This window comes from Musa acuminata, chromosome BXJ2-11 (genome assembly GCF_036884655.1).
Source record: "Musa acuminata AAA Group cultivar baxijiao chromosome BXJ2-11, Cavendish_Baxijiao_AAA, whole genome shotgun sequence".
Taxonomy (NCBI): domain Eukaryota; kingdom Viridiplantae; phylum Streptophyta; class Magnoliopsida; order Zingiberales; family Musaceae; genus Musa; species Musa acuminata.
In genome coordinates this window covers 30,897,952-30,955,000 of record NC_088348.1, presented here as the reverse complement: position 1 = coordinate 30,955,000, position 57,049 = coordinate 30,897,952, and the positions used below count along the sequence as shown (strand labels likewise).

Below are 57,049 nucleotides of genomic sequence, written 5' to 3'. Positions count from 1 at the left end.
AGGACAAAGGTTATAGAACTTTATACTATTGGTGTTGATGGGCTTCTCATCAAGATAGCTAAAAGTAGGGGACTTCGGGTCAATGAAAGAGTACTCAACTAAAGAACGAAGTGGGCAATACATGATGTTGTATCTTTTCTACTTGGAGGAGTAGATAATAAAAATGATAAAAAAGATAGTATAATCTTAGAGGTGACCAAAACTATCAAAGACTTACTCCGAATCGAGGTAAACTTTTACTTTTTTAAGATAAAACTTCTTGTATTTTAGAAATTCGATTGTAATGTGGAGGCAAATTGTAATAACTAACTCAATGCAATGAGTGCATATATTTTAAGTGCTTTAGAAGTATGAGGAAAGATTAAGTGAAGGCTATTAACTAGCTTAATGCATAAAATATAACTCAGTTCTCTTATTTATCTGATAGAAAAATTTTACATATATAAAATCAACTAAACCTATGACATTATAATGAATTTAATGAGATAAATGATAAAGGTGGACCAAAGGATCCATGACAGCCCTCGCATCTCATCCTTCCTCGTGCACAGGCTACAAATGATGGCTTTAGTGGAACAAAGGGTGACAATGAAGCAAAGGGCCACTAGCGACCCTCATGCCCTTTGTTTTCTCACACGAGTGCTTTGGGCTGGCTAGAGGGGAGCAAGGGCAATGTAGGACGTAGGGGCAATGATGAAAGTGACATAGAATGATTACGCAGAAAGGAAGAGGCGACGATGAGTTCCGGTGACGATAGCAAGGAGGAAGCTAATGGAAGAGGAGTGGAGGAGGGGTAATTTGGATATTTTTGAATTAAAGTATGATTTAAAATATTTGTTATATATATATATATATATATATATATATATATATATATATATATATATATATATATATATATATTCTGACCGGTAGATTTTTGGAGAGGATTCGTTGACGGAGCATTCTCTTGTGCATACAGATGGAGGAGTTCAATCTGTCCCGAAAGCGCGGGCGCGTGGTGGTCGTGGCGGTAGGCGGCAGACAGATGCCGCTCTATGGCGGGGGCTCGAGCCTGGAAAGCCAGGCCGAGGAAGGCGGCGCCCCCACGGTGGTGCCGCTGGAGCTATCCTTCACGGTCCGGTCACGGGCGCACCTCCTCGGTCACCTGATCACGTTCGAGTTCTACCGCCATGTTCGGTGCTCCCTCGCCCTCCGCGAGGAACGCCTCGGCGAGCCCCTCGACCTCGCCGACGACTGTCAGTACGGTGACGGGTGAGGGCGGCAAGGATGGGGTGATTCGAATTGAACTGGTGGTGGCTAGTGATAAGCTTCCTCGATCAAAGGTTACTATTGCGGTGAAATTTCTTTTAGAGGACAGATGAAATACTTATATTTTATCATCTTTTGGCATCAGTCTAATAGATTCAAAGCTTATTTGGTTTCACTGCTTGGTAGAACAGAGAACATTCTAAAGCTTGCAAACATACCACTTCGACATGCTTCGAACATGGTAGAACGGAGAACATGTACAGAATCCCTAACCCGATCACAGTAACTGACGCTATATGGATACTTGTAGATCTGACCGTAGATATGGTGGGGATCTAAGAGCGGGGAAGGCCCAGATCGAGCAGTAGTAACTGAGATTTATCTACAGCCGCTGTTGCTGCTTGGCCGGTGAGAGGACGACGGCTTCGACAACGAATGCCGACAGCAACCCAGCCTTAATTCTGAACACGCATAACCATTGACTACTTGCTTCATGAGAGAAGCCGATGCAACTACAGCCGCTGTTGCTGCTTGGCCGGTGAGAGGACGACGGCTTCGACAACGAATGCCGACAGCAACCCAGCCTTGACGCTGAACACGCATAACCATTGACTACTTGCTTCATGCGAGAAGCTGATGCAATAAGTGTGGATGTTATGGAGAATTAATAGCGATGACAGTAGAAGTTGTGCTTCAAACAGGACACCGGTGACCCACTCAGTAATGGCCGCTGTGTAGGTCTTGCAGAAGTTAATGTCGGCCGACGAAGCCAGAAGAGATGCTAACCATAGACATAGCGTTCTATTTATAAGACTCTGCAACCCGACCTCTCAAAGGTCAGAGTCAATTCCCAGCACCGGTCCTCTCCACAGAAAAGGCCTTTGCACAGTATTCATGCCCCACTCCGCACGCAACAGCACCGGCTTCTACGCAAACCATTGTTGATGATGCATCAAAAGCCATGCTTCGAAGAAAAATATGGAGCAAGCATTAAAATCATGCACCGTCTTTGTTCTTACCACTTTACTCGGCCGAATTCATTAGGCCGGCTGTCCTTTGGCCCTGTCTCGATCCTCTGCTATTACTCTGAACCCAAGCTCAGTGTATTTCTTCTACCAGCCCTGTTGCTTTCCCTATTCTTCCCAACCCCAAACTACCCACATCCCCATTAAATTCCATGGTGAACTATTTTGACATTGTGTCTATGAATGTAGTAGCAGATGGGTTTGTGCAGGAGGCTGGTGGTGTTGTTGCCATTGATCTTTGTAGGCCACAGGGTTGGCCTTTGTGGTCTCCTTCTCTATTATTCGTTTGTGCTGTTTAGACTTTAGAGGACGCTTGTCCTGTGTTTGTTTCCCTACTGCCCAATATATCAGTTGAAGGAGGCTGTTTCCTTTCCCTTCCTTGCTGCTCCATCTTGCTCCACACATGGGTGGTGACACTGTCTTCACGTTTTTTCTCCTCTTCCTGTTTCTCTCTTATGCTACTGCTCGTGATAGGTGTGTGCATCAGTCCATGGCGGCCTACTCCTCCTCTTCCGGCCTCTCTGGTATGTTCTGTCATTAACAGAGTCTCTGCTTCCATAAACTGAAGAATGGTTTCAATTTGATTGAATTCTTCTGTGATCCCATATATGTAGTTGGAGCTTGTGGGTATGGCTCCATGGCTTTGGGCTTCAATGGAGGTTATACTGCAGCTGGGAGCTCTACGCTTTACAGAGGGGGCGTTGGTTGTGGAGCATGCTTCCAGGTTAGAGACGAAGATCTGGATCAATACCACTCACTGGTGTGGATTTAATGATCTTCTAATAGTTACATATGATCGAACATTTCTATCACCATTCAGATAAGATGCAAGAACACAAGTGTTTGCAGCACAGAAGGGGTAAGCGTGATCCTGACGGACCTTAACAAGAGCAACCACACTGATTTCGTGCTCGGTGACCCTGCTTTCACGGCCATGGCACGAAATGGCAAGGAGCAAGAGCTCAAGAAACTTGCCATTCTGGATGTGGAATACAAGAGGTCCAACAAAACAATCTGGACCTACCTTTCTTCCCTCTTGTTGCCCAATGACACCTTTCTAAACAGATCATTCCCCGCGCTGCCATAAATTCTAGCAACTGCACACAGAGTCATGGGCAAGTTGTCATCTTCACATCTCACCATGTAGTAACCCACTGCATCACTTTTCATGATTGAGCAGGATCGCTTGCGAATATAAGAACCGGAACCTATCTGTCAGAGTGGAAGAGAGTAGCAGAAGCCCCAGTCACCTGGCCATCAAGTTCCTGTACCAGGGAGGTCAGACTGACATGGTAGCAGTTGATGTAGCTCAGGTACTGAACCACAACAGATTCGGCTTCTCTTCGTTGCAATTCATGATTGTTCACGTACAATCATATTGACACAAGTCTCGTATTTACTATTGCGATGCATTGTTCTAAACCGGCAGGTCGGGTCACCGAATTGGCGGTTCATGCGCCGGGATTATGGTCCAGTCTGGAGCATCAGCCGGGCGCCGGTTGGGCCACTGCAGTTGCGGATGGTGGTGACCGGCGGCTACGGCGGCAGGTGGGTGTGGGCTCAGAAGGCGGTCCTGCCGGTGGAGTGGACAACCGGTTCAGTCTACGACTTGGGTGTTCAGATCACTGACATTGCCCGGGAGGGCTGTCGCATCGAAGAATAGAAGTGACACAGGAATTCTTCATCCTGTACTTGTTGTCTCTGAAGCAGAAATGAGGGGACTGGAATCCTTGTTCATATACTCGTCTCTGAATAGAAGTCACACAAGAATTCTTCATCCTATACTTGTCAACCTACTTGGTAATTGGAATCCTTGTTCCTTTGTACAGGTTCATGTGCTTGATGTCAAGATACAAACAAAGTGCCAAGATTCCTCATAAGAAAACCTGGTTGGAAAATGACTTCCCACCTGCTGGTCTCTCTTGGATTATACTTTGTAGTCAACATGTTCCAACTTTGTTCCTGAGTTGTGTTCTTACTTCATCAAATTTGGTCACCATTAGACATGTGAAGACCTGGTTGTGGGTTAGCTAGATAGGCTTAGGACATGATTTTTGGACACATTAACTTGTCATGTCTCTCTCTGTATGATAAAAATTACTAGTAGGTGTTATTGTTGGTCCTTGATGTGATTAATAGCATGGATTACAAAAGGCATATTTGCTTAGGGTCATTCACCAACCTTTTGCCAGTTTAGCAGCTTCCAAATGATGGAGTCTTTTGGATTGATTCAACCAAATCAGATGTAATCTATCTTAGATAGATTTTAGAATTCGTCTCGACATCAACGTGGCATACATTGACTCTCTTCAGATCCCGTATTAATAAGAGTTTACGGAGAAATGAGTTTATAGTATTCCAAATGGTTCTAAATGAATGGCTCAAGTATGCCTTCTCCAATTTAATGTGATCAGATCATATGGATCAATCACTAAGGCTCAAGTATGCCTTTCTTTGAAAGAGATCTGTGAGCTAATAAGAGGATCACTTGTGAAATTTTATGGCCACATTAAACTCAACCATGAATCGAGTTGAATCATCCTGAGGTTCTTTTGGAGTCCCCTGTATCTGAAATAATCCATGCTTCAATCAAAACAAAACAAAGAAGAAAGATGCATCTGCCTCTTGTTTCAGATGGTGCAGGATGATCTCTTTCTTCTCCTAGACTACAGTCATTTGGTTTTATCTGGCAGAAGAAATTGGCAGGACTGATGATGGATCAAAATATTCAGCTAAAAACAACCAGCAAAATCTCTCAGATCATATTCTGAATGAAAGAAGATCAAACAATTATTATACTTATTTCTGAAGAATGAATCAAATGAGACCATCAATTCCAAGTTCACTGACTCCACTGCATGGTGCAGTTGAAGAATGCTAGTGGAAACAAGTCTCTTTCAGATGGTGCCATATGGTCCTCTTCTCACTTCACATGCTGTTACCACCATTCCTGCACTGTCTGCAGAACTCATAATGGCACATGATAACTTGGTGACCCAAAAACAATAATTTGGCATAATTAGAAACTCAGAAACAATGATTTGTGAATGCTTATGCTTCTTCTTCCAAGGGTTATCAGAAATGTCACTCCAGTTGTCTGTATGCAGCTTATAGAATAGAAACTTCAGCTAATAAACATACAGCCAAGAAAATTTGTTGTCAAAAAATGTGTGGCACACACAAATTACATGATCAAATGACCAGAATTTCCAGTTCCAGTTCCATATATAATGTCTTTTGTGGACAACATAATAATCAACTTGCTGTGGTGCTTTAAATGAAATGAGACTTCTTCTTCATCTCTCTCTCTCTCTCTCTCACACACACACACACACATACAGAAAGAATATCATCTTATATGTTGTATATGATGGAGTTCTTTTCATCTCCCTAAAGAAGTGAGAAGAGACAAGAGCATTGCTCCACCTCACAGAAGACAAAGGTGGCACATGGCAGTGACCATTTCACCAAAGCAGGTGGGATACTCCTAGCTACTATGTCGCTGGCCTTGCTACAAAAAGACACTGCACTCATACTCCATTCACTGGCCTCTCAAAGTCTCCACAGCAGCTTTAAACAGGAAGAAATCCATGACCTAAATATACTGCAAAATTCTCCAAATCATCCTCATTGGCCACCCGGGTTTTGAACTTTGTTTCATCAGTTTATTGACCTCTATACTTTAGATAGTCACTGAAAGAGATAAGCTCCACTGACACCTGCTCCATGAAACAGGAACATTTCTTGAGATATCAGTCCCATCTTTCATAAAAGAAAATCTTATCACATTTTTCTTTCTATCATCCTGACACCATCTTAGTTTTATTTAGTTCTGCTGTGTTGGTGGGAACCTTCCAAGAGGCAGTCAACAGAGGGCACAACCTGATTCTCTATGTTCATGCACACATTTGAAATAATATACACATGCATAAACAACAAATATATTAGCTGTCCCCAAGGCCAAATCTACCACTATATTGATCTATCTATTTGTATTCAATGACTTCTATTTCATGGGATGAAGTTAAATTGCAGGGATTGAGAAGCAACTTGACTGGTTTCTCTTGAAGTGCATGAGAAATATCTAAATAGCAGCTACTTCAGCACTACTGACTTCTTTATACAATTGTAAAGCTACTTGACTACTTTCTTGAACATAATCTTTATCCAGGATCAACTCGACTAGATTCTGCATTTGTACGATTTGATCCCATTCTGTTCATGATCACATCAAATATAAGTGGATACAAATATGAGGGCTTCTCCGGTATCCAATCCCTAATTCGTCAACACCCATGATTAGTCCCACATCGAAGGTGGACAAGATTAAGATTGACTTATAAGGGTATGATGAGTGTACTACTATCAATTTCAGCTTAAACATTTTGGTCAATGGTTTAGATCAAAAGAAGTTGATAGGCCAGTTAACCTATCAGGCCCTGGTCATAATATTTGGTATCAGAGCCAACCTAGTATTTGGGTATGGTGAGGGGGCTCGAGTAGGAAATGGCTACCCGTAGACGGAGTCAAAGGACTCGTCACAGCGTGGAGCCACCACTGGGCTACGTCTATGCTAGGGTCTGACCCTTGATTAGTCCCACATCGAAAGTGGACAAGATTAAGATTGCTTAAGCATTTTGGTCAATGGTTTAGATCAAACGAAGTTGATAGGCTAATTAGCCTATCTGGCCCGGGTCATAATATATATAACCAACCATATTTATGGCATTGGTTCATCATGGTCTTCCTCGATTGCTGTTTCTTTTGCTTTGTGTGATGAGTTGTGTCTCCTTTTACATCTCTCTAAAGAAGTGAAAGAGAAAAGTGCATCCTTACCGGCACTTGATCACAAGCAAACAAACAAACAAAAGAGCAGCTGATGGTTGCCATTGGTTGTGGTAGATTCCTTCTGAGCCTGGCTAATGTGGCGCTGGCCATGTTCTCAAGCTATCGATCCACAGCGAATTTATTAGAATATCCTGAAGACCTGTGCCTAAGAAGATGAAGAATCTAATGTGAACTGTACTGTCATCTTGTAGAGTGAAGCAGCATGAGAGCACCTCTCTTTTATCAGCTACAGTCCTTCAAACACTTCAGTGAGAGATTACACATGACCGAAACAAGATGAATGCCCAACAATGGAAGGAAATAGAGCCTATGATCGTTGATGACATAGCTGTTAGTTCAACTCAGGTGTCAGGCTCAGAAAGTTCAGAAAAGCTGAGCAGATTTGATGACTGTTTGTGAAAGACATCCTTTTGACATGTCATTTGATGCCCTTTTTTTTCTTGCTGTTCTTTGATTGATTTGGAGGGAAAAATAAAGCAACACTTGTGTTCGTGTGCGCAAGTGGAACACTGTACAAAATAATAAAGAAGAAAGATTAAGCTGACATGCAAACATAAACAAGAAAAGTTTACATGCTTTGCTTTTCCTTCAGCTTTTTACTGACCTCATGAATCCAGATCAACCCAAATGGTATCCATCTGTAGCTGTCTCCAAGGCCACAAGCCACCCATGAAGGTGGAAAATATACATAGTAAAGATTTGAGTGCTTGGAGAAGAAAGTGATGATGTATACATACTGATGCATGCATGGTATTGTAACAAGGCTTGTTGTATTTTGGCAACATGAGTTCTGTTGGCTGCCCGGTAGTCTTTTCTCACACAGTGAAAACCAAGATCAGCATACTACAGGAAGAGAAACTTCAGTGGCAGAGGTAAATGATTGAAGAACAGAGGAACAGGTTGTAAGTGCTCAATTGTTCTTGTCAGTATTCTCAATGAGAGGCAAAGGGTTTGTGAGCCTTCCCAGGACTCTGCAACTCTGATCTACTTTGTCCTCCTTTCTTTCCCTCACTCCAAGGCACTGGCTGTGGTCCATGGTGGTGCATGATAAAGTTGCATCCCTACCCCAATGTCCATTAATCATAAGAAGAAGTTCTAATATTATTGGTTACATGCAGCATGGGATGGCCCTACATTTGTTGGGTTCTTAGGGGATTCTGATACTTGATAATGGTGTGAAAGTTAAACTGGCAGTACTCTAAAATATGTGACTCTGACTGACTTCTCAAGAAATCAACAAAAGGTGTGGCTTATATCCATTTGCTTCTCTCTCTCTCTCTCTCTCTCTCTCTCTCTCTCTCATCAAAGTAATTAAAGATCTTCTTCTTAAAGAGAGAGTAATTCTACATGGAAGGTTTTCTGTTCAAGGAAAAAGATCATTACTCTACCTCACAAGATCATTTAGTGGTTGTCATTTCAGACACTGACTTATTTAATGCTATGTTACCACTTCTGTAGCAGCTGAAGAAAAGAGAGAGAAAAGCAAAAGCCCAGAAAGAGAAAAAAAAGAAAAGAACTACAGCTTTACAAGTCAGATTACTGCACGTCGCTGCCTTTAGGATACTGTCAAGGCTTAAAATAGAAGAAGCGAAGAGAAGTTGACCAACCTCACATCTTTGTGGTAGCACACGATTAGTGTGATCCATTTCTTGAATCAAAAGTCAACACCCCGAGCAAATCGTTTCTTCTCTTGTGCATATCCCTCTGCGCATAATCTGCTCGAGGTTTGAGGAAGACGTAAATTGAAATCTCTTGCTGCAGTGTGCAGGTGCTTTGAGACATGCAACAATGCTGTTTCCAGCGTCTCTGATGTCCCACGACCCATTGCTTTCTGTTCATCATCTTGTAGATGAACAGTGCTATGGCCCATCTGAATGACCCGAACGCCACCACCACCATTACAGGAACAACAAAAGAAATCTACTGTTCTTGACATCATTTTCCTCGGGGCTTGAAAGCTTATGATGTCGAAGTTTCCCTGCAGCCATTCCTTTCATCAGGAGTTAATAGCAAGTGATGAAGACCCTTCCGGAGGACTCCGACAGGTGTTTGTGAATTAGGAATCGCCTTCACTTCGTGCATTTACTCGCATCCTCTGTTCACTGTAAGCATTTACTCGATTCCCCTACCCTCCTCTTTACTCGTTTCTTTTCCCTTCTCTGGTTTCCTGCTCCCCTCTTCTTCAAAGCAGCCCGTCCACACTCTCTCCACTCTCTTATCTTTAGTCCAAAAAGCTAATCTTATTCAAAGATTCTGTCAATCTCTCTTTGTTTCTTTGTCCTTTTCGAATTATATATTGCGAATTGGTTGTAAATGCCATGACAGTGGTACCAGTGGCGGACGAAGGAGAAGAATAAGTAGTGGTAGTGATAGAAGAAGAAGCGGTAGCTATATGGGTTGCTCGTCGTCGAAAGTGGAGCAGCAGAAGGCCGTGGCCGTCTGCCGCGGCCGGGTCGACCTCCTCGCCGCCGCCATCCGCCACCGGTACGCCCTCGCTGCAGCCCACGCCGCCTACTCCGACTCCCTCCTCTCCGTCTCCGTCGCCCTCCATCGTGTCCTCCACGTGCAACCGTCCACCTCCTCCTCCCCTGTCCTTCCCCTCCCTACCCACCGCAAGTCCGAGCCTTCCCCTCCTCCTCAGCTCGTTTCCTCCGCTCGGCACTCCAGTGCCGGCTCCCACATCCATTTCCTTCCTTCAGACTCCGACGACGATGACGACGATTCCCCGTTCCACAGCGGCGACTCTTCCCCTATCCACCACCTCGACCACTATGGAACAGTTCCCCGCGGCCCCGGTTTTGGCAACATCTACTACGCCCGCAGCCAGCCGCCGCCGCCTTCCGTCGCCCTCGGGCAGCCGCCACAGAGCTACGAGACCGTCCAAGTTGGCTACTTTGAGCCTTACGCCGCTTCAACTTCTCACGGCTATCCTTACTCCTATTTCCCTGGCAATTATGGTTCAATGGGTGGATTCTTTGGTCCGTCTTCGCCTCCGCAGGCAATGCAGCCGCCTACATGGACAACGGCATCGGCATTGAGAGGATCTTCCTCCTCGAGGCCGCCACCTCCTCCTCCCCCGCCCCCGAGTACGTCCACTTGGGACTTCTTGAACCCTTTCGAGACTTATGAGAACTATCACCATCGCTACACTCCTAGCTGGAGCTCAAGAGAAGTGAGGGAGGAGGAAGGGATCCCGGACCTCGAAGAGGAGGATCACGACATAGCGAAGGTGAGTTATGGTCACCAAAAGTTTGCGTCTTTCTCCTCTGCAGCCACCGGAGAGCACTCCTCCTCTATGGGTGCGTCAACTAGAAGAACGGATGGAACTAGCAGCGTTCGAGGTTCATATTTCTACCGATCCCGGTCGTCGGCAGCCGGTAGGAATTCGAGTTATGAACCGGAGGTGGTCGATAAGAATGCGGTGACGCATGGGGTTCAAAGATCACAGGTTCAACCGCAGAATGTGGCAGATCCGAAGAAGATTTTGGATGCTTCTGATTTCGCTGATGAAATTAAGACCCAGTTCGAAAGGGCATCTCAGTGCACCAGAGAGCTCTCAGAATTGCTAGAGGTGGGGAAGCGCCACCATCAACCGAAACAGTCCCTGTTTGAAGGTAAAAATTTTCTCTGCCTTTTCCTTACTCTTTTGTCTTTAATATTACAGAAAATTCAGCCAAAAGAAATTGCATAACCTTCCAATGACTTGTTCCAAATATCAGTTTCGGCAAGGATGATCACCGTGATGACTCCTCCTTCAAGTTCTGTTTCTTTGGGTTTTGAAGGTGATAAGGAAATGAGTTCCAAGAGTCTTGCTTCGACACTACAGAAGATGTATGCTTGGGAGAGGAAGCTTTACCATGAAGTGAGGGTATGCTCCTGTAGTATTTTCGTTATTGTGTTTCTTGGTGTTGATACTTTGTTGTTAGTCAATTTGAAAATGGTGGTGATTTGAAATGCTTCTATATGTTGAGGTAAAGATGATCTCATGAAGCCAAAGTTATTGCCTTTGACTTGTTCAATTATATGTTAGTCTTATCTAATGCTGCTTGAAAGTAAATTAGACATGTTACAGTCATTCAATCGTTTGATTTTTCCTATTTTAGGCATTGATTGATGGCATCCAACACTTTGGATCTCACAGTATACCATTTTCTTTAAACTTCTCTTGCCATTTTCTTTATTTTCATCAGTCATGTTATCTTGGTCATCTCATCTCTGTTCGGCAAATCTTACTGTTTCTGGCCTTTCGACTGACAGAATCGTGATTTAGAATTGCTACTCTATCGTCGACTAATGATTATATGATGTTTCAGGCTGAGGAGAAAATGAGATTACTTCTTAGAAGGAGCCATAAGGAGCTGAGACGCATGATTGAAAGGGGTGCTGAGGCTCACAAGATCAATTCCACTAGAAGTTTGATTGATAAGTTATCTACAAAAATAAGAATTGCGATTCAGGTTGTTGACTCGATTTCAAAAAAGATAAATAGACTGAGAGATGAAGAACTGTGGCCGCGGATGACTGAACTTGTTCTAGGGTATGGTTTGTGTTACTCTCTTTGTGCATGCTCGTCAGCAGATTTGTCTTGTTGACCATAGCTATTCAAATTCATGTGTTTATATATTTTCCCATAAGCATCTTGATCGGTCAAGTCTATTTATATTTATCATCTAATTCATCAATGTCAACAGTCCTCGCAGTTTGCTTGTAGCAGAATGTATTATCAAGGAGGTTTTGGTTATTTTACCACTCCGTAGGCATTTTGATTGTTATCTTTCCCTCCGATGCATGTTTCTGAATAATTGCCTTAATTTCCAATAGTGTGATTTTTTTTTTCTTTTGAGAGATGAGTATAACTACGAGTGACATGATGAGTCCTGTTTCCTTATTCAATAAAATATTCCATAGTCTATTCATGTTGTTTTCTCTACATGAACTTTTAACATTATGGAGTTCTATTTATATTTCGTTTTTCTAAAATTACTTATTTGATCTTTCCAAATGCCAAATCTTCAATCTGTTTCATTTCTTGAGAATGAATTCCCCTATGTGAACTTCTGCAGGAAGTTGTGTAATTTATGTAATTTTAGATTGCAGTTAAGGAAAAAGAATCTGCAGAGCCCAAATCACAGTTTCTGTGCATAAATCATTATGCACTTCAATTTATTGTTGACCAATGATGCCAATCTTTCATATATGTTGAATATGACCAACATAGGAAGGACAACATCTTTTGCAGGTTGGTGAGGATGTGGAATACTATGCTCGAGTGCCATCAGATGCAGCATCGAGCACTATCGGAAGTTAAAAAACTCGATTCAGTCATCTCTGTTGGAAAAATTAGTAGTAGTCATGCTGATGAAATAATGCAGTTGGAATTGGAGATTCTCAAGTGGACTAGCAATTTTGCTGCTTGGATTAATGCTCAGAGAAACTATGTCAAAGCTTTGAATGGATGGCTTGTCCTTTGTCTTCGTTATGAACCTCAAGAAACAGCTGATGGGGTCCCGCCCTATTCTCCAAGGAGGATTGGTGCTCCGCCTGTTTTTATTATCTGCAATTGCTGGTCACAAGCCATGGACATGACTTCTGAGAGAAATGTGCTCGAGTCCATGCAGGCTTTTGCTACTGCTGTGCGCCGTCTGTGGGAGCAGCAGAACATCGATCATCACGAACGGATGATAGCAATTAGAGACATGGACAGATGGCTTAAAACCCTGGAGAAGAATATAAAAGATATTCACAAGGAAGTGGATTCTCTGAACAAGAAATTGGCTCTAGTACCTGGCCAGATTGGTGTCCGCATTTATCAACCAGTTTTTGAAGGCCATACTGCGGAAATAACCGGCACACAGTTAGGCTTGGAAAAGATCTTTGAGGCCATGCAAGACTTCACGGCTAGCTCGGTGAAAGCTTATGACAAATTACTTGAGCATTGCGAGGAACAGAGGATGTCTGGATAGAATGCAAAAAATTCTTTCATGCCAGTTCCAGCAACCTGGCACAGATGGCATAACGTCATGTTTCCGAGCTGCTCAGCGAAGTTGAGCTTGACAATATCTTCTTTGAAGTTGCATTCTTTCTTGATCATAACCGAGTATTTTGGTGATCGAGGATGCTTCTATGGTTGACTATTAGTTGAGCCAAGCTCCGACAAGACTAGAGACAATCTCTAGTTATGTATTGCCACTGCACAATGGAATAGCAGGGAAGCATGCAAGTTTCTCCCCATGAGGATCTGTAAGGATTTCAATATAGGTTTGTCAATACAAGCTCTTCTCGGTTTAGTCTAATATATATGTGCTTAAAATTACTATTAGTAATTGCTGCACTGCAGCCATTATCTTTGGATTACAGAAGCAGCAAGGAAAGTCATTTTTGAACAATGTATTTGGTTTCTATGTAGATAGGGTTTGCCTACTAGACAGTAGCCAAGCTTCCTGTAAATTGTCACTTTGAGTTTTGCAAAGATATAAATGTGGATTTTGCATCTTCTGAGCACATCCTTTTCTTGTTCTCCTATGAACAGCTAGTGAATCCTCTTGTATCTTCTTATGCTTGTGGGAAGGTTTTGCAGATTCATCACATTGTGAGGCTAAGATTCCTAATGACATTCCACAGCCTTATGAGATCAACACAATTAGAGGCTGGAAGTAATCAGCAATTTCATTCATAAAGGCTATGTCAGCGTAATAAATCACATGGCTGCCAAATCCAGTGGAAGATCTATGGAAAATTTCAAGGTTGATGTGGCAAGAGTTTTTAATATGACATCATCCATTGCCAGATCTCCTGATTGCAATCTCTCAAACCCTACAGAAATGAGCCATGTATCGATGTTACACAGTGATTCCTTTTAGATTGGCAGAAGCAAAACCTGTAAGTTCTCAGCTACATCATCTATCTTTCCTGATCAAAATTTGGCCGCAATTAATGGAAGTGAGAACTGCTCTTGAAGCAGCATTCCTTGAGACACTGAAACCTCCAATCAATCTGAACCTGAAAACTGCTCTTGCAGCAGCATTCCTTGAGACACTTACACCTCGAATCAATCTGAACCTGTGATCGAGCCAAATGCCAACCACTATTTCCGCCGGCATCGAAGGCATTCATCCTCTGTCCAAAGCAAACATGTGACATCAGCTTTCGTGTGCTCATATGGCGGATACCGAGAAGCCCGTAGCTTTGGAAGAGGCCACACACACGTGAATCCAATGCAGCCTTTTGTCATCACGACCTTTCCATTGATGAGTTCACTGCGCCGATTAAGATAACAAGTTCGCTTTTACTTCTTCTGTAAGGCCTTCGCTGCAGCTCTACAGTGACCATTGGATGGTCCAAAACTGCTGTTCCATTAGATTATTAATATGAGTTCCATGGGAAGTGTTGTGTTGTTTACTTATTCGACTTCAGACTTTTCTTATGAAACCAAAATTTTATATATATATATATATATATATATATATATATATATATATATATATATATATATTAGGATTTATTATAAAGACATAAATATTAAGGATACTTTAAATATTTTAAGTATTTTAGACGGATATTTTGGAGGATCTTAATATTTAGAATGATATATTGAAACTTTGTAAGGATATATATATATATATATATATATATATATATATATAACGTTATATTATATGTATTGCTCCAAAATTAATGTTTCTTTTTTTTTTTACCAAGATGTAAGGTAAACTGTTTGTCTTAAACTTATTATTTTATAATAAAATGTAATAATAATAACATATGTTGTAATTTTTGTTTTGTTTTTTTGCAAGTAAGCAAATTATTCTATGCATGTATAAATCATACTTAAGAATTCATTGGTCGACGAATTCAAAAAAAAAAATCTTTAAGTTTGATAATTTTCTTTAGAGTATTTTTTAAAAAATAATAATTTTATTGTTATCATCATGATCGTATTTATCAAACGATGTTGCTTGTCACCTTTGCCCGTAACCCTACACGTGATGGAGATGAGAAAGACGACGTTGAGGGCACACGAGTTATACCCCCCTCTTCTTCGTCATGTAGGCGATAATAAGAAAAGCTTAAAGGCAACAACAAGAGTGTACAGTCCCGCACCTCCTCAACGAGTGGGGTTACGAGTGATGAGGGTGATGGTATGAAGCAGAGGTGACAACTGATTAAATAGGAATAGAGATAAAATATTTTTTCATATAAGAATAAGTGTTTTATAAAAATGTTTGAGTATTTCTCAGAAATTATTATTATTTTCTTAAAAAGTGCCCTTTCTTGATGGCAAAAGTTGCATAAGAGTGGCAGTGTGGAGTGTTCATAGTGAATTGTTGGTAGCTGTAGACCTGCAGCTGATGGACTGCGCAGTACACTCTACCAGTAGAAAGCAGATTAAAAAACAGGCAAAGAGGCAAGACAAAGTGTAAGGTGGCCTTTTACTGCACCTGCTTTTCCTGTGGCCCTATCACAATCTTCCTCTCTCTCTCTCTCTCTCTCTCTCTCTCTGTGACAACATCACAATTACCATAGCATGGAGTGATGGAAGATCTCATGAGGTGGTGTCTGATTAAATGCATCTGAATGCTGCTGACACCCATTTGCCCCTCTCTCACTCAGCTCTTCATGTGGAGCCTTTAATTTGCAGTCACTACTGAGCTCAAAGTTTGGTTTGTGTGGACACTGACATGTGGTTGAGATCACAAGTCATATCAGTAAATGCCAATCCCAAAGCCTCACCTTGAGAAAAGAGCAACTCCAATATGATTTCATGCTGACACTGCACATGTGTAGGTTCATTCTTTTTCCATCATCTAAAACAAATACTGTACCATAAATGCTTCATGCAAGTAGAAAAAACAAAAAACTTTGGTTATACTGTCAAATCAAGATGAAGATGAAGTTGAAGATGCAGAGTTAGACAGACACAGAAGGTTATTTCAAGATCAGCTTACTTTATGATTGTTGTTGATCTAGAAAACATTGTTGCAAGATCTTAAGGTGAACAAGAATCTTAGGGTGAAAACAGTGAAGACAGCATCAGTATATATATGGATGTGCAGTAGAGAGACATCACCTCCTCATGTATCCACACAGTCTCTGCAGAAAAAGCTGCAGATTACCCCACCATCAAGTACTGCAAAATCTCATGCTGTGCATGGCCACACAGTGAAACCAATGATTGAACCCATCTATGGGCTATGCCAATCCTGTTAAATAAAGCATAAAGCTTCTCTTCCTTTGCCCAACTTCTGCTGCTCCTCTTCCCCCCCCCCCCCCCAATCTTTCTTCACTCACACCAGAAGACAACAGCATCATCATTCATCCTTTCCCTTGCTGAAATCTACCTTTCTGATGCCAATTGTCAGGTTCCACACTACTACTCATTAAAGGCTAATCTTCCAAAGGCAAAGATAGATGACTGCAGTCTATATTTATTGCAAAGCCAAAGTGTGTAGACTGAGGAAGACCTGGAAGCTGCTCCACATGAAGGAAGACACAGAATGAGGTCCTTCCAGGAGACTCAGAAGACATGCAATGCAACCTTTGCTCATCATCACTCGCCTTGCTTTTACTGTTCAGAGAATAAATAAATGATGAAATGCTCACATAGGAGAAGAGAGAAGGAACTGATGTTATTGATCAAATCACATCATCAATGGCTGTTATTAGGTTCTGTCTTTGATTTCTCTTCACCCCTGTGCACAGTTTGGCAAATAACTTGGGATTGATCACATGAATATTATGTTCTGGACAGAACAAAAAAATCATTACAATGAAAATAGTAAATTTATGGTCATGAAGCTGCAAAATGTTGGTGAAGTTTCCTTGCCAAAACCTAAAAAGTACAAAGCTGCTTCTTAGATTCTGGAAGACTTGGTGTCCTCTCTGTCTATTGTCTGAAAGATACAATGAATTGGCCTCACTGCTCATCTCTCTCTCTCTCTCTCTCTCTCTCTCTCATTAGTGCAGCAGTCCACATAGACATTTAAAATGATAATATTCTCCTCTTTTTATCTGTCAATAGCTCACTGCAGCCAATTGTGTACTGCCACTGTTTTCTTCATAATTAATCATCCTAAAAAGAAAAGGTGAGGAATAATAAAGACAATGGAGGACTGAGGAGGGTGCCGTGCTCATCTGTGCAAACTCCAAAGAAAGAAATTAAAATAATAGATAAGAGAGGCAAAGAGGAAGAGATGCAGAGAGAGAGAGAGAGAGAGAGAGAGAGAGATGCGAGGAGAAGGAACACAAAAGAAAGCAATCAATGGAGTTCTCTTACCTTTCCTGTCTACTTATTTCTTCCCCACAAGCACACGAGTGTCATCTCCATAACTCACTGACACCTTCAACTCCTCCAGCATATTTTTATTATCTTTGTTATTATATGTAGTATTTGATGTCTTATAAATAGAGAGAGAGAGAGAGGAGAGAGAGAGAGAGAGAGAGAAGCAGAGGGGAAAAAAAAGAGCCTTTTTTTTCTTTTCCCCTTGGACAAAGTGGGTGGGCGATGGGGTCTTGTTGCTCGTCCCTGCTGCCGGAGAAGCACCACCCCGGGGCAGGGCTGGCGGCGGCGGTGGAGCAGAACAATCACCTCCATTTGAACCACCACCAGCAGCAGCAACAGCGGCGGTCCTTCTCGGTTGGGATGGGGGAAAGCGGTGGCAGCGGGGGAGGTGGGGAGGTACCGGCCTTCGCCGAGTTCTCGCTGGCCGAGCTCAAGGCGGCGACGAACGGGTTCGACGCCGGGAATATCGTCTCCGAGAGCGGTGACAAGGCTCCCAACCTCGTCTACAAGGGCCGACTGAAGAACCGCCGGTGGATCGCCGTCAAGAAGTTCTCCCGGACGGCCTGGCCTGATCCCAAGCAGTTCGCTGTTCGATTCCTTCTCTTTGGCTTCTGCTTCGTTGGATTCATGTTGTTGATGCTGAAAAAAGAGGAACTTTTGATTGGGTTTTGCAGGAGGAGGCTTGGGGCGTCGGTAAATTGAGGCACCGGAGGCTGGCAAATTTGATTGGGTACTGCTGCGAAGGCGACGAGAGGCTTCTTGTTGCTGAGTATATGCCCAATGACACCCTTGCCAAACATCTTTTCCACTGTATGTTTGCTCGGGCCTTTCTTTTCCTTGTCGATCTCAAGCTCTGTTTCTTCTGTAACCTCTGTGTGGAATGGTTGTACATTGATTACCCAAGTAGACAGTAGACATATTTAGAAATGGAGATTTGCTTTATATCAAGAAAGCTGAAGGTTTCAGATTCCTGCCTTTATTATATCCAAAGTTGCCAAACCCTTGTTTGTCGGCTGATCTTAGATTGTCGGTTTATACCTAATTGTACATCGTAGATGTTACCAATCGAGTGTGGCCTTAGCTGGCAAGCAACCCTTGCTTCGGCTCATTGGAGTTTCATTCAAGATTCCTTCTTTCCCTGAATTAGTTCACACATAATTATTAACCAACCTCAAGTGTGAGCTTACTATAACAAGCTGTGATAAGCAGAAATAGCCATCAGCAGTGGTACATTGAAGTTGCTAGCAATGACCCTCTTTGAAATAGGAATCACCATCAAGGAAATGTTGTTTTTATGGTGGAGACATGTTTTTGTTTAATGAAAAATTTGATTTGCTTGTTATTATCCATTTTTCTTTGTTTTAGATATCGTGGGAAATATTTTTTATTTTGTCCTGACAGATACAACTGTGAAAGCTTTGGTAGAGATTACGATGAGTAATCTCCTGCCTCAACAGGACCATGTGAATTTTCCATGCCACGTGTTTGCCGTGGAAAGTTTTACATGTGATTATTTTTTGTGTTCCTTGTGCTGTACTTTTAAGGTGTGTTTTATGTTTGGAAGTTGATGTTTCTTTCAATCATTTTGCTTGAACAGGGGAAAATCAGACAATCGAATGGGCTATGCGTCTCAGGGTTGCATTCTATATCGCAGAAGCTTTGGAATATTGTAGTAACGAGGGACGCCCATTGTATCATGATCTCAACGCATATAGAGTCCTTTTTGATGAGGTGTTGTATCTGTTTTTCCCCATTTCATAATTAATTATTCCTAAGTGTCTTCAGATATTTCTCCACATCATGCTATCATAGTTCAATGATTATGTTTACATGTTTGTGTTATATGCAGTAATTACAAGAATATGTGTATAGTTTACTACTTACTGTCACATCTTGTGTATGCATTGTAATTAATGTTTGTGACAAAAATTGACTTGAAATATTTTATTGTATGGACTAGGTTCAGTTTTTGTAATCCTGCAATAACTTAGGTTTTGTATTTGCTCCGTTCTTTTTCTTCTGTTTTTTGGTTAGGGTCCTCTCTATTTGGTCCAAGGGTACTGGTGATTCTGGAGTTACAATTGTACTGAGCCTCTTGTCCTCTACATATGCTCAACATTGTGAATCATTTCCATCTTTGCTTGTGGATGTAGGTTTGTGAGCCTATCCACACAGATTTTATGTGCATTTCTTTCCTACTATTTCTGTCTTGTCTTTTCTTTACTTTTTTCATACTAGCTAATAGTATCTGTTGGTGCTTCGGTTGAAAATATTTGGGAACGGTGATATGCACTGTAATATGGGTGTCAGAAAGTGCATGCCTTAGAACAATTACCTTAATTTGAGTTATGGAAGTTCATTATTTTTCTAGAGCTTTAATAAGAAATGTTGATTTCCAGTATTTTTCTGGGAAACATGTCTATTTTGTCAACATAACTATGCAATGATGACTTTTCTTATATCAAAATGGTGCTCAAGTTTTTCTGTGTGTTTGCAGGATGGTGATCCACGTCTTTCTTGTTTTGGTCTAATGAAAAACAGTCGGGATGGAAAAAGTTATAGCACAAACCTAGCTTATACACCACCAGAGTATTTGAGAAATGGTATCTTCTTATGCTGCTAAAGAGAATTATTTGTTTCTTTTGAGTTTAGGGTATTTAGCATATCAGTTTAATTGAAGTGTATATATCTGTGCATGGTGAAAATTTTGCTGCAGTTATGCTTGCTGCTTCTCATGGCTTCTGCCCCATAAAGAATCATTAGTATGTAATTGCCTTCAGAAAGTTCATGCACTCAGAGAAATATTGTTACATATGTTGGAATTTACTAACTGCCAATCGATATGTTGGAAGGTGATGCAATTTAAAAGTCGAGAGGAAAAGGAAATTAGACTGCTGGTACTAATGGGTGTGGGAGAATAAGAGAGTTCTGTATCAATTAATAAGACTAGGAAAACATATTCATGAGTCCTAATGATCTTGAAGTAATCTCATGAGGGTCAAGATGCTAAGAAACTTTAAGACAAGACGACCATAGTTCTTCATTTGTGTGTTTCTTTGATCTTTTAGTAATAAGGTTAGAGATCCTAGTAAACTGGAGATGGATGAGACTGACCAAATCAAGTTTAAGATTATTTTATAGTTATAGGGTAAGTAAACTATGTTGCTGGGATTACTGAAAAGAGACCAGAACTCAAATCTTCACATACAGAAAAGCTCTATAATGCATGCAAAATTGTTAAAAAGTTGACTAGATTGCTAAGAATCATTAAGTATCAGAACCTTAATTTTGATCTTGTTCAAGAAGATCTAAAAATGCATGGCAAAACTTTGATTTTCTGTTAAAAGTACAACTAATTCAACATACATTGAGGCATTTTGGAATAAGATAAATTAAGCAGATATGAATATGGTTGTAGGTGTGTCTTAAAAGAAGTGTTAGTGTTCAAAAATATAAAGGTAAGAAGTGCCTCGGTAGAGTTTTCTTCTTCTCCTTTCTCCTCTCATTTTCTTCTATTTTTCCTCTTATCTTATCCTTTTTACTTCTAGTCTTCTTCTCTTAGTGGATGGATGTTATCATCAGTTAAAATATGGCTTAGATAGGATCCTTAACTGCAAGTTTCTGATTTCTGACCTTGTTAGATCTAGTGTCTGCCATACCGAATCGTACCGCCCAGTACCGGTCCGCACCGTAGCACACTGTAACAGTGCTACAGTGCTCGGTACACCGTACCGTACCGGTACCGAGCCCAGGTCGAAATACCGGTACGGTACGGTATTACGAACCTTGGTTAGATCCCTTAGCATCTCTCTCTCTCAACACACACACACACACACACACATATCTGTGTGTCTGTATCACTTATGGTGCAGTGGCAACAATGGTGGCATGCCACAGCAGCAGCAGGTGACTGGACTGACATGGACTGTGGCACATCAGAAGGCTAACGGTTTTCTGATAGCTTGTAGTCCTCACCTCAGTCTCCTTCTCTTGTTGTGCCTGTTACCACTGCTCTTCTTTTTCTCCCACCAAGTGCATTGTTGGAGATACCATGATTTGTGACTCAACATGGCAGGAATCACAACACCAACAGGTTTTTATTTCTGTATCATTCTTGGCCAAGAACATGCTTCCAGCTACTAAACTCAACCCCTTTAAGTAAATCCTGAAGAACCAGAATTTGTATGAATTAGCAGTTTAATATTTACATGCTCTTCGAACACAGTTAGTATTATAGTATTCAACAATATCAAATATGTTTTTACATCTGTTTAATCCAGCGAACCGGTTGTTTTATGGTATTGTTTGGAACTTACTGGTATTTAATACTGAAGTATTTTTTGTCAAATACTGAATTGAATATCGCAATGTCAATCCGTAAACAATCAATATTTTGGTTCTACAGGGAGGGTGACACCAGAAAGTGTGATATTTAGCTTTGGTACTGTCCTCTTGGATCTTCTCAGTGGAAAGCGCATTCCCCCAACTCATGTATGTATTCTGACTAAGGAAATTTATGAAGAAAAACCCCTTATTTTCAGAAATGAAAAACAGGCTTCCAGTTTTAAACGTTTGTTTTGTTCAATCTCATATTTACCCTTGCTCTTTTGAGTCATATCAAGGAAAGAGGAAAAGACTAAAGAGAATTGCAGGTAACCAATTAAGAAACACAAAAAAAGTAAAACAAGCGTAGCATCGGAAGATCACTCATAATGTGGCACTCTGTTATTTTCTGAGAATTTGGTTCCCTTTTTGGTCATTCTGAAAATAGGGCCTTTTGTCAGCAAAATATCCTTAGGCCTTCAGTTATTCTTGATTTGCATCGTGAATATAATAGTGGAGATATAATTAGAAATCCATGGATATTGCATTTTGTGAAATATTACAATAAACCTAAAAAAACTGGCCAGCTTTAGTTTCGTTGAGTTTATGGCTTGGTTGGCCACCAGAGTTAGAAATTAAAGATCCAAGGTTGACAAGGAGTCCACCGTATACAATGGGCTATAATAAGAAACTCATTTAACTAAACCAGAGAGAACTTGGTTGTTCCTGAACTTTGCATGTTATTTATGGCACCATGATAATTAAATTAATGTATGAAAGTTCCCTCAAGCTTTGAGAAACTATAAGGGAACATTTGGACAAATGGGAAAATCCTTGAGGCAGAGGTAGTACATTTAGCAACCATGCTGATCCTATGATACTTACATATAGGACATGCAACAATTCATGTGCGTGCCAACATAGCACTTGGATTGTATGGTTCTCTTGCCAATTGGCACACTGTACTGAGTTGTTATCTGTACAAGGTCATGCCACTAAGCTGAACTACCTTTGGCAATATGTTCTCATTTGCTTTTATCAACATTCATTTTATTTCACACAGCAGTCACTCCTAATCATTTACCAACATTCATTTCTTGCTTGCAGGCTCTTGACATGATAAGAGGGAAAAATAGTTTGGTATTGATGGATTCACACCTGGAGGGGAATTTCTCTACAGAAGAGGCAACTACACTAGTTGACCTTGCTTCTCAGTGCTTGCAATATGAACCTAGGGATCGGCCCAACACAAAGAAGCTGGTTGCTACTCTTGCATCATTGCAAATCAAATTAGAGGTAATCCATTGATTTGGCTATTTGTAGATTCCCTGTATATGACTTAGGAAACATAATTTGCTGCCTGGTAAGAGTGACTGAGATGCCACTGTTTATCTTTTGTCTAGTAATTGTAAACTAAAATTTTGATTAAGCATGGCGTGAGATTCCATTATTTAGTTTGCTGTCTAGTAATTGTTATTGGAAAATTACATTAACAAGGATGCAGATACCATCATGACAATTATTTTAATATTCAACTAAAGGGGGTAAGATATTGTGTTAAAAAGGCATTAAGTCAAATATGCCTTTGCGTGGTTACCAGATGGATCTCTGGATATTGACTTTCTTATGAGTCAAGTAATTTTATTGGGGTTGGCATTAGACGTGCATCATTTTACCCATCATATCAATACGTGGCTATAATGCTTGCATTTTGGTGAATCTATTCAAAGCTTTGTATGTTATTAATAACCCTTGTAGACAAGTTAGTACTAGTTTTACAAAGTTTGCAGATATCAGACAAGTAGTTCTCTCATCAAATTTGCAGAAATGAAACTACCTTAACATCTTTGACATTCTCTTGTAAGCACAAATCATTGAAGTTTGCAGTTACAGTAAGAATTGTAGGCATCACTGAATACTATATTCTCCCTTGAATTATGAAACTCGAGGAAAAGATGAGAAAATATTGAGTTGTATTCAGTGAGTGGGGCAAGTTCCCCTCTATACAATTAGAATAGGAAGCCCTAGTATCTGTGAATCCTATACATATATACATGTACACATTATACATATGTTTAGGCATAGTAACTCTTAACACCATATATGTCAGGGCGGTTCAATCCACGAGAGTTTGTGGTCCTTTTGTGCAATTTCAGGCCTTGAAAACAGTAACTTAACAAACTCATTCCATAGTGCAAACGTGAACCTCCTTGCTCTTGTTCACCAGTTGCAACAAGGGGGCAATTTCTAAGAGGAAAAACAGGTTTTGACATTTTATTGCTAATAATTATCACTTGATTCATAGGGCATTAAATCTCATTTCATGATCAACTGGCAATGTGTCTGTATTGGACATGTAAGCACCCTGTTCGAAGTCGTGTTGTCCTTTATCAGGTGAACATTTTGATATGATTGGCTTTCCATTGGGTTAATCTTGTTCAGGTTCTTTTTCTTTCTCCTTTCAATAGTAAATTGAAGAATGATAAGTGTATGGTGAATCTGTAATATAGATTTTCTCTCTATTTTTTTCTGAATATGTAGTCTAAGACGTGTTCAGCACTAACTTAATATACAGACAAGATTTCCACAGCCGGTGTTATAACTGTCACTGAAAATAAATTTCATTGGTCACAGGGTTAGAAGTGCTTTGTTCTTAGGTTCCTGTAAATGTTAACTAAGTGATCTTACTGGAAACATATGAAGTATACAAACTGGTGAAAATTGCGTGTTAATCTTCTTGTCCTAATTTTTCCTCTGGTGTTGTTTAAGTTGATAATTTAAATAGTTGTTCATGTTAAAATTTTAATTTCAAGTACAAACTTATAGTGTGATTATCCCCTAAAATTTGGTAAACAATTTTATGATCGGTGCAGTCATCAAGAAATAAAGTGAAACAATATCGAAGTTATGACACCAACTGTGATTGTCATTAAAGGAACTACTGTGCTTGATCTGACTACCAAATGTTTATACCTTATACTACCTAGAATTTTATGCTACCTATGGTAATACTTGATAGAATTGCTTGAATGATATTGCTTTTTAATTTTTTCAACATTGGTGGAACAGTGCCCTGTGTTCGATCTGTTACAAGGGTTTATTAGAAGTCATGAATGAAAGAGGCAAAGTATATTCCAGCTGATGGTCCTCTAGACATCTATCTGTAGCTAACAGATACAAAATATCAACTTCAGTGCCCCACATCTTGGATGGCAGTGAATCTTTCTCCCTCATGGGTGGGGGAGATCCCCATGTTGTATTGGTCCTGTGTCCTTTTGACAAAAACAAGAATTTATAGTACGTCATTACTAAAACGGTCTTCAGCTGCATCATTATTCACTATCTTGAATTATGGCATTATAGTTTTCAAATTTTAGAAAATATGCTTGAGATGCTCTATTATTTATCATTTTTCTTAATTAACAACTATTTCTTAGTGTATATGCATACATTTCTACTTTCGTCACCATGAAGTGCACATATTGTAGTCATGCTTTTCATGTGCATCTTTTGCATCCAGTGATATTGTCCAATTACAGGAGCCGTCTTATGTTATGCTGGGAATACAAAAGCCTGAGGAAGCACCTGCCACACCACCGCACCCACTTTCCCCTATGGGAGAAGCTTGCTCCAGAATGGACCTCACTGCCATCCATCAGATTTTAGTAATGACACACTACAGAGATGATGAAGGAACTAATGAGGTATATACGTGGCTCTTTTAATTAGCTGTGCTCTCTGGTTGAATTTTCCCACTGTTGACAGCGTAGTCTGCTTCAAATTCGGAAAATATATTTTCTATTTCTTTTGCATCAGTTATCATTCCAAGAGTGGACGCAACAGATGAGGGATATACTGGATGCCAGAAAGAGGGGGGACTTTGCCTTTCGTGATAAAGATTTTAAGACGGCTATTGAGTGTTACTCTCAGGTACTGTACGTGACTATAAAAAGATTGTTCAGCTGTGTCATATGTGGTTCATAAAAGTTTCGAATCTCATTCTTGGATCACTAATGCTTCAAGTCTTTACCCAACACCAAACATTTGACCTGCCGAAACTGTAATGTGCTATTGACATGGCATTTTGCATGTCATTGATGAGAGTCAGCAATCATTGTCGTACCTCCCTGTTTTGCTTGTGCAGTTCTTAGATGTTGGAACTATGGTCTCACCTACGATATATGCAAGACGAAGCCTGTGTCATCTCATGTGCGATCAACCTGATGCTGCACTGAGGGATGCAATGCAAGCACAATGTGTCTATCCAGATTGGCCGACAGCATTCTACATGCAAGCAGTTGCTCTGGCCAAGCTAGACATGCAGAGTGACGCCGCCGACATGCTGCATGAAGCCACGATGCTCGAAGAGAAGAGGCAAAAAGGTGGGAAAGGTCCCTAAGAACGACAGTTCCATCTCTTCCACTGACCTTTTTGTCGACGAGAGTTGTTGCGTCAATGTATTATCCCAAGTTTCGCTCTCTGATGACATCGATCCATTTGGTGTGCCATTTCTCTTGTATCTTTTGGCACAATGTACATGCGGATTCGGCTAAAGTAGACTGCAATGTTTGTTTTAGGCAGTTTCTGTTTGTTCTATCATGGGAATTACCTCAAAGATGTTTCATTGCAGCTTGTGAGCATATTTTCTCTAAGGCATGATCCTGAAATATCCTATCGCATCACATATGAAAGATCGACATGACTCGGTGTGGAACTCGGAAACCCATGAATCAAAGATTTATGCGGTATTAGGTTAAAAAATGACCTAAGTCAACCAAATTCAATAGGTTAAAAGATATTGGGTCAATAAACCAAATATAAAAATAAGCAAATATAGCAGGATTAACATTCAACCCTAAGTTTAATTACTTATTATAAATTCGAAAGTCAACAGAAAATTTTCGATATCATTAAACTATGAATCTCTTGCAGGATACCTTTTAAAAAAAATCATGAATACAAAAGTTTGGAATAATTCATATAATACAATATAAAAACTATTAAATACATAAAATATTGAGAAAAGCTACGTCTTAGCCTATTGGAGATATTATCTTTAAGGATAATTTTTAAAATTAAAATATTAACACTAAATCTATAAAACTCTTTAATGAAAATATTATCATGAAACTTAATTTTTGAAATAAAATATTACTATAAAAAATCGGGTGTTAAAAGTTTGGATGTCAAATATTCTTCCAAGAATTAAAGTGTTTACGTAAAAATTATCTTTTCTATTATATTATATGGGAAACAACGAATCATAAAATTAACAGAGATATATCATAGGCGATGCTTCGTCTTCCTCACCTTCTGTTTCATTCTTATTCGCCATGCTCAACTTGGGATTCTAAGGACAACAAAGAATGAGAAAAAAAAAAATCAACTAGTAAGATCAAAATCTAGTTTTTAAATGATATTATTGATCAATAGACTTTTATCTACAAATAAAATTTTAAGATTTTTAACCAAGATTGTAATATTCAAATCTTTTTAATAAAGATACTGTTTTTGAATACACCCCTCAAAATTGGACATTTATTATTAGAAAAACTTCTTTTTTCCTTTTGTGTCTTTGCTATGATGTTAAAATAAGTCTAAGAGGAAAAAACAAGAACATTAATTTCCTTTTCCTTTTTTAGGTAAACAATATCACTTAAAAATATTTTTTAGAAAAAAAAGTAAAGACTCAGATAAAACTAATAAAAATAAAAATTTATTTAATCATCCAATAAGTATTATTTTGTTGTGTTGTTAATTAACCTAACATATATCAAATAGGATTTCTTGATGTTTGAAGAGCCTCATCTTTGTTCTCTTATGGAATCTAAGTGGTTTAAGGATAAGTATGACATCCATCAAGAGGACCTTTAACTCTCCCTTATTCAATAAAACATGAGTAATTTGTTTAAAGAGTGAATAATAATAATTGTGTCACTACTAATTTGTTTAAAGAGAGAATAATAATAAAACATGAGTAATTTGAATGGATGAAATGTTGCACTACTAAATTCTGTCTTTCACCCCTACTTGGTAGGATTGGAAGAATTCATATGCCTAAGTGCTCCAGTGATGATCAGTGAGTTTGGGTCTCAACTCCAAATGGACAAACCTCTGTCAAGAGCATTCAGCTATCTTATTTTGCCACTCGGAAAATAGATTGAAGCAATTAATACAAAGTTGTCAGTTAAAAAAGAAGAAATTCATTGGATAAACCACACACCAAGAACAACACAATTATTATTGTTCCAATTTCTGCAACTTCTGTTGCACCCAATACTGGATGGATTCCTCATACACCCAATATAGAATCTGGCCATTTTGAAGTCAGGATTTGCTTCTAGATTCGGTCTCTGGAAATTGGCACTAGAGCCTAGCGTTCAACAAAAAGTGTGCTGGTTCTGCTTTTGCCGCGCAGCCATATTTGAAAGTGCTGTATTTTCTATGTACCCCTGTCAGCTTCCCAACTCCAGCCTTCTGGTGGAAATCCACCATCAACCTCGAGCACTCACTGGGACACAATCATCAACATATGCAATAAACATGTTAGTACTCGAATCATATCATTGTTTCTGAGAGATCAAGGAACAGATGGGGGGGACTCACAGGAGCTGGTCCTCTGAGTAGGTAGTGTGCAACTCGCAAGTTTTCGTCCAGTATCTGAACCCTCTGAGTGAACATTGGGCGGTATAGATCGCAGCAGCAGCCAGCAAAGAAGGGCGGAACTCCAGCATTTTGTACTCGACCAGACAAAGCTCAATGATGAAAAATGAAAGAAGTTCTAGCTGGTTTTGTACAGCAGGCAGTTTATATTCCCATCAGAACTATGTCATTCCTATGCTTCTATATTTCTTTAGTCCTAAAATAAAAGAGAGATTTCACCTTTTTATCAGAATCAGCTGCCTTGAGAAACCTTCTCATGAAAACATAAGGAGTTGCCACAGACATGTTAAATTGCAAAGTGTTGATGATTAGCCTTTCCTGCTTGCAAAGATTAAATTGCATTAAACATCATATATAAGAAACAAGATGAAGGAAGAACAGGAATTTCCATGAGAACAATAACAGTAATCGTGTGGTTAGTAATAACAGCTCACAAGTTTGGAATGTAACCGGACACTATGTTTTCAGATTGTGGAGTGAATCATCTAAAGGGCCTAACTTGCTAGGAAACCCCAAGCAGCTCATCTTTTCGTTGAGTTTTGTCTAGACAACCTTTTAATCGCAAATAAATCAAGAAATTTTCTTCAGCAATCAACCTCAGAAACACAAAGGGCTTACCATTTCAAGAAGATCTTCCTTGGTGTATGCTCGGTCACAAATGAGGATTAGATCCTCTACCACGGGAACAGATACTTCCTCGTACTTGCAAGCAAGAAACATGGCTGTAACTCCAACCAACTGAAGCTTCTTCCTCACCACCGTTTGGCTTGCCAAGAATCTATCTATGATGTTTGCAGTTAGAAAAAGAGTCTCATCCATCAACTCGAATTTGTAGTGCACCTGAAAGGGAAAGTTTCGAAAGTAATCATACACAATGCACGAAAAAAATGGAAGATGAATGATAATTATTCCTGAAGATTAACATATGGCTGGAAAGTCATGGCCACCTCTATAAGCCAGTCAATGAGAATAGCTCTCATTTTTTCGTTGATGTCAAATTGGTGGGGCATGTAATCAGGCCTTACGCAACTTGTAACCTGCACAATGATTCATCGGTTCATCCATTACATTTCAGGTGAAGGCAAAGAAGCTGATGAAGGAGCATTACATGTTTCTTCATTTTAAGCAATAACCTAGAATGGTGTTACAATCCTCCTGTAGCAAATACTCCTTCAATTAGTTTTTTTTTTTGTGTGAGAAAAGCTAGAATTTTCTGTCTTAATCCAGCTATAGAAGATGTATGATATATAGGACGGATGAACAATATCAAATAAGCAATGCAAGTAAATCTTTTATTATCGAATGGTAAATGCTCACCTCAGTTTTTCTATAGAATGTGTATATATCTTCTACATATTCCACGACTGCAAGTGGGTTATCCAAATCACAGCCATCAATATCCGGAATGGTCTCGATGACAAGATCCTCCATTTCAACTTCCCTGAGATTAGAGTTATCCTGCAACATTCATGACAATTAGAATGGCACATAAATGAAGGAAATCTACCAACTGCATTATAACTCGAACAGACCATTTCTTCCGTCTCTTCTACCATGGGCGACGCTATGTCATTACTCAAACTATAATCATCCACATCGACTGCAGTAGAACTATCCGGACAACTTGAAATCGACATCGATGGTGCCGGCGGCTTGCAATGGCTCTCATTCCCAAATCGATCATGCTGTGCGCTGGATCCCTAAACAAGACTAAGACCTCAGTAAAAGAACAATCATGGATTACTTGATGATGTAATTTCATGAATAATACCTGCTGATCGGGCTGTGATTTGCTGGCGACGGTAGCTGCAAAGTTTCTATAGAATCGACCGATCAACCAGTTAGACCTAGACAAGGAACCACAAGAGGATGGAAAAGGAAAATGAAGATTGGTTTCCGACCAACCTCGTCACCGGCAGTCGAGCTACGAACGTTGGATTCTTGTCATCTGAACTACCATTGCTGTTCAAGGAAAAGATCGTAGGAGAAATTAGGTCGGGAGGGGATAACAATCATCCAAAGAAAAGACCAATTTTTTATGCATTACTCTGTCAATCCCGTCTTTTTGACGGCGCAAGCATATGGCGGCGCTCCCACCAAATTCCTAATATCCCTCAATGCTCTTCGATCGCCCATATCTGCGACAACAGGGAAAAGGGAGAATTCAGTCTTCTTCGGCTAAAATTTCGAAACCCAGCATCAGAATATCGAGCTGATCGATCCAAAGAATCCAAGTTTATTTCTAGGATGAACCTCGGAAAGTCGCTGGTTTCATCGTGCCCCAGCTGTTCTCATCGACTCTTTCCATTGCCCCTCACCTAGAAATCAAAGTTAAAAATTGATCTTCCAAGAACCAGCAAAATCAACACCAATAAACGGATCGACACCTCCAAATTCCCCTCCTACCGCCGCTGGGTGGATTAGAATTCGACTTTTCCAAATGCCACCCTCAGCTCCCCGCGAGTTGCGATCGGGGGGCGTGGGCATGAATCAAGCTGCGTTCCCCCGTGAATCAAGCAGATCGATGCGGATTTAATGATTCTCTCTCTTCGGTGGGGTTTGGAAGGGATTAAAGAGAGGGGATGAGAAGAAAAAAGAGGAAGGAAAAGAAAAGTATTTTTCGCACGGTAAGAACGGGTCGGTGTCCGTAGACGCTTCACCCGTGACGTCCAAACCAACGGCTAGTGAATCATGACCGTCAGATCCTATCTGGACGACGAGGACCAACGAAGCCGAGCCCAACGGTCACCCTCGGTTTCGAATTCTCTCGGGTTCGTCCCACTCGGCGTTTCTTCAATGCGTTCCGACAGGGGAAATCGCGGGTCCATCCGACGGTCGTCCTTGGTGGTCCCGTCGGATAGCGATCTGATAGCCGTCGGATCCTCCGATCGGGTGACGAAGGATGCCACGTGATCGCTGGCGTGAGACAGTGAGAGGCTGTCACTCACTGGATTCTGTGAATTCTATATTAGCATGAAAGCCGAGGGATCAGCAGCAGGCGTTTGCAGCGGCATCTTTGCTTCAGAGCTTTGACTAATGGAACAAGATGGTGTGATTTGAACGTCTCGGTCCTTCGCGTACGTTGGAGAGCTAATAATAAATGAGAATTGACAGACTTGCTTTGCTTCTTCTCTTCGAAAATGCACTGAAGATGGAGGTACTTTCAAGAACAATAAATCTGGTTCTGGAGTGCATGGTAGGTGTTCGACGAGTGAACTCAGCTAGTAATCTACGGATGTGCACAGCTTCGTTAAATGTTCACATTAAAGTCTGTCGCTGGCCAAGTGTGAGAGAACGGAAAGACGCTTTCGAATGTTCAGAAAGTAGCAGCGTGAGGAGCCTATGTTCCCTGCACAGAGTACATAGCTTTTCTCTCTTGCAATGTTTATGATGACTCACTGTGCACAGACACATGCTGTTCTCTCTGTTCATCCACTTTACTTTGCATGATAACTTTTACAAGCACGAAGCATATGATTCTTCTGTTCATCCACTTTACTTTGTCTTCTTCCCCCGTCTTCTCACCCACCCAGCAGCATCTGCAAAACCAAGCAAGGAGTTGCTCACTTGATTCAGAGAAAGACAAGAATATATCTGATATCTTTTTTGCTGAACATGATCAGCTTAGATTGCCTTCAGATGGTAAGCTTCTTCAGACTACTACGTAAATGCCTCCCAAGTGTGCTCACCACAGCCACCTCCAAGCCTGTCAAAGATTTCCCTTACTGACTTGACTAGTGATCTTGTAATTTGACTGAGGACTTGCTACTTCTCTGCGCTTCTTTGTTTCCAATGCAGTTTGGACAAGACTGCAGTTAATTGTAGCATTTAAGACACATCTGACTACATTTATAGCAGTTCTGGTTTAATAATGTGATGACAACTTATTTCATGTGCTTTTAATATGATATACAACTCAATCAAAGCATATCTTATTGACTGCTAAAGACATTCTTTGGTATTTCTTATATTAATCCTATGTTATATCTTATATATATATTTTAAATATATGATTTGACTAATTGATCCATCACTTCAATTATTGATGGGCTTTATTTTCTTTTCTGTAAAGGATAAATAATGAATACCAGTTTTGATCTCAGAACATTCTGACCTTTATATTTTGATTTTGGTAATAAGTTAAGCCATTTATTAAACCAATGTTAAACTGGAATTGTGGGAAGGTGATAGGGGTATTTGGGTCATTTAATTACAAGGCTAATATATTTCTTTGAAACCGTCCATCCATTTCTTTTTAATCTCAACCGTCCGATTGATTGATAAAAGAGATGACATAAAACGATTCGATCAAATCCGGTGGACGGTCGAGATTAAATGAAAAACATGAGATGGACGGTCTACGTAGGGGTCGATATAAATTTCACACCCAATTCAGTCGTCTTCCTGTGTGTGACCTGTTCATCTTCTCGATTGCCATCTTCTCCGTATAAGGATCGAACAAGGAAGACGGTTGAAGCGTTGTGCGCGGTGCATGCTCTCCGTCGCGGTTCGCTGGCCGTGCCCATCGCGAAGCCCGCGCACTCAGGTTCCTCCCTCCATCTCCACCTCCACCACGCCCTCCCCTTCCGCCTCCCCCGCCCCTGTTTATACCCCCTTCTTCCCCCGCCACACCGCTCGCTTTCCCGGCCTCCTCTTGTGCAGCCCCCGCCGCCCCATCGGCCCCGCTTCTTCTCGCCCTCGAGGTAAAAGAAAGAACAAAGGCCCGTTGTTCTGTTTTCTCTTTAGTCATGATATGCCGCGAGGGCAAATTGGAGGCTTTGGTTAACATTCTTCTCATTGATATGTGTGAGCGCATTAAATGGTATTTACAGTTTGAGATAATTTTAGCATTTGGGTTGGAATTTTGTAGTTTGCTCTGATCAGGTCGTTGTGGTTGCAGTTAGATGTAGATTCTTATGCAGAATTGAGCTGCTATTCTAGGGCTACCTAATCCGTTATATTTGTTGGATTAAGTATGAGATGTTATTGTTTTGCCTTTTACTTTTTTTTCCAGCATTTCCAGATATGGATGATACAGATAAGAGGGATTCCGAGAAGAAGCTTCACACACGGTTGAGGTTATGGCAATTCCCAGACAAGTATATCCTTGAGCCCATTGATGGTTTTGCTGATTCATATTTATCAATCAGTCGTGCTGATGGATCAATAAACTTAATAGGTATGTTCCTTATTTCTTTGTTCTGCTTATTCTCTTATTTATATTCCGGAAGATTGCTGAAATATTGTAGACATAAACTAAGGGCTTTCGCTTGAATAAGTTGTGAACCAACAATGTGAAGCCGGAATCATCATGAGAAGCAATTATGGTTGATCCTTATATGATTTACATAACATTTCTCTTTACCATAATAGAAAATGAACGGTGGATAGCAGACAGATTAAAAACTGCTAAAGGATAAGAGATCGATCAGAAAGAGAGGATAATTGAAGTAAAATAGAAGAGAGGACTGGAAATTCACAGGCAGCCTTTTCAGATACAACCTAGAATCAGAACCCAAAGGCTGTCTGATTTTGCCCTTTGAGTAAACAATTGATTCAACACTTTGTTAGTTTAACTATTTAGGTGATGCCAATTATAGTTGCCATTCGAATAAAGGGCTAAACAGTTCCGTCCTGAATAGCACAGAATGGGATATTTCATAACAGGCTTGAATGTATTAATTTGCGATTGGTACTCTCTACTTCATAACAGGCTTGAAGTAAAATAGAAGAGAGGACTGGAAATTCACAGGCAGCCTTTTCAGATACAACCTAGAATCAGAACCCAAAAGCTGTCTGATTTTGCCCTTTGAGTAAACAATTGATTCAACACTTTGTTAGTTTAACTATTTAGGTGATGCCAATTATAGTTGCCATTCGAATAAAGGGCTAAACAGTTCCGTCCTGAATAGCACAGAATGGGATATTTCATAACAGGCTTGAATGTATTAATTTGCGGTTGGTACTCTCTACCAAGATTTGCCGTACCGGACTGTACCGCTCGGTACGGGCGGTACGTACCGGTCCGACAGGCTAGCGGTACGCGGACCGCCCTGTACCGGTCCGCCCGTACCGAGCACTGTAGCAGTGTAGCACTGCTACAGTACTCGGTACACCTGGGTGTACCGAGCGGTATACCGTACCGTACCGGTACCGAGCCCGGGTCGAAACACCGGTACGGTACGGTACGGCGAACCTTGCTCTCTACTTTCTAAGTAATTTAGTGTGTTATTGACTTCTTGTACCTGTTCCTTAGCTATTCAGGATGGAACACATAAAATGGCTTATGTAGGCATTTTGTTTACTAAATATTTATTTTTTGTGACAATATGTCAAGCTAGCTATTCCCATCTGAAGTGCAATTAGATCCCTTATTGTCTAAACTTATTGCAATTGAATCAATTGTTTAAGTCTTTTACCGTTTAGTCCTCTCTATTTGTATGGGTGTTGAATACTATCCTCTCTATTTGTCTGCTTATATAATTTCATTAGGACAAAATGATCATAAGAGGTAAGGTTTGCGATATCGCCTGGTATCATAAGGTACGAGCAGTATTTACTGGTCCCTCACTGGTATGCATACTAGGATGAATCAGACGGTATGTCTAGTACGGGGGCCATACTGTCTGGTACAGGGTGTATACTACCCAGTGTACTAACACTTTCTTTTTATTTTTATTTGTGTAATTTTCATTCTTTTTCTGAAACTTAGTCCGTACTGGTGTACCAATACTTGGTATGGTGGTACAGACTGGTACAGTACTGGTACATGGTAAGAAATATCTATTAAAGATTGTTTTTTATTGACTGTCTCCTATGAAGCTGTAACTTTCTACAAATCAGAATTGAAGTTGCTTTATTTTATTATATATCTTGAAGCAATTATCTTATTATTCTAGTTTACTTGTTCAATTGCTCTTGGGTATGAGTATTAAACGAGTTACTATGTTTAAGCTATTACACAAAAGGTTCATCTGGTTGTACTGTGAACAGGTGAGCTTCCGGAATGCAGTACTACACAATCTCCAAACATTCGTACCATTTTTGGTGTGATTGGAATTCTTAAGCTTTTATTAGGTATGTGCATTGCCATCACTGGCAGTGACTATTTTCAATATGTTTTGTGTTTTCTTACTGTTATAATATTCTCTTTAATGTAGGTAGCTTGTCTAACTATTTCAGAACAATTGTAAACTTCAAATTTTAATGTTAGCTTCAGGAAGCCGTGCAATTAGTGTTTTTAGTTTTTGCTGTTGCATGGTAATGAGCATTGTTTTAACTTGGAAGCAAGTCAAGTGCCACAACGGTTTAAAATGTGCCTATGATTCCCAGGCTTTCTGTGTAGCATGTTTCACTTGGCCTTTTATGTGGCTCCAAATCCCTGAGTTTTGAGTAAATAATTGTTCCAAATAATTTCCTGTGATTTGCAAGACTACTTTACTACATAAAGAATGTTTTACTCTCTATTCTGCAGTTGCATGGTAATGAGCATTGTTTTACTATCTATATAAAGCCGTGCAATTAGTGTTTTTAGTTTTTGCTGTTGTGTGGTAATGAGCATTGTTTTTAACGTGGAAGTAAGTCAAGTGCCGCAAAGGTCTAAAATGTGCCTATGATTGCAAGGCTTTTCTGTGTAGCATGTTTCACTTGGCCTTTATATGACTCCAAATACTTGAATTTTGAGTAAATAATTGTTCCAAGGACTGTTTCAGCATCAGGATCGACAATATGACTTGCATATAGCCTTGGTTCATGCTATCTGATAGATCATCCATATGACTTGCATCATCAACTCCTCTCTTTTTTGTGGCACTCACTATTTAACTTCAAATATGGATTATTTAGGCTTATGATTACCAAGTTTTATGCAAGGCTTGGTTTCGATAGTCATGCCAGCACTACCATATTCAGTAATTGTTAATGTCATCCAAAGGCAAATTAGGCTAGCAGAGTAGCTGTTGCCGAACACCAATAATTTTCCTGGTGGTTGCTTGACTGATTTGTGTCATGTCTTTTAGTTGGTGACTCATTGATAGGCATGTGGTTTGAAAAACCTGCCTCTATTCAGATTGTTTTTTGGACTTGCTACATTGACTTGCTAACTGATTATTGGCTATTGACGTGGAACACAGTTGTAACTAATCCAAATCATGCCCGTTACTTGAGCATCAGTTGCTCATTTTCATTTTTTTTAAATTTTGTTTTCAACACGAGCTGCTCATAAATCTTTGAAGGACATGATGACCATGTAACAAGAGGAGGTGATAAAATTCATGATTCTGCGGAGTGTGGAATTCCTCCTTTTTCATAGGAATTCTTTGGCTTGATCATGTCCTTGCTGATTATATTCTCTTCATTCTGTTAAGAGTCAGTTTAGTGTTGATCACATGCTGCTTGCATATCTTTTTTTCTGCCTCATTCTGGCAGTTGTAAGTTTGGTCATATTCTGCTTGAAGGATTAACATAAGTTAATTAGGATAACATTTTATTTTGGATTTATTTTGATAATTTCATCATCTCCTTTTGCAGTGTTAAGTGCAGAAGTCAATTTTAATATATTTCTAGCTGCTAACCTATTTACTTACAATTGCATGCTGCAGGAGCATATCTGTTGGTTATAACAGAGCGTGAATGTGTTGGATCTTACTTAGGGCATCCTATTTACAAGGTCTCAGGCATGCAAATTCTCCCATGCAATCATTCTCTCAAGAGTTCCTCAGCTGAGCAGGTTGGAAAGCATTATTAGTTTCTTTGATTTATTTAGACTATATATATTAACTTATGCAGTCAGAATATATGTTGACAGAAAAAGATGGAAGCTCAGTTCTCTGAACTTCTAAATGCTGCAGAAGGGACTTCTGGTCTGTACTTCTCCTATGATGTTAATTTAACACTCTGGTGAGTTATTTTAATCTTGTCCTTTTCAAATTGTTCTTCCATTTAGGCTGATAAAAAAGGTCCACCGGCCATGTGGTTGTCATGTTAATTTCTTCTATCTTGTTTATACTTAAGAGCTGGTGTTTAATGCACACTTATTAATCACTTGATAAATCAATCTCCTGATTAGATGTGTTTTATTATGGTATTTCTGGTGACATTGAAAATAGAATATGTAAAACTATCTCACTTTGTAATTGAGTATACATGAGTGACATCTCTTCTATATTGATTTGTGTTTAACCAGGTTCAGACTTCAGAGTTATCTTGATTTTTTAAATTTTAGTTCTCTTCTATTCGTTTTAGTTTTTCATGTACTTGAAGTGGGATTTTTTTGGAGTTGGAAGTAATAAGAAAATGGGAAGCTTATTGTATCTCTTCCTAGTTTCTTCTCGTTTTTTATGTAACAATGAGAAAGTGAAGAGGCAGTTATGAAGCTAGGCTGGCCTTCCAAAGTTGTCTTCGGTTTCTTGAACTCCTTATACTTAACCATAGGTTATGGTGGTCATTATTGCACTCCTCAAACCTAGGTCCTCACCATAAATGAAGGCACAACTTAGGGCTTTAGGTTCTTGCTAATGTTGGGTTTTGAAAGAATCAATGTACACAATCTTACTCCTAGTAGTGGAGAAGTTGTTTCGTGACTAGAACATTGGTTATCTGGGTCAAAATAGAGCCATCTTTCCGTGGCACAAGGCTTGTCTTCTTGCCTTAATCCTACATAGCCTAACCAAATAAATTTTGCTCCAATCATGTGAGAAGAACCCAAGTTTGATTTGATATTTGGCCTCACAACCGTTGAAGAAGAAAATTTCTTGTCTCCATGTGCTTATGCATCAATTTTGTTTTGATTTTAACTAGATGGTAGTAAATGTTTGGATGGTCTTATTTGTTTAAAGTACGACAGCAAGTTAAGTTGCTAGACAAAAGAGATAGATTCTATGGTATAGAGGAGATTGAAGCTAAAGTTACATTTTGGAGTGTGGGAGGATAATCAATGTTAATTGATGTGAGACGCTATATGATATAGACACTATTCTCTATATTGACTATTTATCCAATATCATATTACTAAAGGGATAAACATGACCCCACATTTGTTTGCCTTTTCCTTGTATTATGCTTTTTTCTGTGGTCATTCACTTGTTTATTAGGATGGATGGGCTATTGATAGTCGAAACACATTGATTGCTAATAATAAACTTGTCTGTAGTAAGGAGATCTTCCGAGACAACTGTCCATTTTGCTATTGATAGTCGAAACACATTGATTGCTAATAATAAACTTGTCTGTAGTAAGGAGATCTTCTGAGACAACTGTCCATTTTCTTAAATGGTCTTTCGTATTTTGTGTTTCTCTTTCTTTGCTCATCATGTGAAAGTAAGAGTGAGGAGTCACTGGGTTATGAGCCAATTGTTGGTTGACCATTTCTGTTGGTTGCAAGTTTTTTAAAACAATACAAGACACTAAAAATAGTCAAGATTGAATCTTATTAATTAGTATACTGGTACTAGTTTTAACTAGAACCGGTATGAGCTGACTAGTATATTCAAGGTTTGTATTTTCGTTTATTGGTACTGTATCGGTCAGCGTTCGGACTGATGTCTTATCGGTCCATACCAGTGTATTAACACCTGATATTACTGGTACCTACCAAGTTAAAAAAAAAACACTTAAAAAAAACCTTAGAAATAATAACTTAAAAGGACTGCAAAATAAAAAAAGAAATTGTCTGGTATAGAGCCTGTACCAACTTGAATCGAGCGGTACCAGCCCTCTACTAGGTAGCATTGACCTTGTATTGAGCATAGCAGGTGGTATCACCCGTTACAGATCCGTTGTGGGCATAAAGTCCAGATTACCTTGTTGGTGTACCGATAACCTCTTGGGTGGATAAATACTGTCTGTACTGAATTGTACCAGGCGATTTTGCTAATCTTGGTAAATCTATTATAGTAAATTTAACTTTCCAAAATCCTGCAATTTAACCAATGAAGCTACACATGATCTTGATATAATATCTCCTGATGCAAGTCATAATTTATGTTGCAGCTTACAGAGGTTACATGAGCTAGGAAATGAGTCAAAGCTGCTTCCTCTTTGGAGACAGGTTTGGATATCTGAATCCTGATAACAAGTTAATAACATTGCAATTTCAATGTTTTACATTTAATTCATTCTTCAACCTTTAGTATATATTTTTCGATTTGGTTTAATGCATAGTTGTTATTGCAGATTGATTTTCTTGCATTGGCAAAGATCATCTATAAGCTGTTTCCTATAAGAGTTGAATTGTACTAGAACTTTTCTATTTAACTTAATTAGCTTAAGGAATAATGAATGAGTTTGAAGTATATTTCGTCTTATGTTCTGATTGAGAATGGATGCTTGTTGGTTGGTTAATCTATTAAAGTCCTGTAAACGTATTCAAGGTTCGCCGAACAACGATGTATAGTCTGACCGGTATGGGTGTTATATATCGGTTCAATAAGGGATCGATATGGGTGGTACATACCACCAGTCTATTAGTATGCCCCATTGTACCATGTGTCGGTATGTCGATACTTACCATACCGACAGCCGATTAGTACACTGGTATAGACCGTTAAGGCGAACCATAAACATATTTATCATATTCAGTTATTCTTTTTTGGTTTTTTTTTTTTGTTGTTCATATTGATTCAACAGGAATAGGCCTTTCCTTCTTCCCATTGAGAGGGACCTCTACATTCTCTCTTTGCCTAATCCTTTTTTCTCTTCTTTCCTTGTCTATTAGTCTTTTAGTTTCATCACCTTTTTTAGTTAGGCTATGTAGACTCTGCTTTCTTGTCCCAAAGAAGCTTCTGTTAATATCTCCATTCTACCCAGCCCGCAGGTCTACAAGCTATATTTAGGCAAGATCTGAACTGATCTGTTCCATGATCTACAACATTTGTTTGTCATCCAGATCTGTGGAATTGGAAAGAACAACATTGAACTGCCAATCTTGCTTATTTCTGAAGCAAATAAGATAAGATATACATATCTGCTGCTAGGGACCATGGTGAATCATTTTCTTCATATATTGTCCCATTCTCTCATCAATTGTATCAGAATAAAACATGGAAGATGATGACGAATGCAGGCCATGACAAGTGCCTTGATCACCAAGAAAGACCATCAAAATAAAATAAAGAAACTTTCACGATCGATTTTTCTTCAACAATAACAAAAGTGACAATTTGGTGCAATTTCTCAAGTAGTTGATTATATAATTGCCTCAACAGTAGAAGCAACAAAGAATTGATGGAAATATCAGACGTGGAAGAAATGTAAGGAGTCATTGAATTAGAATTTGGCTTCCCTTTTTCTCGGAAAGACCTGCTTGAAAAGTCCTAGGAAGACAAAGATAGATGTTCTTGAGTTTAGAGGCCAATTGAATTTCAGCAGTTTCCACGAATGGGTGTCAAACTGTGAATTTTTCATCAAGTGGTATGAACTGATGGAGCCCTGGAAGATTCAGTATGTCACTGCAAAACTGAGATTGTGAACTAAATCTGTGTCCTGCCTGCTATGGCAGTGTGTACCACTGATGTTGAACTGGGCCAGTAGACAGTAGACCATAAAATCCCATCCAAAAACTTTTTTTTTTGTTTTTAAGGTCCATGTTTGGCTTAAAGTCCAGGGATTGCTATACCGCCCGAAATGGTACGGTTTGGGCGGTACATACCGGTCCGAGCATGGACCAATATGTGGACCACCCTGTTTCGGGTGGTCTACATTAGAATAATAAAAAAAAATCAAAAAGTGGTGGGCCCCAATCCATTTCAGCGTTAAAAAATGCATATTAGGGCTCTTCTCGCATACAAAGCCGCGGCACTGCCTCTTCACCGCTATGATGTTGCAACAGTGCTGCCTCTTTGCTGCTGCAGCAACGCTACCTCTTCGTTGATTCACCACTGCGATGCTGTAGCGGCATTGCCTATTCGTTGCTTCGCCACTGTGGTGCTGCAACGCCACTGCCTCTTCGCCGCTTTGCCGTTGCGATGCTGCAGCGGCACCACCTCTTTGCCGCTATGATGTTACTGCTTCCCTTCTATGCTGTCGCTACTGTTGCTACTTCCCAAGTATCATTGCACTTCTTCTCTTCCTTTTCTTTCTTCTTCTTCCTCTCTCCTTCTTTCTCCTCTGTTTGTCCATCGGACCTTCCTCTTCAACCTCTTTTTCTTCCTCGTCAAAACATCGGTATGTATCAGCATACCGTGTGTCGATACACCGGTACAAAGCAACATGTGCTGTGCCATCGGTCGACTAGCCGGCACATCGGCTCGGACTAGTAAGTCAAACCTTAGCTTAAACAGTCACATAATTGACCTGATTGACTTTTAAATCATGGGCTACTGCATCTTCATTGTGATCTTTTTTGTCCTCATGTGAGCAGCAGCAATGGATTTGGTGATAAATCCTTATGGTAACAGATTATGTTTTATCATATCTGTCTAGTCTTCTGTATCTGTATTCTATGTTGCTTTCTATGCTGACAATTGCTTGTTCTAGTTAACTATCTATCATTAGAAACTTGATCCTATACGGTTCCTAGTTAGTGTTCTTTGTTGCAGAAGAGCAATGCTTTTATTTCTATCGCTTACCGAATTTATCTTGCAGGCAGAACCTAGATTTCTTTGGAATAGCTACATGTTGGAAGCACTCATTGATAACAAAGTGAGATGTGATTCTCGAGTACTTCAATGGTTTACCAAGGTCCTTTCAAGAATCCTATGTTAATGCGTTGACAATTTTTCTGCAGCTGGATTCATACATTATACCTATCATTCAAGGATGTATCCTGATAAAGTTCTTTGCTTGATCGTCATTCCTTTAATTTTTACTGTATGCTTAAAGCAATCTTTTCAATATCCTTAACTGCTCATCAGGTTACCAAAATTTTCAAGCAGCTATTAGTCCAAAAGTTGTTAATGTTACTTTAATTGCACGTAGATGCACGAGGAGAACAGGTTTATGTTGTTTATCAAAAAGTGCCACTGTTAATGGTCCATAGAATGGGATTTTCATTTGAACTGTATCAATTTGATACTAAAACATGATAATCATATCACATTATCTATCTTTAACTTTTTCCAATTTTTAGTACATTTATCTTGCAATAAAATGATGTGCTGTTGAAACTTGAAACTATTATTTGTTTGAAGGTACTCGGATGTGGAGAAGAGGAGCTGATACTGAGGGATACGTTGCAAATTTTGTTGAAAGTGAACAGATATTGCAATCAAATGGTTTTACAGCATCCTTTGTTCAAGTAGGTTGAGGTTTCTTTTTGTCTGAGTTGCTCTATTGTGAAATTGATTTGGCCAGTTAAATTCAAGGAGAATATGCTTGAGTACAGATAGATCGCTTTTAGAGATGGCCTTGCACTTCTCCCAGCATGCATTTATAGCTTATCTGAATTTGAATTGTTCAACAATATCTTAAATTGTCTTGTGCTTTAATTTCTCTGTAAATCACAATGCAGAAGATGTGGATGCATATTTGTTTGTCTTTTGTAATTGTCCATTTGACTTTCTGCAATTTGTTATTGACAGTCTAAAGGCATGTTCATAGAGTGCTTAGATTTTCAATTTAAAGCAAGAGAAACAATCCACTATATACAAGGGAATTTCTCTTCCTAATGTAAGATAGGGTTTTGGATCATTCATGGTTTATTAGCCAAGAATCTTCCAAAAATAAGTCTTTTTGATTTGTGCCTAATCAATTGGCAGAATTCTTCATGGTGAGCATCTTGATTTTAACTATCTGATTACTGCATATGTCTAGTATGTCTATTTCTTTTTTGTTTGTTCTTTATCCTATATCTTTTGATAATCTTTTATCCTTTTTAAGATATGTATATTAAGTTGCATTTTGAAAGAACATTTAATTAAATTAAGTGCTTGTAGGTTCGTGGGTCTATGCCATTTCTGTGGGAGCAGATTGTTGACTTGACATATAAACCTAACTTTGAGATTGTTAGGCCTGAGGAGGCGGTAAGAACTGATATTTTCATTTTTCAGTTTGTTTTACATTTGGTGCTCTTAGATAATGTTATCATGTTATGCTGCTTCTAGAGTGCAGGCTGCACTAACTTCCTTATTTCTTTTTGTTTGACAGTCTCGTGTAGCCGAACGTCATTTCTTGGATCTGAGTAAAAAATATGGTTCAGTCTTAGCTGTTGACCTTGTCAATAAGGTAATTCCTACGACAACATAGTTATCCTATAATATTATCGTTAATAAATCTTTTATTATAAATCTGCAAATGTAGTTTAAACATAGGAAATTTTATCATGTGCACTTAAACTGTTTGCTTTTGTGGTTAAATATAACATTATGACCTTCCTTTCTCTTAAAAGGTTTTTGTTATTATAGTAGTTTATTTTCAGGTTGAGCAAAATTTTCTTGATAGTGTTGCTTATGAAGTTTTAAATAATGGTCAGTCTGATATGTATTGATTGGTGTTTATCTATCCAACCTGATACTGGTATTGAAATGTGTTACTCGATAGGTGCATATTTGTTCATTTTATATTATCTTATCAAATAAAATTAGATGGTATGAATCAGTATATTATCCAGTATACAGGTCTCACATTTGTAGGATGCATTACCAAAATCGGTATCAGGCCATCCTTGTTTTCTTATATCCTTCATTATAGCAGCTATATTTGGATCACATGTATCTAGCTTAGTGGTCGCCAAAATCGTCTTAGAAAAAAAATTGATTGTATAATGTTGAAGTATTGAAGAGTTTTGATGAATTGAACTAAAAAGATAATACAGCTAAAGGAACCAAGAAAATACTTGATTGGTTATGTGGTTGGCTTCCATCTTTTGTGGTATTGAATTGGTCAAGGGTTAGATTTCTGGTGGGATTGATCCAAGTCTCTCTGATCTCTGACAATGATAAGCTAATGTTTCCCTGGAACACTTGGATCGCGACAAGTAAATGTTAATCACAAACAAAGGCGGTGATAAGTATTTATGATGTAGTAAATAAAGTATTCTAAGCTAACACAAACACAGGTTGGATTTACATGATTAGTTATGGTAACAAACTTAAATGTTCAAATATAGAAGGTAAAGTTTTGGGTTGTGTGTGTCGTTCGTCTGTAGAAGATTAATGGCGTTCTTTGCTGAGCATTTAGAGACAATATAAGGAAATTGGAAGTTTCCATTTTAGGATCTAAATGGGAGTTTAAATTAGATTTTATTTTTAATCTTGTAATTGGCATTACTGCTTTAATTTATAGTCCATGCATGCAAAGATATGATGGGTTTGTGACAGTGCTTGTTTAACAGTCAGTTTTGTGGATGTAATTGACTACAGAATTCCTTTTAGCATATATCTTCATTATATGTATTTTCTGAAATCTGAGTACTGTATAAATTTTGTCAATTCTTTCTTATTTTTGCACAATAATCAGCATGGAAGTGAGGGACGTCTGAGTGAAAGATTTGCAAAAGCAATGCAGACCATTCAAAATGATGATATTAGGTAATATGGCATGCATAGGAAAACAATATTTTTGTATTATTTCTTTAGCTCAAATCTACCTCCTGTTCTAGGTATGTACATTTTGACTTCCATCAAATCTGTGGCCATATACATTTTGAGCGCCTCTCTCTCCTTTATAATCAAATCGAGGACTACCTGAATAAGCATGGGTATGCAGTTTGCCTTGCTATCTTCGATTGATACATTAGTTAACCTATCGAGCTTGGTTTATTTGACGTTTGTATAGATGAATCAACTTTGACTTGTTACATTTACTATGAACATGTGTATGAGATGTCTTTCTTTATATACATACAGTAGCTACATTATACGAATATCAATTTATCAACACCTGCACTGTTAGTTAACATTTGACAGGATTATCATTTTATCAATTTATATGGATATAAATTATATGTGGCTTGATAGGATTCACAGTCAGGCTGTATCCTGCAAATTGCTTAAGCATACTTACACTGTGAGTTGAAGGTGAATCATCTTTTCTTTTCTTGTACTTTGTAACATAGTTGATTATTAAAGTCATTCTTTTAAAACTACTATACTTATGAACTATTTGTAATTGCTTAAAATTGACTATTTTGAATAAATTAATTGTCACAGTTATTTCTTGCAACATAGCATAAGAAGTCTTTATTATAATTTTAGTATCAAAATTGCAGCCATGGACCGATATGCACCCTCAGTATGAAATTGCAGTTCTTGCATGAAGATTTTTGAAACTAATGGACCTAGTGTCATTGTGAGCTTGATGAGTAAGTATGACAGGTTTTGTTCTCACGGTTAGGCTTGTGGTTTGGATTAATGTAAGTCAAAATCAGCCATATAACTAGCTTCAATCCCATGATATATAGGCAAATCAATCTATTTAAATATTAATTATCCATCTTATCGTGAAAATTCTAGAAAGAAATAAGCTAATGAGTCATGTAGTGGAACTTTGAATTGAAGGTAGAATAAAATTTGAAACAAGAATTTCTTTCAATCAGTTTTGTTTTATGCATGGATTATTAACCTTTAATGCCTTTTGTATATTGAGGCAACTATCGGAATAACGTAGAGGGCAGTAGAGAGATTTGCATATACCTAGCTTAGAATAAGACTACAGCGCCAAGAGATTTATAATGATAAGTTTCAGAAAAGGTAAAAATATAGTAATTATATTGATGTAATTAGTCATTTAGACTACTCGGTTTAGTTGGACAAACAATGAATCAACTTTGAAATTGGCTCAATGTGATTAAAATATTAGATGTGACAGAAAGCAGGACTAGATCTGATTCTTTAATTAATCATTGCATTCAATTAGGTTAGAACAAACTAGTCAATTTTTTAAGACATGCAAAAACGATGGTAAATACAATTGAATTATAGTAGATACCATCAAATCAAATCGATTCAAAATCACTCCATCTTTCATTTGCTCCCTGTTTCTCATGTGCCTGTGGATGCTCAGTGCATCATGCCCACTTTGTTGAAATCATCTAAAGGAGAAGCGGAGGAATAGGAGAAGAGGAGGATGAGAGGAAGAAGAAAGGGCAAAGGAAAGGGTAAATAAAAAGAAAAGAACGAGAGGAGAATGGAGCAAAAGGTGAAACCGGGGAGAAGAGAATGAGACGAAGGGATGGGAGAAAGGAGCATGTCAAGGAGAAGGAAGAACAAAAAGAAAACAAACTATATGAAAAATAAAAAATAAAATCATGATAATTGTAAAAATAAAATATACAGTAGAATTTATGTAATGTGTTCGACTGATTTTTCCACCTATCAGACTATTGACCTAGTGAACCTATTTAAGTCAATGATCGGTTTGGTTCTGATAAGTATGGCGTATAATGCTTAAACTTAAGTTTGGCAACAGAATAAGTTATATGACATAATTAGAAACACCATATAATAAATTTGGGAGGCAGCAAGTCTATATGCCAAATTATTTTTCTCTGCTTCAACTTCAAACCTTTCTACCGTAAGACCATTACACTTTTTCTTATATTATGGTATTCGTGGTACCATGCGGCACTACTTTTTGCCTTCCAAATTTTTTCTTTCACATTTATGATCTATTTTTTCTTACAAAGGAAAAAATATGAGAAAGGCGAGAACTACTATGATATATTTTTTCACATTTATGGTAATCGTGGTACCATGCAGCACTACTATGGTGCTCACTTCAAGTGTACTTTTGGTAATATCTGAATGGTTAACCTTATTATTTATTGGTTTTTTAGATACTTTCTGTTGAATGAGAAAGGCGAGAAAGTTGCAGGTCAGACGGGAGTTGTGAGAACAAATTGTATTGACTGCTTAGATCGAACAAATGTTACACAGGTGAATGCTAATATTCTAGTTAGATTATTCTAATTGTATTATGGGCTCACGTGAGACCATTTTATTAGGCTGGATTTGTAAAAAAGCAAAAGAATTGGTGTAAAGTCATCTCACTCATCTGTTGCTTCTGAATTTTTGTTGATATGGTGACAAAGTTTATAGTCAATTATTGGAATGATGAATGTGTTTTAGCTTTTGTCTTTGTAGTTAATCCATCTAAAGTCCATGCTTCTTTTACTTTGATAATAAATAATCTGTTGGAATTTATTTATCAGAAAATTAGTTGGCAATGAAACCATCGTAACATGTATCAGTGGAACTGAAAAAAAAAACATCTATCGGTAGAAATGTCAAAAACTGAATTTCATTTGTATGAAGAGTTGAAGACATTAAGTGATATCAGTAAGAGATCTCATCCTGCATTGATTCAAAAAATATACTCTATAAATAAATTTGAATTAGAAAATAACTTTTCAATCTGTGTACAGTAGTCCAACTTCTATGTTGTATTAAATATTTAACTCTTCAATTATTAAGATCTATCTCTCATTTGTTCTTTTTCTGTAGGCAATAAGCCTTTTTCTTGTTTCTTGAAAATGAAAATCTTTGTCATTTGCTTCTTTGTGGTGCATACTTTAATGTTAGTTTGCAAATATGTGCTGTGTATGACACACTTTGACTTGCCCTGCTCTATCCATGTTCCCAATTTTTCCAGTTATTTTCTGTGTTTGGCAAGTAATTTTTAATTTAAATTGATCTATAAAGGGCTTGAATCACTGTTATTAGACATACTTTTCATATATATCTATCTTGTGGTCCCCAGAGCATGATTGGGAGAAAGATGCTGGAAAGCCAACTTAAGCGAATTGGATTTTTTGGTTCTGATGACCTAATTACTGCATATCCATTTTTTGATGCAAACTTCAAAATTTGTGAGTATATATTTTGCATTTTCATTGCGATCCACCTTTTGCAATTATATGATATCCTTACCATCAGGGTTAATCTTGTGACTTTCCTTGTTTCAGTGTGGGCTAATCATGGAGATGAAATTAGCATACAGTATTCTGGAACTCCAGCACTGAAAGGAGATTTTGTTAGGTAACTCCTATGAATAGTAGTCTATCTTCTTCAACCTTTCTATGAACACAGGTATTTAGAAAAATGTTTGGAGATTTTTTGAAGTAGTTCTGAATAAGGTTCGTAATACCGTATCGTACCGGTATTTCGACCTGGGCTCGGTACCGGTATGGTACGGTGTACCGAGTACTATAGTACTGCAACAGTGCAGTGCTACAGTGTACTGGTGCACTGATACAGTACTACAGTGCACTGCTACAGTGCGGACCGGTACCAGACGGTTCGCGTACCGCTGGCCTATCGGACCGGTACATGCCACCCATACCGGGCGGTACGTGCCACCCATACCGGGCGGTACGATTCGGTATGGCAGACACTGGTTCTGAATGATTCTGCCTTGTGCATCATTCTTAATCATCAGCAGCATTGCAAGAATTAGCACACTGTATGCCACATATGTGCGAACCCACTTTGGAATATCATTTGCTGCATCCTTTTAATTATGGGCATATATGCATAGACATTACAAGATTTCTGTGCATATTGTGCTGGTAATTTGCAGGCATGTATGACTCAATTTAATTATGGGCATATATGCATATTGTGCTCGATAACTTTTTTGGTGAATTTTCAGGAGAAATGAAGTATCTATATAGAGTCAACATATGTACTTTCTATCTTGTAATTAATTTATCTAAAGTTGTACCAAAACTCATCATCCTGGCTCAGCATGTTAGTGACACTAAAGAACACGAAGGGAGAGAAGGAAAACATTTTTAAGAAACAAGAAAATGGAAAATTATTTGAAGAACTAAATGATAGTTGTGATTTGTGAACATACCTGAAAATGAAGGGTTTTGTTGTGATGCCATATTTATCAGAGAAGCTAAGAATGATGCCCTGCTTTGGCACTGCATTAGATTCTGGGCCATAGTACCTGAAGTCAAGGTCATTCTAGTCTCTTGCTGATGAAATCTTTGATGCTGTTGTTTTTCACAAGGACTGTTTTATGGCACAGAGGAGTGTCGAGACCGTTATGGACTTCTGGCTGAGTATATAACTTGCCTTGCTGGTTGGCATATCCCCTTTAAGCCGATATTGGCCTAAATTTATTCTATCATACATTAATATTGTGTGGCTTGGTCCATTACATTCACACAGGCATTAAAATCCTTTATTTGTTATGATAAAGAGCCCTGTAAAGGTGTCAAAACAGTTACAAGCACTGACATTTTGGTGCTTAAAACCCTGATCACAAGACAGCCAATAGTGAAAACTTCAATTCTATTTTTACAACTTGCAATTTAGTTGTGAGGCATCTTATTCACTCTAAATCTTATAGTTTAGAGTCTTTAGACATGATCTACAACTATTAAAATGTGTTCTCAAGTACTATTATGTTCTGAAGTTTTCCTATGCACAAGAGAAAATAAATGAACAGTGTTTATAGAATTTATGTGCCAAGATGTGCGTAGACTGAAGACACTTCTGATTGAGATTTAAATTTTTTATGTGATTCTGGACTAACTGAGCTGAACGTAATTTGGATGCTTGTTAGTCACAATTAATTATATAAGGTGTCTTATGGATGGGAATGGATTTCTTTTCTACCATGTTTGTCGGTTGGGGAACACTGTCTGAAGTACATTAACTTTGGTATTAGATGCTGCCTCAAAAAGCTTGTCTTAACTGAATTATTTGAATTAACAATTGTTGAAGATAGTCTTTTAAGGTTGGATGCCATTATTCAACTTCTCTACCTTCTTGATGATATTGGTGTCTGAACTCTGAAGCATATCTTTTTTCATCTATCTTTAGTCTTCAGAATGACATGTTATCATGTTTCTTATGTCTATCTATTATCTGTATATTTTTACCCTTAAATAAATTAGGTCTAAAGTAGATTTATGAACCAATAAGATACACTTTTTGCCTCAGTTATTTTGGGTGTAACCTTAGTGGTATATTCTTTTCTTAACTTCTTAATGTTATCTCGTTTTCCAGGCATGGAAAACGAACAGTACAGGGAATTCTGAAAGATGGATGGAATGCTCTAGCTCGTTATTACTTGAACAACTTCATTGATGGAACAAAACAGGTTTTTGGCTGATTGTAATTTAATTTTTTTAGTCTGTATGGTGTCTAGAAGTTTAAATTAATGACCTATCTTGAACATCCTTTGATTGAAACCCTCTAGTTCCATATTCAAAATTTCCTAAGAGTTATGTAGCACATACCTGCAAAGTAGTTCCCATGTGTGAGAAACATTGATGTTTAAGATTTTGCTTGCTAGTAATTACCATATATTAACATTGGTATGGGTCTACCATATGGAACAATGGGATATAAAAGAAGGTGAGTTTACAGGCAAAGGATCTTCAGAAAGGCATATGGTGATTCAAAGAATACATATGAACATAGACCATCTAGTGAAGGATGAATCTTTATAAGATTGTATGCTATACGCATGGTAGCTCATTATGATTCATTCACGATATTTTCTAAAGAATATGCTTCAATCATGCTGAAATTTTTAGTGAACTACCCAAAAATAGATAAAAAAGAATACCATGATGGTCCTCTACTTGATTTACTTGAGTGATTATGCTTGTACCAACCTATATACCTGGAGTGTCCATGTAAGCCATGATCTTTGACACTTAAGTGGTTCTACGTTACAGTTACCAATATCAGATAATAATGGAGCTGTAGGAAGGGCAGAGTGGTTTCAGGAAGAGGATTAGGAAAAAGATTGTTACAATGGTGAACATGAGAAATGGAATCCTTTCTTCAACTTTAAGTTTTCTTGTTTATAATTGAAGCTAGAAGTTGATCCCTGTCATGGATAGGATCAAAACCAAAGGGAAAAAATTAACCCTTAAGGCCAATCTGTAATTGGACACTTCACGAGTAGAGTGGATTTACCCCAACTGATGAATACACACAATTACATGCATATCACTTGCCTCATAATGGAATGATCTCTCAAAAACTTGAAACTTGGTTTTTCTTCAGAAGAAGTGCAAAATTAACATCATGTCCCTCGCTAGAGATCACCTTTTATAAATGTCACTATCCGGCAACATTGATATTAAATTCTCACTTATTTAGGGGTAATACGATGAGTCACTAATTTTTAAGGATGTATCTGTTCATTCCAATCTTTTACAAGGACACAAGGAAACTAACCTATTAAATATGTGGACAGAAAAGATTATGCCAAATCCTTCAGAAAATTCTTGACAAGGGACATTGATATTGATTTTGCACTATCAAGGATAAATTCGATCTTTTTGCACTTCTACAGGGACACAGGTTTTAATTAAACTGTTAAATATGTGGGACCAAAAGCTTATTTGTTCGTATCTATCTTTTTGCCTTTATCCTGTAAAATATGGGGCTATTATTAAGTCAATTCTTTATACATTTTTATGGTAAAGCAGATCATATATGACAAATGGCAGTTATAGATAGACATCAGGTTTATGAGACCGTCCTTGCATAATAGTTGCAGCTAACCCATCTTTTCCATTTTTGAAGCAAACATTAAGCAAAAACGTATCCAACTCATTTCATCAAGAAATTGAATGAGTAGAAAGTGAAATAGGAAAAAGGTAAAAGTCATTCATTGTATATCATTCCATGTCTTTGAACCAAGAACAAGTGTCAAAATTCAGAGTCTTTTTCGGGGCATTACTCCAACCTCCCCATTTTTTATGCATGGTGGTAGTAGGTTCTATGCTGAATGCTCCACTGCAGTGACTGTTAGCAAGAGTACTGAAATTGGGCCATGACCTTGAAGCTTTTATTAATGTCCCTGTCATGTTTTAGTCAACTGAATTTGGTTTTGGTTCAGTGTCGATCATTTGTGACTTTGTGGGATAGATTTTGAATCGTAAAGGGCATTTGATCTTTTTCCTGTGACAGTAAGGCACAACAAATTAGCGTGGTCCAGCAATTCATAGGAGCAGTATGTAGACAAGCATTAGCTGGCATGCATGATATTGTAACCCTTGGTTTTACATGATGGCATGTAATGCATTTTTCATATCACTGAATGTTTTATATACTATATTTTAATTAGATATCTTTTTCTGTCTCTTCATTGAGAGGACTGGATTATTCTCCATTGACAGGAATTTGGTTAACTTTCGGGATTGTTTACATATTTTTGTGACAATGGAATTACTTACATACCGAGAAACTTTCTTTAGTTTGTAGAATATGTTCTATGGTGGTCTTCACTCTAGGTTTTATTTCTTTCAACATTTTTCATTAGACATAATACTTACTTTACTTTCTCTTGTTTTGTGGCTTACAAGGATGCAATTGATTTGCTACAAGGGCATTATATTGTCTCTCTTAGTCGAGATATGAGTTCTCCAGCTAAAGCTGGAGCCTTGGAGACATATGCGGTAGGTTTATGCTAGTCAATGTTGATCGGTAGTTTCTGGGGCTTTAAAATAAATTCTGAGTTACTTTTCTTAATCTGTTAAATTGTTTGTTTGCACCTTAACACACACACACACACACACACACACATATAAAAGAATTCATTATGCCTTTTCTTCAGTATATATTGAAGTTATTGAAGTTGAATTTTTGAAGACATTGAATGAATATACATTTGTTCTTTGTTGAATTGACCTTCAAATGTGAATGTATGCTAACAGAACATGACAAAAGATCTCTATGTGCAATCTGAATTTGGAAGAAGTAGTTTTAGTTCTATCATCTCATAAATGACCCTTGTATCTAGATGGGATAGTGCTATTCTAGAACAGGAAAAGAAATGATTAAGATGCACTGAGTTGCTGAACTCACCCTTACATGTCTTTAAAAAGAGAACTTTACATATTGTGTATGGACTGTATTCAACCTTTTTGCTCATTACTGACTTACATTTTCCTGCATAGTAAATTAGAAAATAGAAACATCAGTAAATTGCTGAAATACTTGCAGCACTTATAAAAATTGTTAAAATAATCAAGATTGAAGAGATCTTAGCAAGTGTATCTATCTATATTCACTGTTAAATTAACAAAAAAAAAGATTGTTCTTTGGGCACCCTTTAATTGTTTTCTTGTGGGTTCAGTCGGGTTTGGGTATCCTTTCTTATTCTTTTTGTGAGGCACGGATGATAGGGGGTTGAGTTTTTTCAGGTATTAAGGTTTAGGTGACCTACTCTTTAATTTGGTTTGGAATGGGTTTTGATAGGAAATTAGGTACCCTAGTTGGTTTCAAGTTCAGGAAATCAGATATCTATTTGGGTTTGGATGAACTTTTGTGGGTACCTGACCTGCTGTTCTCTCGCTCTATCACAACTGGACCTGGATTAGCATATACAAGCGGAAAAGAAAGCATTAAATTGAAATATCTCTTTCCAAATTTCCAATTACTATCTTTGTTTCTAGTCATTACTTATGCAATGGTGATTGGCAGCCCATCTTTTCTTCACCTCCTGTGGTTGCATGCAAGAACCCATGGGAATCTGACATAGGGATTAGTGTGCCTGAAGTAGTATCCATTCTTGAAATGTTCTTTATAAGGTTATTGATTTTAGATATTTTGCATCAGGTTGCTGCAGGTGGTGGAGTCAGTGTTTCTCCATGCATATGACTTATACTTTATCTTGCATGTCAATTGGTTCTCTAATTTTTTTTTTGTTTCATTTTTCAGTCTTTTCGACTGGCATTAACAATGGTCTTGAGTGGGCTTATGTTTGCATTGATGTCTCTTAGACAAGGTAAGATGCATGCAATTTTAATTAATTGGTACTTCCAGTAGAGTTAACCATTTAGTAGTTGATCAGTACTTATCACAATGATGAAGACTTTAATGGTATATTCTTTTCCCAATCTATTGCTTTAATGTTATTTTCTTTATCTCAAGTATTAAAAATATTCATCATGTTTCTGGAGCAAAATATTATAAATAACTACTCATGGTGCTTATTTTAAGCTACTTACAGTATTGTCTGATAATGTTTAGTAAAATCATGTCAATTTCGTGAGAATTAAGTTTACCCTGAAATCATGTCATTTCAGGGTAAACTTAATTCTTTTAGATAGTTATCCTTGGTTTTATTCAATGTTTTAGTACCTCTTCTTTTTTCTTTGTACTTTTAAGAAGCAGTTGATTGGCAAACAATTGGTTTAGGAGAACATAAGGATAAGGATCATAATTTCGTCTTTTGTATTCTTTATCTAATCATTTTGTATTCTTTATCTAATCATTCTGAACCATTGCAGGATAAACTTAATTCTTTTAGATAGTTATGCAACAAATTGCAATGTGGCAGTGCCTAAAGGTGACCTTGTAGAGTTATTAGTATTAGTCTATATTTATACACCTCAAACCATAAAATTCACTGAATGCTGTTCTTTAAGTGGCTCCCTCACCTCTGAAAAAATGGTGACGTCAAGGTGAACAACCTTGTCCAAAACAAGAATCAAGGATAACCACTATAAATTCAATCCTTCATGTACCCATTGATAGTTCCTTATCATTTGGATGCAATACTAACCAGCCAATAAGGATAAAAGGTTTTCCCCTTTTGCTAAAATTATTTCATCAAGATAAATAATTAGACTGGATGTACAACTCTAAATTAAAATAGTATCTATTTATGTATGCTATTCTTTTTCAGCAGATTACCAGGATGGGGTTTCACATTTTGCTGCAGGCATCTAGACATGGTTCGATCTTAGCTAGGTCAATGATTGCTTATGCATCAATCTATGTTGGTTGGCACATGTGGTTGCACATTGGACAATGCACTTAGAACTTTATTAATGTCACGATCCAACTTGACAGGTTAACTAATCTATCAACATCGTTGAGCCTAAACTACCGATCGAAATGCTTAAGTTGAAGTTGATAATAGTACACTCATCATACCTTTACAAGTCAATCTTAGTTTTGTGCACTTCTGATATGGGATTAATCGGGATGTTACAAACTCTCCTACTTAAGAGTTTGACGTCCTCGTCAAAGCCCAACATAGCCTAGATCAAACCTTAGCATGATACATATGAGGTGTAGCCCAGTAGTGACTCCATGTCGTGACGAGTCATCTGACTCCATCCACGAGAAGTCTTTTCTTATTCGAGTCCGCTCACCATATCTCAATTCTAGGTTGATTCGGATAACAAATGTCACGATCTGATTTGATCAAATAGTTGGCCTGTCAACTTCGTTGAGCTCAAATCATTAGTCAAACTGCTTAAGATTAAGTTGATTTTAGTACACCCATCAGATCCTTATAAGTCAATTTTAATATTGTCAACTTCTAATGTAGGACTAAACGGGGTGTTACAAATATTACTTATTTATATAAATGGATCTATCACTAAAAATGGTACTATCAATAGTTATGGAGTTAAATGAAATTCTTATTTAATCTTAGGGATAATAATAGGCTTGTCAAACCTTGTTGAAACTATCGTCAATGGAGTTACAACCAATCTGAAGGTTTAACTAACTATCAATCACTCCATTCTGTGCATGGTTTTATACAAACGGTGGGACAAATTTGTTTTTGAAAATTAAATAATCCTAGGCCTCTGTAGATATAAAAATTGTGATGAAGTTGAATTCCTTCACAATCGTGAATACATTTAATTAAATGTAGCCATCTGAAAAGGAAACCATGTGAATTACTTGATACTTGATAGCATCTTTGCTAATTAATTTTTGCCCTAATGGTGGATTCTTGCTTGTATGCCTCATTGTAGCATTTTAACTTGACACTGTGCCTTGTGGTTGCAATGTTTGGGAAATGATAGGTACTTGTTTTCTTGCAATTTTCATTAGCTTTGACCAAATTCTAGTGGAGTTTCATGATTAGTGGACATGATATTGGTTATATATATATATATATATATATATATATATATATATATATATCTTCCGTGGAGACATGACCAAATCCTCCAACAATCTGACGCTGCGTATCTTCTTTTGCAGCTCCAAATGATGGACGCCACTTATTACTAGCGCTTGTTTGGGCGGGCCTGAGTCTGGGCATAGCAGTGTTCGTGCGAGCCAAGGGTCGGTTGTTCACCAACAGGCCTCGCCTTTTCAGATCAAGGCATTGATAGGGATTATTTCTGGGCGAGACTCGACTTATTTCATTGTACCACAGTGTTTCATTCTTATGGATCGAATAGCGATTATTATCCTCCTTTCCATCGAGTGGGATTTTATTTGGTTTGCTTGAAATCTTGAAACACTGATGTAAGTGCCAACCCCGTGTTTGCCTTTGCGAATTTTGCATGACAATAAAATCATCATCCGTGTTGTGTTTTGCAGATTCTGTAAGATCCATTCAACTTTGTTTCAAATTCTTTTACTTGAGAAATAATTAGAAAATAAATTTGATTCAACCAATCTCGCAACGAAGTGGCTGGTTTTCTCTGGACTGTTGCTTTGTATACGTACATGTTATGACATCAAAACATGTGATATCATAAATAATCTTATACATAGGCAAAATCGATCTCCAAATCTGGAATTTGAAGCGGATCAATGCCAACGGGAGGGAGTGAAGGAAGGAAGGAGATATAGAGAGAGCATTCCAGCCTCCTATCCTTCGCTTTTCCTCTCTACTGGCCTAACGCCGTCTCGCCGCCGACTCGTCGTCGCTCCTCCTCCGCCTTCGGGCTGCCAACCATGACTTGGCTCGTTTGCTTTTGAGAGAGAGAGAGAGAGAGAGTACGAGGAACATCTGGTACACTTACCGGCAGCCAGTCTGGCATCAAAATATCCCT

General features: G+C 38.4%; 6 protein-coding genes across 9 annotated transcripts in view; 5 read left to right on the top strand and 1 right to left on the bottom strand.

Annotated features, from left to right (window-relative positions):
- Positions 1-2,016, top strand: part of LOC103972629 (uncharacterized) — a 6,956-nt gene extending 4,940 nt beyond the window's left edge. The window contains exon 3 of the mRNA XM_065133395.1: positions 962-2,016. Within this exon, the coding sequence (XP_064989467.1) occupies positions 962-1,258 (297 nt within the window). The 3' untranslated portion in view covers positions 1,259-2,016. The remainder of the gene's footprint in view (positions 1-961) is intronic.
- Positions 2,017-2,439: 423 nt separating this feature from the next.
- On the top strand, positions 2,440-4,110 carry LOC135627332 (expansin-like A1). Its single transcript, XM_065133396.1, has 5 exons — positions 2,440-2,800; positions 2,891-3,000; positions 3,097-3,275; positions 3,457-3,589; positions 3,706-4,110. The coding sequence occupies exons 1-5, from the start codon at positions 2,680-2,682 to the stop codon at positions 3,937-3,939; spliced, it is 777 nt and encodes a 258-aa protein (XP_064989468.1). The 5' UTR covers positions 2,440-2,679; the 3' UTR covers positions 3,940-4,110.
- Positions 4,111-9,113: 5,003 nt separating this feature from the next.
- LOC103972130 (protein ALTERED PHOSPHATE STARVATION RESPONSE 1-like) lies at positions 9,114-13,625 on the top strand. Of its 2 annotated transcripts, XM_009386341.3 has the most exons (5): positions 9,114-9,228; positions 9,450-10,738; positions 10,844-10,992; positions 11,438-11,661; positions 12,364-13,625. In XM_009386341.3, exons 2-5 carry the CDS (start codon positions 9,517-9,519, stop codon positions 13,085-13,087), a joined length of 2,319 nt encoding a protein of 772 aa, XP_009384616.2. In that variant the 5' UTR covers positions 9,114-9,228; positions 9,450-9,516; the 3' UTR covers positions 13,088-13,625. The 2 variants fall into 2 exon arrangements, with proteins under 2 accessions (XP_009384616.2, XP_064989579.1); XM_065133507.1 differs by lacking the exon at positions 9,114-9,228 and having other exon boundaries at positions 9,300-10,738.
- Positions 13,626-17,329: 3,704 nt separating this feature from the next.
- LOC135626797 (serine/threonine-protein kinase BSK1-like) lies at positions 17,330-26,302 on the top strand. The gene is made up of 9 exons (XM_065132436.1): positions 17,330-17,991; positions 18,078-18,213; positions 19,001-19,134; positions 19,901-20,006; positions 21,809-21,894; positions 22,834-23,022; positions 25,266-25,430; positions 25,543-25,656; positions 25,871-26,302. Exons 1-9 carry the CDS (start codon positions 17,626-17,628, stop codon positions 26,123-26,125), a joined length of 1,551 nt encoding a protein of 516 aa, XP_064988508.1. The 5' UTR covers positions 17,330-17,625; the 3' UTR covers positions 26,126-26,302.
- A 1,611-nt stretch (positions 26,303-27,913) lies between these two features.
- LOC135627483 (G2/mitotic-specific cyclin-2-like) lies at positions 27,914-30,996 on the bottom strand. Of its 2 annotated transcripts, none has more exons than XM_065133597.1 (12): positions 30,777-30,996; positions 30,643-30,707; positions 30,437-30,527; positions 30,295-30,351; positions 30,161-30,206; positions 29,922-30,089; positions 29,707-29,847; positions 29,337-29,426; positions 29,008-29,229; positions 28,609-28,707; positions 28,333-28,511; positions 27,914-28,237 (listed from the first exon to the last, which is right to left on the bottom strand). In XM_065133597.1, exons 2-12 carry the CDS (start codon positions 30,695-30,697, stop codon positions 28,093-28,095), a joined length of 1,293 nt encoding a protein of 430 aa, XP_064989669.1. In that variant the 5' UTR covers positions 30,698-30,707; positions 30,777-30,996; the 3' UTR covers positions 27,914-28,092. The 2 variants fall into 2 exon arrangements, with proteins under 2 accessions (XP_064989669.1, XP_064989670.1); XM_065133598.1 differs by having other exon boundaries at positions 30,796-30,996.
- Positions 30,997-32,790: 1,794 nt separating this feature from the next.
- LOC135626796 (phosphoinositide phosphatase SAC6-like) lies at positions 32,791-56,590 on the top strand. Of its 2 annotated transcripts, none has more exons than XM_065132433.1 (21): positions 32,791-33,092; positions 33,404-33,568; positions 35,383-35,466; positions 36,990-37,117; positions 37,196-37,287; positions 39,379-39,436; positions 41,971-42,027; positions 42,113-42,146; positions 42,240-42,320; positions 42,516-42,622; positions 43,260-43,346; positions 43,471-43,548; positions 44,782-44,852; positions 44,924-45,022; positions 47,099-47,198; positions 48,022-48,130; positions 48,227-48,299; positions 50,283-50,376; positions 52,601-52,693; positions 53,958-54,024; positions 56,247-56,590. In XM_065132433.1, exons 1-21 carry the CDS (start codon positions 32,882-32,884, stop codon positions 56,375-56,377), a joined length of 2,019 nt encoding a protein of 672 aa, XP_064988505.1. In that variant the 5' UTR covers positions 32,791-32,881; the 3' UTR covers positions 56,378-56,590. The 2 variants fall into 2 exon arrangements, with proteins under 2 accessions (XP_064988505.1, XP_064988507.1); XM_065132435.1 differs by having other exon boundaries at positions 32,814-32,935.
- Positions 56,591-57,049: the final 459 nt, after the last annotated feature.

Excerpts from the sequence above, each read along its gene's own strand:
- LOC135627332 (XM_065133396.1), top strand. The coding sequence starts at position 2,680 with ATGGGTGGTGACACTGTCTTCACGTTTTTTCTCCTCTTCCTGTTTCTC. Across the intron at positions 3,001-3,096 it reads GTTGTGGAGCATGCTTCCAG|ATAAGATGCAAGAACACAAG; the intron begins GTTAGAGACGAA and ends ATCACCATTCAG. Across the intron at positions 3,590-3,705 it reads TAGCAGTTGATGTAGCTCAG|GTCGGGTCACCGAATTGGCG; the intron begins GTACTGAACCAC and ends CTAAACCGGCAG.
- LOC103972130 (XM_009386341.3), top strand. The coding sequence starts at position 9,517 with ATGGGTTGCTCGTCGTCGAAAGTGGAGCAGCAGAAGGCCGTGGCCGTC. Across the intron at positions 10,739-10,843 it reads GAAACAGTCCCTGTTTGAAG|TTTCGGCAAGGATGATCACC; the intron begins GTAAAAATTTTC and ends TCCAAATATCAG. Across the intron at positions 11,662-12,363 it reads ATGACTGAACTTGTTCTAGG|GTTGGTGAGGATGTGGAATA; the intron begins GTATGGTTTGTG and ends CATCTTTTGCAG.
- LOC135626797 (XM_065132436.1), top strand. The coding sequence starts at position 17,626 with ATGGGGTCTTGTTGCTCGTCCCTGCTGCCGGAGAAGCACCACCCCGGG. Across the intron at positions 18,214-19,000 it reads TGCCAAACATCTTTTCCACT|GGGAAAATCAGACAATCGAA; the intron begins GTATGTTTGCTC and ends TTGCTTGAACAG. Across the intron at positions 21,895-22,833 it reads AGCGCATTCCCCCAACTCAT|GCTCTTGACATGATAAGAGG; the intron begins GTATGTATTCTG and ends TCTTGCTTGCAG.
- LOC135627483 (XM_065133597.1), bottom strand. The coding sequence starts at position 30,697 with ATGGAAAGAGTCGATGAGAACAGCTGGGGCACGATGAAACCAGCGACT. Across the intron at positions 30,352-30,436 it reads AAAAAGACGGGATTGACAGA|CAATGGTAGTTCAGATGACA; the intron begins GTAATGCATAAA and ends TTCCTTGAACAG. Across the intron at positions 30,207-30,294 it reads GCTCGACTGCCGGTGACGAG|AAACTTTGCAGCTACCGTCG; the intron begins GTTGGTCGGAAA and ends TCGATTCTATAG.
- LOC135626796 (XM_065132433.1), top strand. The coding sequence starts at position 32,882 with ATGCTCTCCGTCGCGGTTCGCTGGCCGTGCCCATCGCGAAGCCCGCGC. Across the intron at positions 37,288-39,378 it reads GATGTTAATTTAACACTCTG|CTTACAGAGGTTACATGAGC; the intron begins GTGAGTTATTTT and ends TTTATGTTGCAG. Across the intron at positions 48,131-48,226 it reads TGATGCAAACTTCAAAATTT|TGTGGGCTAATCATGGAGAT; the intron begins GTGAGTATATAT and ends TCCTTGTTTCAG.